The sequence below is a fragment of the Eubalaena glacialis genome, chromosome 14 (genome assembly GCF_028564815.1).
Source record: "Eubalaena glacialis isolate mEubGla1 chromosome 14, mEubGla1.1.hap2.+ XY, whole genome shotgun sequence".
NCBI classification, from domain to species: Eukaryota; Metazoa; Chordata; class Mammalia; order Artiodactyla; family Balaenidae; genus Eubalaena; species Eubalaena glacialis.
In genome coordinates, this window is record NC_083729.1 from 51,855,829 (window position 1) to 51,927,917 (window position 72,089).

The 72,089-nt window shown below is 43.2% G+C and overlaps 1 pseudogene; it reads left to right on the forward strand.

Moving 5' to 3' along the window:
- The first annotated feature begins 24,957 nt into the window (after nt 1-24,957).
- On the forward strand, nt 24,958-51,265 carry LOC133104975 (small ribosomal subunit protein uS19-like; annotated as a pseudogene).
- Nucleotides 51,266-72,089: the final 20,824 nt, after the last annotated feature.

Here is a 72,089-nt window from a genome sequence, read left to right on the forward strand (position 1 = left end):
CCTCCTACAGGGGTTTGGGGCTGGTCAAATGAGATAACAAATGCAAATGTCCTTGATAAATTCAGGGCATCATCATTATGGGAGGACAGGATGCAAGCACTGCCCTTTGTACAAAACTCAACCACCAATTGTATTACCCTAGTAAGTCATGTAAACCCCCTGTACCTCAGTTTCCCCATTTTAAATGCAGGCATAGTGAACATTTAGGCTTATGAGGACAAACGAGTGCAATCTGTAATTATTTTAAATTGGGTTTCAGGCCATATGGTTGTTTTGGACTTCTAAACAACCAGATGACATCCCCAGCTTTCCCCACCAATATACACGCCTCCCCTAACCTACGACGGAACAGCATCTCCCTCACATCAGCTCATTTGTCTCCTCAAGGACACGCTACCTCAAACTTTACAGAATTTTCTTTTTTTCCTTCAGCTCCTGACTCCATGCACATCTCATGCCTTGCTCTCCCAGAGTTGACACATGGCTGAGCCGATATCCTTCCTCTGTTTCCTTTCTTGTTACTACATGTCCAGTAGTATTGCATAAAAGTGCTCAACGGGAAGGGTCAAGCTCAGTTTCAAGCCTGAGGTTTGGGATTACATCAAATCCGTAACATTTATCTGCCCTTGCCATCAGCCAAATACTTCCCAATTTAGGTCTCACTCACATCAAGAGAAGACTGAATTGTCTGGGCTACAGCATGCCCTGCTCTCGTGTCCATTTTTCTTACTTAATTCCAAGGGTATAGCTTCCAAACCCACTTAGGCCTGTGTAATGGTCACAGATATTGTGGCTATTCGGGGCCAGGCAGCATTTCTACCTGAGGCAGCTGCAGGGCCTACCGTCAGAATGAACAGACCACCTCTGTCGGGCTGGAGCGGGGGAAGGCCCACACAAAGGGCTTTTTGTTTCAATTAAGTAAGAAGTCAATTTGAGCCCCATTTCCAAAGTGTCTCCTCTCCCTTGCCTTGGGCACACAGTGAATGTTATTCTTCTGTGACAAAACTCCCCCATTATACCATGCACAGTCCTAACTTAGGGGTGGGGGGATACTGACTTGCCCCAAACACCAGCATTTTTGTGGAATTCCACCTAGAAGATGCCCCTGCCAGCAGATGTGGTGTCTTCCTGTTCTCTCACCTCTTTGTTCGTAAATTCATTTTATTGCCACTATCTACAAGGAATAATTGGGTACATCCTCAGTGCCTAGGGCAGTGCCTGAAACCCAAAAGGCACTTTATAAATATTTGTGTAGTGAATAAACACATGAATGATGCACAAATAAAAAGTTCAAGTGGGGGTCAGAAGGGAAAACAGAGTTTGGGGTTTGGTTTTGTTTGGTTTCATTTTGTATTTAAATGAAAGAGGAGAAGAAAGAACTATAATTTGGGTTCTAAATTAGAAGGCAGCTAGGCCCAGGAAAAAGTAAGTCATTTGTTTGACCATCTGGGGGCCTAATGGTAGACCAGCAGGTACCTGCTATTGACAGCTCAAGGTATGGCTCTAGAAATCCTCCAGGTCCAAGAAGTATCATCCACCAGATTGGGGGCATCTTCCCTGCAGCCTCTGTGCCTCACTTCTGCCTTGTTTTGCTCATCCTGCTCCATGTACACCACCTGAATGAGGTTACTTAACCCTGACAGCTTTCTCTAGGGAGCAATTAGAGCCTTTAAGATCTTACCTATGTTTCACCAGAAGTCTTCTCAGTAGTTACTTTAAATGTTCCCAGGGCCTAAGACATTAAGATTTAAAGGAAACAACTGACTGCTTTTTTCCATGCCAAATCAGACCACTGTTTAACATGGTGAGAGCTACCACTGAGGTTACTGAAGTAGAAAAAGGGGGGCATATGTTGCTGGAGAAAAGGAACTTAGCAGGGAAATTCAAACCAAGAAAGGCTCAGGGACCAAATGAGTCAATGCGATGTCTTTAAGAATCAGGCTTTGCAGGAGTCCTGCAGCCCGAAAGTCAGACCTGAACTGGCCTCTGGGACTCCCAGAGCATCTCTGTACTGTATCTCATCTCACAAAATAGTCAGACTGGGGCTACCAGAGAGGTGCATGCCATGGGCAGGAGGCTTCATGGAGAAGGAGGTCCTGGCCTGCCTTAAAGGATGTCAGGCCTAGCAGGGTGGGGAAGCAGAAAACAAAGCATAGTGCTATGTACAAGGGGGTGAGCGACAGCTGGGCTGGAAGCTTGTTTTGAAGCAGGAGATGAAGGTCTCCCTTCTGACCATGCCCCACCCTGCTGAGAGAACCTCGCCCTTCGTGGGAAAGTGCTTTGGGAAACACCAAAGTTATCTTTGTCTGAGTTATGTGGGGAATTCATTACTGAGTCATCTTGGAGTTCTGACTTGTGATAGTGGTTTCAATTTATTAAAAATTTATTCAGGGGCTTCCCTGGTAGCGCAGTGGTTGAGAATCTGCCTGCCAATGCAGGGGACACGGGTTCGAGCCCTGGTCTGGGAAGATCCCACATGCCGCGGAGCAACTAGGCCCGTGAGCCACAGCTACTGAGCCTGCGCATCTGGAACCTGTGCTCCGCAACAAGAGGCCACAATAGTGAGAGGCCCGCGCACCGCGATGAAGAGTGGCCCCCGCTTGCCGCAACTAGAGGAAGCCCTCGCACAGAAATGAAGACCCAACAACAGCCCAAAAAATAAATAAATAAATAAATAATAATTTTTAAAAAAAATTTATTCAAAATTTCTAAATGGGTTTAGGTCAGATCAGAAAATGGAGGTGGATGTCATCCCCTTCAAACCTGAAATATATTAACTCAGGACATAAAGAGGCCTTCTAAGTGGGCAGGGAAAGACCAACTCATCTGTTTGGTGTCAAGCTCAGGATAAATGGAAAACATCCCTGGATTCCTCTAAACACTTATGGGCTTCTATTTACCAGAACTTTCTCAGAAAGAATTCTTCACTTTTCTGAGCTGTGAGTTTATGCAGGCATCAGGATAACTCAGTAATTAAGTCCCCACACAAACCAAACTCAGATGATTTTTTGCTTTCCCATCATTTCCCACGAAGGCCTTTTTCTCTTTGCAGGGTAGGGTACTGTCAGAAAGACCAAGGTGACATAAGCTTGCCTTGGGCTCCTTCCAGTTCCCAGGTGGCTGCTTCCATGCTCATGAGGACCCCACACCCAGCACGCCCCCTCTGCCATGCCCTAGTAGACGCTGCCATCCTTGGTGATTACTCCATGACAAAGGCCACCTTCCTGGGCATCTTCCTTCCCAGGGGCCCAATAAGGTCATCTAGGCCTTTTGGTCTAAGTAAGATTCTCAATTTTAATAAGGGTCTTATGCAGACATTGCTTGCAGGCAACATTGGCCATATCTTTATCAATCCTTTCTATATTTGAAGAAATTCCCATGATATCACTCCTGCCTCCTCACTGTAGTCACAACTCAAATTCCCACTTTCTTTTGCAACTGAGAGGCAGGCCTGTGACCTAGCTCTGTCATTATACACATCCACATAAGATTTTGTTCTAGAAATGAGGAAAGAGCAACACAAGGAACCAGGCTCTGCCAAGGGCATCCCTTTGGCTGACCCCATTAGCAGCAGGGGCATCAGGCCTTGGGGCACCAGGTACGGATCCAGACACAGAAGCTGCCCTCATGCCAGAGACAGCAGTGCATGCAGTTGAGTTGAGATGATGGGTTCCTGGCATTGAGTTCTCAGCAGTTGCAATGGTGGTTTCATCTTCAAACTAACTCTACAGTGTTGGGGCACTTTTCCTGGAAGCTTAACCTTGAATCTGCTTCTCCCGCAAATCCCAATGATTTGGGGGGGTGGGAGGGAACCAAATATCATTTAATAAATACATTTTCTTCTTGAAACAGTCTGAGTGGTTTCTGGCAAGAGGGAAGAGATATGGGAACATATGTATATGTATAACTGATTCACTTTGTTATAAAGCAGAAACTAACACACCATTGTAAAGCAATTATACTCCAATAAAGATGTTAAAAAAAAAAAAAGAACACTGACAATATGCATTTCAGAAGCCAAGAAGCAGGAGCCTGGGGCACACAGACATTTGACACTTGTCTATGCTCTGTGGGAGCGCTCTCTTCCACTGGTGACAGGGTAGAGGAAAGGGGTCATCCCTTCCTGGGGATACAGGGAACTAATTCTTTCAGTGCAAGGCAACCTCCTAAGGTAAGGCAGTCCTTCCTTTGAATCAGTGATATCTGCAGATGTAAGTTCCTTTGACACCCACCTAAAGCTATGTAACAGAAGAGCTTCAAAATGTGACCTCAGGCCAAGTTAAGCTTCGATGATCTCCCTTTTCCTGCCCTTCCCCAGTCCTAGCTCCATCTTTAATTCACCTCTTTCCAGACTCCCAGTTACCTCCTTTCTCAAACCCCTCTCTCCCACCAACCTCAGTCAAACTTGCAATCAACCCCTTTACAGTATAACCACTAAAAATAGCTTAGAATATTATCCTTCGCCTGAAGTATTTGCATGATATAGGAATCAGAGCCTTAGACGAAAAGAGCAAGACCTCCTGGTGAAATTCCAAGCAACAGCCCAGTCAATAAGGGAAGTTTGTGTTTGACTTGCTTCCATTTTTATTTATTTGTTTGTTTTTACATTTAAGACTTCCTAGGATGACTACAAAGCCATTAGAGAGGAAGGAAAGGGTCTAACATTTATTAAAAGTTCCCATGCTGGATGCTTTTTCCAGCAGTACCATATCTACCCCTTGCCTTCATGGCTTCAGCTACACTAACCACCTCCTGGTTCCTCCAACATTCCAAGCAGTCTCCAGCCTCAGGCCTCTGCATTCACCAGTCCCTCTGCCTGAAGCACACTTTGCCCAGATACCCAGCAGGCTCACTCCCTCACTACCTTGAGGTCTCTGCTCAAGTATCCTTAATTAGAAACACCTTCTCTGACCACCTGCCCCTAACCCCCTTACTCCTGGTATTCTCACCTCCCCCTTACCGTTGTATAAGTTCTCCATATCACTGATCACCATAGGACATGCTTACTAATTTACTATTTAACCCCCTTCCCTGCCACCACCACCAGAAGGTAAGTTCATAAAGGCAAGGAATTTTTTCTTTGTTCCCAGCAACTAGAATAATCATTGGCATGTAGTAAGTGCTCAATAAAATTTTTTGAATGAATTAAATTCATACAGAATGATGTAACCATCATTCTCATTTTCAGAAAAAAAAGGGTTATGTTCAGAAAAATTAAATAAATTGCTCAAGGTCTCCCAGCTAATCCATGGTGAACCCTGCACCCAAGCTTAACTCTGTGCAACAACAAAGACCAAGCTTGCTCACCTCTACCATGCTAGGCAGGTTAATCATGGAAACCATAGAAAGGATCAAGGCCCACTCCCTCAGTTCTTAGTGACTTCCCAACCCCTTCCTGGAGACTTATACTTGTATTGCTTAAGGTAACACTGGCTGTTTCATCTAAGAAACCTTCATTTCTAAGTGGGTTAACACAATAAAAGAGTCTGACACCCGTGTTCCTTGTAGGAATGTTCTCCAACTGGTGAATCAGGGACCCAGGCTCTTTCTAACTTGTGGGCCCACCATCTTTGTCCCATGGCTAGCACTCAGTCACATGACTAACACAACTGCAAAGGAGTCTGGGAAATTTAGTGTGGTTGTGAGCCCAGGAAGAGGAGAAAAGAGTTATGGTGATCAATTACCAGCTTTAAGAAGGTCCAAGTGTCATCTTTTATTAGCAACTCAGGTTTTCGAGTGCCCAACCACTGAGTGCAGAGGCACCATGCAAAGAGGTGAACCACCTAGACCTAGAATTCAGGCAGTCTTGGGTTCAAATCCCAGGCTCACCACTGACCACTTGCTTGACCTTAGTGAGGTTACTTAGCTCTTTAAGTCTCAAGTTCCTCCATGATAAAATGGGGACAGTAATCTGTCTACTTCATCAGGTTGTAGAGAGGAAAAGCTGAAATAATGCTGGGTATGTAGCACAGTCCTGACACATGGCTATTATTAGGGAGAAGATGTTCAGAAGAGGGGTCTCCAGCTTCTTTTCCCAGTACTTTTACCTCCAAGCTAGCCTGTGGTCCAGAGAGCTATTCTAGGTCTCAAAGCTTAAATGAGACAAGCTTTGTCCCCACTTGACAAGTGACCTGTGAGTCCTCTCTGTTGCATCCTACTCATGGTTTCTGACAAATCTCCCAGTATGTGTTTGCATAAGTAAGTTTGAAATGCCCTTTACATTAACAGAGGAGCTCTGCTATTAACTAATTACACTTTGGCTTTTCCTGTGTTTGCCTCTGTGCCAGGGAGAAGAGGCCAAGTGTGAAGTGGCCTCTGGCATGGAGAGAAGGCTTCTGCAGATTGGGATGGGTAGGGGCTGGGGTGGGTGAGGGGGCTGCTGTTTTCTCTCCTTTCTTTTCTACAAATCCAGTTGTTGGGAGAGAGGCCTGCTGAAAAGAGGAGCCCTGGAGGAGCTGCACTGAATTCCCCAAAAGAATCGGGGAAACTCAGATTTTTAGAAAAATACTGATGTTCAAAAAAAATACATTAAGTGCTCAAGGTCACCCATCAAATACAAGGTTTGCTTATAGTGGGGTCCTAATGGGAAAAGCTGGGTCTCGGACACTAGACCCCCACTGCTGGTTCTGATCCCATGACCAGCATCTGCAGGAGTGGTCTGCCCAGTCCCACCTTCTGCTGTGCCTTCCTCCATATTGGTAAAGAAAAATAAAAGCCTTGGTTTTGGAATGAGTCAGTTGTGAGTTCAAATCCCAGCTCTGCCACTTAGGCAAGTTGTATAACGTCTCTGAATCTCAGCTTCCCTAGGTGTAAAGTGAAAATATCTATCTCAAGGGGACACCACAGGATTAACTGTGAAAAAGGGTGACTCAAAGTAGATACTAATAGGTAAGAGTTTCCTACTGTGACCCCTACCCTTAGATCTCTCTCATGGCTGTAGAACTTGATGTCACCAACCTGAAAATGTTCCTAAGTTGTCGCCCCTCTCTGAGGTATTCTCACTTTAATACAATGCAGCGTATAGCTGAGGGGTGGGGAAGTTTGCCACACTTTGAATGGTGAGATGCAAATATCTCTGTTACACTGATGGGGTGGGCCCAACAGAAACCCACTTAATGGGGTCTGAAGAGACTTTGGGGGGACAACTCCTCCTGAGTGAAGGAGTTAGGAATTATGAGCTTCACCCAACAGAAAGCCTTTGCCACAGAAAGGGATAAGGGGTTTTGAGTTGGAGTCAATCAAATCTATCCCTATCCCAGCTACATGGATAGGTGTCTAGGTCCTGGGCATAGAAAGTAAATAAAATAGAAAGAACTGTGCTCCATTTCCAGTTAGAGTGCAGAAAATCACAAGAGACCGCTGCTACCACACTAACAGTGAGAGCAAGACAGATAAGCGACAAAATCACAATTGTTTAAAAATCATCAGACAACCGGAGATGCAAAGAAGGGAAAATGAACTAAATTTCAGAAAGCAATAACCCCTTCCTGGCAAGAAGAGAGCCATGATGCTTTCATCATTGGTGAAGACACAGAGAAACAGAAATCTGCCATAGATGGGGGTAAGGAGAAACCTGCCAAACTTCTGACAAACTTATAGTGGTGAGTGGGTGAGCACAACAGATTAGGACCCTCAGGGGTCCCAGCCAGACCATAAATTTGTACCTACCCACCACCCCACCCCCATTGTTTTCACCTATACCCAAAGTTAGTATGCTGAGGGCTGGGGGGTAGGGAAAGAGGGATGAGATAGATCCTCCTGAGGTACCCAGGACCTTCCCCAAGGGCAAGGCTGAAGCTGGGGGTGGAGTAGGAGATCTGAGAGAAATCCCTCCAAGGCACTTGGGGCCTCTACCAAGTGCACTACAGCCATTCTCCATAATATGTGTGCAGGGCATCTGTGTGGAGAGAGAACTCTCAAGATGCAGAAAGCTGGGGGTAAAATTGGAAAGCAAAGAGAATATTTTTCATATTAATATTTTATATTCCTAAAAGATGAAGAATTTTCTGAAATCTCACCAGTGCTCAGATCCCAAACCCTGCTAAAAGGAGTTCTGATTCTTTCCTCAAATTGTTTTAAGGCAGTGGCAAAATGAATCTAACTTCAGTTGCAATCAAGCCCAGACTCAGCTGAACTACTCAGATGAGACTGACTCATCTCCCAACACATGCCCTCAGAAAAAGACGATCTCCTCTGCTGGAGGTGACTATTACTTACTTAATTTCTACTGGCATTCTACACAAAATGTCCCATATATCAAAATATATGAAAGCTGCAAAGAAGCAAGAAAATGTTACCCATGTTCAAAAGAGGAAACAGTCAACTGAATCATATCCAGAGATGGCCCAGGCAGGGACTTTAAAACAACAGTGATAAATATTTCAAAGAAACCAGTGGAAAAAATACATGCATGAACAGATTAGTAATTTCAAAAGACAGAAAGAAACTATAAAAAAAGACCCAAAGGAAACAACAGAAATGAAAAATACGATATCAAAACTGAAGAGTTTATTTAATGGACTTAACATCAAATTTGATATAGCAGAGGAACAGATTAGTGAACTTAAACACAAATCAATAGAAATTATCCAAACAAAAACAAAGAGTGAAATAAAGAGAAAAAGAAAAAAGAACTCTGGGATAATAACAAACAGTCTAGAAAACATGTAATTGGAGTTCTAGAAGGAAAAAAAGAGGGATAAGAGGGTAAATATATTTTTTATTATTTTTTAAAGATATGACAGGGCTTCCCTGGTGGTGCAGTGGTTGAGAGTCTGCCTGCCAATGCAGGGGACACGGGTTCGAGCCCTGGTCTGGGAGGATCCCACATGCCGCGGAGCAACTAGGCCCATGAGCCACAACTACTGAGCCTGCGCGTCTGGAGCTTGTGCTCCGCAATGGGAGAGGTCGCGGCAGTGAGAGGCCCGTGCACCGCGATGAAGAGAGGCCCCCGCTCGCCGCAACTAGAGAAAGCCCTTGCACGGAAACGAAGACCCAACACAGCCAAAAATAAATAAATAAATAAAGATATAACAGCCAAGTGCTTTCCAAAATAAACCCATAGATACAAGAAGCTCAATGAACCCAAGTAGGATAAATACAAAGAAAATCACACCTAGTCATACTTAAACTGCTGAGACTCAAAGATAAAGAGGAAATTCATAAAAGTAGCCAGAGGAAAAATGATACATTACGTAACAGGGAACAACAATGAGAATGAGGCCAGAAAACTGGAACAACTTCTTTACAGTGCTATAAGGAAAAAAGAAAAAAACTATCAACTTAATGTTTCATATCTTGCAAAAACAGAGGCAATATACAGACATTTTCAGAGAGACAAAAACAGAGACAATTTGTCTCCAGCAGACCAGTACTACAAGAAATGTCCCCCTCAAAATGTTTTATATATATATGTGTGTGTGTGTGTGTGCGTGTGTGTGTGCATGTGTGTAATACATATTTGTTTCTGTGTGTGTGTGTGGAGAGAGATCTATCCAAACACTAATATAGAGATATACATACTTCTGTAGATAAATATATAGAAATACATATAAACACTTCTGTGTGTGTACATATGTACATATATACATATAGAGAGAGAGAGACAGAGAGACAAAGACAGAAACAGAGATGGAGAGAGACAGAGAAAGAATATATATACATATATCTGTAAAAAACTACTGACGTAAAAAAGACAACAATAACAATGAATTATGAGGTTTACAGCATAAATAGAAGTAAAATATATGAAAACAAAAGCACAAAGGGCAAGAGGCAGGTAAGGTCCTTACACTATTCATAATGTATGAATGAATGTATTTGAAGGTAGACTGTGGTCACTTAAAGATACATAGTTTAATTTCTAAAGTGCATATGTTGTAAAAATAACACAAAAAAAGTAGCTAAAAAGTCAATAGAGAAGACAAAAGAGAAAACTAAAAAATACTTGATTCAGCCAAAAGAATACAGAAAAAAAAAAAAAAAAGAAAGAGCATATGGTGGAAATACCAAAATGGTAGACTTAAACCCACTCATACATTTAGTTACATTAAATATAAATACACTGAACACACCAACTGTAAGGCATAAATTGCCAGACTGGATAAAAAAGTAAGACTTACCTATATGTTATTTTAAAATAACAAACGTTAAATATAAAGACATAGAATGAAAAGAAGAATAGAAAAAGATATTCTAAGTAAACTCTAAGTATAAAAAACTAGTGTGCTATATTAAAATCAGACAAAGTGGATTTAAGACAAAACATGTTACCAGAGACAAAGAGAGCATCTCATAATTATAAATAGGGTCAATTCATCAGGAACACCTAATAATCCTAGTGTATACTCAAAACAGGGTTTCAAAATTCACAGCACAGAAACTGACAGAACTAAAGAGAGAAAAGAGAGACATCCACATTTATAGTTGGAGATTTAACACCCTTCTCTCAGTTATTGACATAAAAAATAGACCAAAAAAATCAGTAAGAATATGAGTTGGACACCACTTTTAAATAGCTTGACATAACTGGCATTTATAAAACACTGTTCCCAATACCTACAAATATTCATTAATTTCAAGTGCACCTAAAACATTCACCAAGAAAGACTACATGCTGGGACATAAAACAAATCTCAAAAATTTATCAAAGACTCAAAATCATATCAAAGTATCAAAATAACATTCTGTGATCACAAAAGAATTAAGTTAGATAGCAATTACAATAAGATAACCTAGAAAATATTGAAATATTTCAAAACTTAAATACCCATTTCTTTTTTTTCTATTGAAGTATAATGACTTTCAATATTATATTAGTTTCAGGTGTACAGTATAGTGATTCGATATTTTTATACATTACAAAATGATCACCACAATAAGTCTAGTTACTGTTTGTCACTATACAAAGTTATTACAGTATTACTGACTATATTCCCTATGCTGTACATTACATCCCAAGACCTATTTATTTTATAATGGGAAGTTTTTACCTCTTAATGTCCTTCACCTATTTCACTTATCCCCCCACCTCCTCCCCTTTGGCAACCACCAGTTTGTTCTCTGTATCTATGAGTTGTTTCTCTCTTGTTGTTTGTTCATTTATTTTTTATGTTCCACACATAAGTGAAATCATGCAATATTTGTCTGTCTCTGTCTGACTTATTTCATTCAACATAATACCCTCTAGATCCATCTATGTTGTCACAAATGGCAAGATTTCATTCTTTTTTTATGGCTGGGTAATAGTGAATTGTGTATGTGTGTGGGTATATATATATATATGTGTGTGTGTGTGTGTATATTTATATATATACAATAGACTATATATATATATATATATATATATACACACACACACACACACATCATATCTTCTTTATCCATTCATCTATTGGTGGACATTTGTGTTATTTCCATATCTTGGCTATTGTAAATAATGCTGTGATGAACCTTGGGGTGCATAAATCTTTTCAAATTATTATTTTCATTTTCTTTGGATAAATACTCAGAAGTAGAATTGCTGGATCATATGTAAGTTCTATTTTAATTCTTTGAGGAAGCTCCATCCCGTTTTCCATAGTGGTTGTACCAACTGATACTCCCACTCACAGTGCACGAGGATTCCCTTTTCTCTGCATCCGCACCAACACTGGTTATTTCTCATGTTTTTGATCATAGCGATTCTGACAGGTGTGCGGTGATATCTCATTGTGGTTTTGATTTGCATTTCTCTGATGTCCAGTGATGTTGAGCATGAGTTCATGTGCCTGTTGGCCATCTTCATGTCTTCTCTGGAAAAATGTCTATTCAGGTCCTCTGCTCATTCTTTTAATCGGATTGTTTTTGTTTTGATATTGAGTAGTATGAACTCTTTATCTATTTTGCATACTAATCCCATGTTTGATATATCATTTGCAAATATCTTCTCCCATTCAGTAGGTTACCTTTTCATTTTGTTCATGGTTTCCTTCTCTGTGCAAAAGGGTTTTACTCTGATGTAGTCTCATTTGTTTATTTTTGCTCTTGTTACCCTGGCCTAAGGAGACAGATCCAAAAAAGTATTGCTAAGACTAATGTCAAAGAGCTTACTGCCTAAGTTTTCTTCTGGGAGTTTAATGGTTTCAGGTCTTACATTTACGTCTTTAATCCATTTTGAGTTTATTTTTGTACATGGTGTGAGAAAGTGGGCTAGTTCCATTCTTTCGCATGTAGCTATCCAGTTTTCCCAACACCATTTATTGAAGACTGTCTTTTCCCCATTATATGTCCCTGCCTCCTTTGTTGTAGATTAATTGACCATATAAGCGTGGGTTTACTTCTGGGTTCTCTATTCTATTCCATTGATCTATGTGTCTTTTTATGCCAGTGCCATACTATTTTGATTACTATAGTTTTGTAGTACAGTTTGAAATCACAGAGCATGATGCTTCCAGCTTTGTTCTCGTTCTCAAGATTGCTGCGACTATTTGGGGTCTTTTGTGGTTTCATACAAATTTTAGGATTATTTGTTCTAATTCTGTGAAAAATGCCATGGGTATTTTGATACAGATTGCATTGAATCTGTAAATTGCTTTGGATCGTATGGATATTTTAAAATTAATTCTTCCAATCCAAGAGCATGGTATGCCTTTCCATTTATTTGTGTTGTCTTCAATTTCTTTCATCAATGTCTTATAGTTTTCAGAGTACAGGTCTTTCACCTCCTTGGTTAGATTTATTCCCAGTTATTAAATTCTTTGTGATGCAATTGTAAATGGAATTGCTTTCTTAATTTCTCTTCCTGATAGTTCATTATTGGTGTATAGAGGTGCAACAGATTTCTGTATATTAATTTTATATCCTGCAATTTTATTGAATTTATTAGTTCTAATAGTTATTTGATGGAGTCTCCAACTTTCTATATATAGTATCATGTCACCTGCTAATAGGGACTGTTTTAGTTCTTCCCGTCCAATTTGGATGCCTTTTTGTTTTTTCTTTGTCTGATTGCTGTGGCAAGGACTTCAATACTACGTTGAATAAAAGTGGTGAGAGTGGGCATCCTTGTCTTGTTCCTGATCTTACAGGAAAAGCTTTCTGCTTTTCAACATTGACTACGATGTTAACTGTAGGTTTGTCATATATGGCCTTTACATTTATGTTGACGTATGTTCCTTCAGTACCCATTTTGTTGAAAGTTTTTATCATAAATGGATGTTGAATTCTGTCAAAAGTTTTTTCTGCATCTAATGAGATAATCATATGATTTTTATCATTCGTTTTGTTAATGTGGTGTATCACGTTGGTTGATTTGCAGATATAGAACCATCTTTGCATTCCTGTAATAAATCCTATTTGATCATGGTGTATGATCCTTTTAACGTATTGTTGAATTAGGTTTGCTAATATTTTGCTGAGGGTTTTTGCATCTATATTCATCAGGGATATTGGCCTGTAATTTTCTTTTTTTGTAGTCTTTGACTGATTTTGGTATCAGGGTAATGCTGGCCTTGTAGAATGAGTTTAGAAGCACTCCTTCCTCTTCAATTTTTTGGAATAGTTTGAGAAGTATAGGTATTAACTCTTCTTTGTATGTTTGGTAGAATTCACCTGTGAAGTCATCTACTCCTGCATTTTTTCTTGTTGGGAGGTTTTGATTACTGATTCAATTTCATTACTAGAGTTGGTCTGTTCATATTTTCTATTTCTTCTTGATTCAGTCTTAGAAGATCACATGTTTCTAGGAACTTATCCATTTCTTCCAGTTTGTCCAATTTGTTGGCATATAATTGTTTATAGTAGTTTCTAATGATTCTTTGTATTTCTGTGGTATTAGCTGTAACTTTTCCTTTTTCATTTCTGACTTATTAATTTGGGTCCTCTTTTTTTCTTAATGAGCCTGGCTAAAGGGTTATCAATTTGGTCATCTTTTCAAGGAACTAGCTCTTAGTCTCACTGATCTTTTTTTTTTTTTTTAATAGATTTATTTATTTATTTATTTATTTTTGGCTGTGTTGGGTCTTCGTTTCTGTGCAAGGGCTTTCTCTAGTTGTGGCAAGCGGGGGCCACTCTTCATCGCGGTGCGCTGGCCTTTCACTGTCGCGGCCTCTCTTGTTGCAGGGCATAGGCTCCAGATGCGCAGGCTCAGTAGTTGTGGCTCACGGGCTTAGTTGCTCCACGGCATGTGGGATCTTCCCAGACCAGGGCTCGAACCCGTGTCCCCTGCATTGGCAGGCAGATTCTCAACCACTGCGCCACCAGGGAAGCCCACTGATCTTTTCTGTTGATTTTTTAGTCTGTATTTCATTTCTTTCTACTCTGATCTTTTTTACTTCCTTCCTTCTGCTAACTTTGGGCTTCGTTCTTCCTTTCCTAGTTCCTTTAGGTATAAAGTTAAATTGTTTATTTGAGGGTCTTTTTCTTTACATTGTTTCTTTAGGTAGGTCTGTATCATTATGAACTTCCTTCTTAGAACTGCTTTTGCTGTGTCCCACAGATTTTGGAAAGTTGTGTTTCCATTTTCATTTATTTCAAGGAATTTTTTCTAATTTCTTCTTTGATTTCTTCATTGATCCATTGGTTGTTTTGTAACATGTTGTTTAGTCTCCATGTGACCTGTGTTTTTTCCAGTTTTCTTCTTGTAATTGATTTCTAGTTTCATACTGTTGGTTGGAAAAGATGCTTGATATGATTTCAATCTTCTTAAATTCATTGAGACTTATTTTGTGGCCTAACATGTGATCCATCTGGAGAATGTTCCAAGTGCACTTGAAAAGAATGTTTATTCTGCAGTTTTTGGATAGAATGTTCTGTATATATCTATTAAGTTCATCTGATCTAATGTGTCATTTAAAGCCAATGTTTCCTTATTGATTTTCTGTCTAGATGATCTATCAATTTATGTAAGTGGAGTATTAAAGTCCCCTACTATTATTGTATTACTGTCAATTTCTCCCTTCATGTCTGTTAATATTTGCTTTATATATTTAGATGCTCCTATGTAGGGTGCATAAGTATTTGCAAATGTTATCTTGCATTGACCCCTTTATCATTATATAATGCCCTTCTTTTTCTCTTGTTACAGTCTTTGTTTTAAAGTCTATTTAGTCTGATATGAGTACTGCTATCCCAGCTTTCTTTTTGTTTCCATTTACATGGGATAGCCTTTTCCACCCTTCACTTTCAGTCTATGTGTGTCTTTAGATCTCAAGTGAGTTTCCTGTAGGCAGTATATATATGGGCCTTATTTTTCTATCCATTCAGGCACCATATGTCTTTTTTTAAACTTATTTATTTATTTTTGGCTGCATTGGGTCTTTGCTGCTGCACGCAGGCTTTCTCTAGTTGCGGCGAGCGGGAGCTACTCTTTGTTGTGGTGCATGGGTTTCTCGTTGCAGTGGCTTCTCTTGTTGCAGAGCATGGGCTCTAGGCATGCAGGCTTCAGTAGTTGTGGCACATGGGCTCAGTAGTTGTGGCTCGTGGGCTCTAGAGCGCAGGCTCAGTAGTTGTGGCGTACAGGCTTAGTTGCTCCGCGGCATGTGGGATCTTCCTGGACCAGGGCTCAAACCCGTGTCCCCTGCATTGGCAGTCGGATTCTTAACCACTGCACCACCAGGGAAGCCCCACCATATGTCTTTTGATTGCAGCATTTGGTCCATTCACATTTAAAGTGATTATTGATAGGTATTTACTTAATGACATTTTTTAAACTGTTTTCTGGTGTTTTTGCAGTTCTCTCTTCCTTTCTTCTTCTCTTGGTCTCTCTCCTTGTGTTTTTTTGTTTGTTTTTTTAATTTTTGGCTGTGTTGGGTCTTCGTTTCTGTGCGAGGGCTTTCTCTAGTTGTGGCAAGCGGGGGCCACTCTTCATCGCGGTACGCGGGCCTCTCACTGTCGCGGCCTCTCTTGTTGCGGAGCACAGGCTCCAGACGCACAGGCTCAGTAATTGTGGCTCACGGGCCCAGTTGCTCCGCGGCATGTGGGATCCTCCCAGACCAGGGCTCGAACCCGCGTCCCCTGCATTGGCAGGCAGATTCTCAACCACTGCGCCACCAGGGAAGCCCTCTCCTTGTGTTCTGATAATTTTCTTTAGTGTTATGTTTGGGTTTCTTTCTCTTTATTTTTTGCATATATATTGAAGGTTTTTGGTTTGTGGTTGCTGTGAGGTTCATATATATTGACATATATATGATATATAAACCAGTTTATTTTAAGTCTGAATGCATTCTAAAAGCACTACATTTTTATTACCCCACACACACTAAGTTTTTGATATCACATTTTACTTCTTTTTATTTTGTGGATCCCTTAACTACTTATTGAAATTATAGTTGATTTTACTAATTTTGTCTTTTAACCTTTATACTAGCTTTTTAAGTGTCTGATTCACTGCTTTTTTATATATATATTGGCCTTTACCAGTGAGATTTTTTCTTTCGTATTTTTTTCTTATTTCTAGTTGTGGCCTTTTCCTTTCTGCTTAAAGAAGACCCTTTAACATTTCTTATAAGGCCAGTTTAGTGTTAATGAACTCCTTTAATTTTTACTTGTCTGGGAAACTCTTTACAGCCTCTTCAGTTTGAATGATCACCTTGACAGGTAGAGTATTCTTGGCTGTAAGATTGTTCCTTTCAGCACTTCAAATATATCCTGCCCTCCCTTTTGGCCTGCAAAGTTTCTGCTGAAAAATCAGCTGATAGTATTATGGGAGTTTCCTTGTATTTGAGTAGTTATTTTTCTCTTACTGCCTTTAAGATTCTCTCATTATCTTCAAATTTGGCATTTTAATTATGATTTGTCTTGGTGTAGGTCTCTTTGTGTTCATATTGTTGGAAACACTCTGTGCTTCTTGGACCTAGATATTTGTTTCTTTCTCCAGGTTAGGGAAATTTTTAACCATTATTTCTTCAAATAAGTTTTCTACCCCCTTCTTTCTTTTCTCCCTCTGAGACCCCCATAATGCAAATGCTAGTATACTTAATGTTACCCCAGAGGTCCCTTAAACTATACTCACTTCTTTTAATTCTTTTTTTCTTTTTGTTTTTCTGATTGGGTGATCTCCACTATTCTGTCTTCCACATCACTGACCCATTCTTCTGTATCATCTAATCTGCTGTTGATTGCCTCTAGTGTTTTTCATTTCAGTTATTGCATCCTTCAGCTCTGACTGATTCTTTCTTATTATATTTCCTAACTCTTTGTTGAAGATCTCACTGTGTTCCTCCATTCTTCAACCAAGTTCAGTGAACATCTTTATGACTATTACTTTGACCTCTTTATTAGGTAAACTACTTATCTCAGTTTCATTAGGCTTTTTTTTCTGGGGTTTTATTTTGTTCTTTTGTTTGGAACATATTTCTCTGTCTTCTCATTTTGTTTGATTCTTTGTGACTGCATGTGCCAAGTGGTTTTGGCTGGCCAGCTAGAGCTGGAGCAGTGATGGGCCAGGGGGGCTCCAGGGCTCAACACAATAGGGCTGCCCTGGCAGAACAGCTGGAATGGGACAGGGTGTCCCAGTGTGCACCACACTGGGGTTGCTCTCATGAGAGAACTAGAGTTGGTGTAGGCCAGGGGCATGCTGAGGCAGCTTTGACAGGCTGGCTAAAGTTCCTGCCCATGCTATCAAGGTGGAGGGGGAATGCAAAAAAATGGTGCTCCCCAGTGCCTCCAACCCTGGAGAGAGTTCCAGCAATTCCCCACCCATTTGGCAGATGCTTTACGGTTATTAAATGGATTTCCTTCACATAATCTAGGTGCCTTTTAGACCACTGTTTTTTCTCTGGGCTCCAGGGTGCCTGATTCCACATGCAGGTCCTCCTCAGTGATATCCCTCGCTCTGCAGGTTGTCAATACCACGTCTCCATCTCTCGTATCCATCTCTATGTTGTCCCTCTATTGTTTCTTGTGCAGAAGGTAGTGTCAATCAGCCCTCAGTTCTTCTTTAAGAGGAATTTCTGTATATATAGGTGAAATTCAGTAGGTCCATGGGAGGAAGTGACCTCAGGGTCTTCCCATGCTGCCATCTTGGACCAAATTACCACTTGTAAATAATCCAGAACTCAAAAAAGAAATCATAAGGAAAATTAGAAAATATCTCTAACTGAATAATAAAGAAAACACAACATAACAAAATCTGTAGTCCTATATCTATTAAAGAAATTAAACTTGGACTTCCCTGATGGTGCAGTGGTTAAGAATCTGCCTGCCAGGGCAGGGGATATGGGTTCAATTCCTGGTCCAGGAAGATCCCACACGCCATGGATGAACTAAGCCTGTGAACCACAACTACTGAGCCTGTGCTCTAAAGCCCATGAGCCACAACTACTGAGCCTGGATACCACAACTACTGAAGCCCACATGCCTAGAGCCCATGCTCTGCAACAAGAGAAGTCACTAGAATGAGAAGCCCACACACCACAATGAAGAGTAGCCCCTGCTCACTGCAACTAGAGAAAGCCTGTGCGCAGCAGCAAAGACCCAATGCAGCCAAAAATAAATAAATAAATAAAAATTTTTAAAAGAAGAAATTAAACTCATAATAACATACCTACTAAAAAAGAAACCTCCAGGCTCAGATGGCCTCACCAATTAATTATGTAAACATTTAAGGAAGAATTAGTGCCAATTTTACACAAGCACTTTCAGAAATTAGAGAAGGAAACACTTCCCCACTTGTTATATGAAGCTCATATAACTCTTATATCAAAACCTGAAAAAGATATTACAAGAAGAAAATACAAATATCCTTCATGAGCATAAATACAAAAATCTTTAAGCAAATATTAGCAAAAAATTTAGCTTTATATATACATATAGAAAGATAGGAAGAGAAGGGAACTTCCTTAATCTGATAAACGGAATCTCCAGAAACCTACTGCTAATGTCATTCTTATATCCACTCTTACCACTTCTATTCAGTATTATATTAGAAGTCCTAGCCAGTGCAATAAGGCAAGAAAAAAAATACAACACAAGAATATTAGAAAAGAAGTAAAACCATTGTTATCTGTAGACAATATGATTGCATAGGTGGAAAATCCTATGGAACAACAAAAGAATTAGTAGAACTAATACATGAGTTTAGGAAGGTCACGGGATACAAGGCCAATGTACAAAAAACAATTGAATTTCTCTATAGTTTAATGAATAACTGGAAAATAATTTTTAAATTCCATTTACAGTATCAAAAACATTAAATATTGATAAATAAAACTATTTTAAAATGTGCAAGTCACAAAATTTTTGCAGAAAGGAATTAAAGAGATAAATAAATGGAAAGGTACCATGCTCATGAATTGGAAGACAAAATATTGTTAAATGTCCACTCTGTCTAAATGGATCTATAGATTCAATGCCATTCCTATAAATATTTTAGTAGACCTTTTTGAAAAATTCACAAGCTAAGTCTAAAAGTTATATGGGCACAGAATATCCAAAATATCTGAAAAAGAATAACAAATTTGGAGGACTTACACTACATGATTTCAAGCCTTATCATAAAGTTATAATTTGATATTGATGTAAAAATAGACAAACAGATCAATAGAACATGATAGAGAATCCATTAATTAACATATATATATATATATATATATAGTCAATTGATTTCAACTTTTGTTACAAAGGAAAGTCTTTCTAACATATGGTGCTAGATCAGCTTGATATCTGTGTTAAAAACAAAGTGAACCTCAACACCTACCTCACTCTTCACACAATTAATTAAAGAAAGATGGATCATAGGCCTAAATGTAAAAATTAGAGCTATATACCTTCTGGAAGAGAACATAGAATATCTTTGCGATCTTGGGATAGGCAAAGATCTTTTAGGATGGTTGCAAAAAGCACTAACCAATACAAAATAAACTCATGTATTAGAATTAGTCTAGGGAGGAATACCCTGGTGGTCCAATGGTTAGGACTCCACACTTTCACTACTGAGGGTGCAGGTTCAATCCCTGGTCAGAGAACTAAGCTGCAAAGCATGGCCAAAAAAAAAAAAAAAAAAATTAGTCTGGGGAAGATTTTATTCTCCAAAAATGGCTACAGCAGTCCCACATGCTCTTCCAAAACTTTGTCACTCCCCTACCAAGAAGCTGAGTTGATTAACCCTTCCCTGAAACCTGGGTGACCTTGTAGCTGCTCAATTCCTAAAGTAGAAGTGATGATATATGACTTCCGAAACTAGGCCAGAAAAGGAAAACAGCTGCCATCTAACTCTCTCTCTCCTCTCTCTCTTTCTGGAGGTGCTCTCACCCTTAGAACCCAGCCACATGGAGAGGTCATAGTATTTATTCCTTCCAACAGTCCCATCTAAGATCTAAGCTGACAGTATCAATGGCCAGACATGTGAGTAATCAAGCCTTCAGATGACTTCAGTCCCACTCTTCAAGCCACCTCAGCTGACACCTAAGGGAACAGAGACAAGCTATCCCTACTGAGTCCTACCAAAATTATAGATTCATGAGCAAAACAAATGCTGTCATTATTTTAAGTAAAAAAAAAAAAAAAAAATTGGGAGATAGCTTATTATGTAATAATAGCATCTGGGGCATTCTGAAAATAAGAATAATTCTGTGATCAGAAGACACCATAAAGAAAATAAATAGGTTATCCACAGACTGGGAAAAAATATTTATAATACATATATTCAACAGAGGATGTGTATCCAGCGTACATAGAGAATACCTACAAATCAAGCTTTTAAAAAATAACAGCCTTATTTTTTAAAAATAGGCAAAATACATCTCACAAAATAAGATATGGCAAATTAAACATGAAAAGTTGCTCAACATCATCTTTAAGTGCAAATTAAAACCATAATTTCACACCTACTAGCACAATTAAAATAAAAACACTAGCAATGCCAAATATTGGAGACAATGTGGAGCAATATTTGGTGCATGTATAAAATAGTACAATCACTTTGCAGACCTGTTTGGCTGTTTCTTATAAAGTTAAATATACATCTATCCTATGGTGCAGCATTTCACTACTAGGTATTTACACAAAAGAAATAAAAACATGCTTCAACAAAAAGACTTACACAAGAATGTTAATAGCAGCTTTATTCATAATAGTAAAAAACTGGAAACAGCCCAAATATCCATCTATAGGAGAATAGAAAAAATAAATTGTGGCACATCCATACAATGGAATATAAATCAACAGCATAAAGAATGAACAAAAATTTATATACATGCAACACCATGGACAAATCTTGAAATCATTCTTTTAAGAGGAAAAAGCCAGACACAAAAGAGTACATATTTATTGTTCCAGTTAGATGAAGTTAAAACTAAAGTAAGATGATAAAAATTAGAAAGTGGTTTCCTCTGGGGACAAGGAAATTGACTCTAAAGGGATACAAGAGCAAATTCTGAGATGTTCTATATCTTTTTTGATTACATAGGCATACACAACTGTCGATAATCATTGAACGGAATACTAAAGATCTGTGTACTTTATTGAATATAAATTATACTCAATCAAAAATCAGAAAGAAATGTTTCCCTAAACTCTGTGACACACTGATGCTCAAGCAGCCCTCTGTAAGACCCCCTCTAAGAAATGCCTCTTACAAAGAAGAGGAACATTCCCCTGTCCAACTCCCTCCCCCCACTTTACCACAGAGCACCAACCTCCAATACAGCAGCATACTGGAGCACAGAGGCACTGAGCAGGACATGGGAAGAGCAGCAAGACATAACAAATATCTAGGGTCCATCAGCAGGTACAAACTTTTTTATACACAATACCTCTTAGAGTGTCCCAGGAGTACTAGTGTTAAGTAGGAAATTTTGCAGGAGGACCCAAGGTCATGATTTATACAGGTAGGAATAATGAGCCAATCAAATGTGTGACTTTATTCACACCCACAGGCTGGTGGGTCAGGTTACACCAGAGACCTGAAAATTCTCACTCACTCCAATGAGACTGCTTGACTTACTGTACTTCCCAAGCCACCACTTTCTCCCACCTAACTTACTATACTACCTCTTCCACCCAACTGATGAGCTCTAAAAACTCATTCCTGCCAGGTCTGGCACGTATACATACTATTATTTTTCAAATATGTATTTCCCAAAATGTATGTAGACACTGATTATTCAAATACAAATTCACCTAAAGGTATTACTGAGTTCACTGTATCTTCTCAAACAGTAAATGTCAAAAGTAGAACTCTTATTGACAGTTAATTATTTTTAATAAATAATTTTGAGGGTTTCTTATACCTGAACAGATACTTAGAGTCAGAGAGACCTGGATTCAAATTCTGGCTTTGCAACTTCCTAGTCATGTGACCCTGGGAAAGTTACTTCATCTCTCTGACTTTCCATTTCTCATCTGAAGAGATAGGGATAATGATAGGGTCATTGGGGGATTAAATAATGATATTGAAGTTTTAACACAGTGTATGACACATAGTAGGTGCTCAGTAAATATTAGCATTATTCAACAGAAACTGTAAGGTATGCTAAAAAAAAAAAAAAAAAGTCCAAGACTTGGAGTCAAAAGACCTAATTCTGCTCCCATGTCCCCACTTCTCTCTCTGGTTTGAGCATGTTCCTTTAAATCTCCAAACCTCTATACCCTTACATGCAAAATGAGAATGTTGAGTCTAGTTGTATTAGTGATGTCCCACCACCACTGAGCAACTTTTTCTAAGTTGCTGGGAAGAAGATGCCCAAGATGGAAATGTTTATCCCATCATCAACACAATCCAAATTGCAGCAAAGTGCCAATGAACAGCAGGGCTGGGGTAAACATGGCTGCCACTCCTTGCCAGTGGTGAAATGACCCAGGAAAACATCTGGTAAACAGAGAGCTTGGAGTGTTGAGCTAAGAATGATCTCTTCCGTCAGGACTGGCAAATGAGCTAAATCCAAGCAAAGAGGACCTTATGGATAGGAGAGGGAAAGGTCTTTCCAGTGTGTCTGACTTTTTCCATTCCCACTACTGCCACCTAAGTCACGCCTTCAGTGTCCTGCCTTGAGACTGTAGAGAAAGCTTCCTCACCAATCACCCTGCTTCAGGTAATCCTTCCCCATTCTATCCTAAATAGCAAAGCCAGAGCTGTCTTTCCAATGCACAGCATCAACATGCTCTCTCATGGTCAAAGTCCTTCAGTGGTGACCATCAACACTGGACTCATGCTCTTTCCCCCCTCAAGAATGAATACTTTCTAAATTCTACTGATCCTTGAAGGTCCAGCTCAATTCCTACTGCTTCCAGGAAGCTTCTCCTCATGGATTCTTGGATGAAGTAGAGAGTACTCACTCATTAGAGAATCTCAAAAATAACTCAAGCACATGCCCATAAATCTTTATTGGTTCCCCACTTTTTACTGAATTTTAAAAAAAACACCTCAGACTGGCACTCAGTACAGTCCACAACATTAGCCCAACCCAAATTTCCATCCCACTATTCCACCACACATGGGCTATTCTCTAGCCAATCCTGAGAATTCCTGAGCTCATGAATTCACGTTCTCTCTACCTGGTATTCCTGCCCTCGGACTGTCAAAATGGGACCCATCCTTTGTTATTTCAAATGCTATATTAACTCTGCTGCTTTGCCTGATTTTATCCTCCTTCCAAGCCCCTTAGCACCTTGTTTATTCCCCTGGGACTCAAAATCTTCTTGCATTTCAATTAAAGGTGCACTTTGGGAGCATAAGACCATTAAGGACAGATGCCTCTTTGTGCATTGTGATCCCTGGATTAGCACTGTCCATGCATGTCATGGGACTTAGGAATTATTGGGTGAGGGACACTGGAACGTCCATGTCTTGGTAGTTGTACGAGACATGCCAGCATTGAGTGGGAAGTCAGATAAAATGGCACCTAGAGTCCCTTCCAGTTCTAATCTTCCAGGAGCCCTAGAAGGCTCTAGGAGACCCCCTGAGCTCTGCTTTTTCTGAATTCCTTTGGCCACCAGTCACTCAATTCAGCATGTGATTGATTGGTTTTGGTGTCGTCGTTTACCCCTAATATTTTGCAAAGATAATACATTCACATAGTCCAAAATATTTTTTATAATCAAAAGGTACAAAGGACAACATCTTACCCCCCCCACTCCTGTCACGTGACTGCTCATTAAGCACTTTTATTAGCTTTTTGTATCCTTCCAGATTTTCTTTATGCAAATATAAATATATTTTCTTCTATTTTATAACACAAACAGGAGCTTGCATTTAGGTGTTTTTGCAATTAATTTGGGAGTTAAATTTGCCTTGCCAGCTGCAGTGAAATTGCCGTGTGAGGTGTGTACCTTAAAGCTCCTCCATGCTGTACTATGACTAGCTCAAGGCTGGGCACACACAAATGTTTAAATAAGTGCTTCTTGGTTGGCTGCCCTTCCACAACTTTCTCTGCCCTGCCTGGAGCTGAGAGCACGTGCCCCACCTACAACTCCAACGTGTGAAGAGAGGCCCTGCATTCTCACTTCCTCTGACACATTTTTAGAGAATGGTCTGAGCCTCAGGGGGGTCAGTGCAAGTTTTATTCTGTGGTATGCCAAGCCTCCTTCCACCTTTCAATTTGGTGGAAGAGAAAAGCACAATTGCCTGGGAGTCAGGAGACTTGGAGTCAGCTGCAACTGCATCCCCAAGTGGCTGCACAACTCTGGACAAGTCATCTGTCCTCTCCGGGCCTCAATCTTCAAAGAGGCTTCCAGCATCAGGGCAGTCCTTGGCCAGGGTCTTCCAGCCTTGGCTCTGCAGATGTCATGTGCTGTGGGCGTTAAGGGCATGTTTGCACCCAGGAGTCCATGGGAGGCACCTGGGGCATTTCCCCTGGACCTGTGTCTGCTGATTCTGGCCATGATGACACAGCCCTTGCTGCAGTCACAAGACAGTGAGTGAGCATCTCAGGGCAACAGTTTCCTCCCCGGGACCACAGGCAGCTGTATACCCAAAGCAAGACTGAACTTTTCCTGATAAGTCAAGAATGGCCTAAGTAAGGGTTCCACAGTTGTCCACATATGGACCCCAAGAAGCCTACGGGCACATCTGGGGAGGCCAAGCTACCCATCCATGGAGCCTTCAAGGCCAGCACCCTTCTTACCCGCAACCTCCGAGCAGGTGGCACTAGAATGGGGAACTGTGTGGTTCCCGAGAGCCTGGCTGGGGAATTCCTCTCGATTTCTCTCTGCTCCACTGCCCTCCCCACCTGCCTCCATCTGCCTTTAGGGACAGGAGAGAGCTGACCTGGAAGGGACCTCCAAAGCCATCTGGTCCACCCTCTCAGTCTACAGATTCAGAAACTGAGTCCAGAGAGAGGAACTCACTCACCCAGGGCAAACAGCTGCCTGAGGGGGAACAGTCATCAATGATAAGCCACCCAACCTGTCTCTGGAAAGCCAGCTGGGGCTCTCTCCCTCCTTCCGGAGGCCTTGTCCACATGTCCACAGTGAGGCAGGTGCCACACCAAGGCTCTCCTCTCAGGGAACAGGTTGAGAAAGTGTCTCAGAGGATGCAGCCAGGCAGAGACTCCCCATGGTTTCCTGTTCTGGCGGGAACCCCGGTTGGTTGATTTGGTTCTCTGCACCAGTGGCGAAGGCCAACTACCTGCCTGCCTGCCTCTGGGGGCACAATGTTGGTTATAAACTTATCATGACTGTCATGAGCAGAACAGGAGGGAGGAGAGTGAAGTGGCAGTGTCTTCTTCAGCTGACCAGCATTCAGACTGAAACTGGGACTCAGGCCTCAACTCAGACCAAAAAGCTATCACTAGGAGCCCTGTTCCCTACAGGGCTAGAGATCCTCAGAGCTTCTGGAATCTCCTCCTTCTACTGAGTTATACCCACTTCTCTCTGCCTGTCTAAAATCCTCTCTCTCCTTTGAAAAGCAGCTCAGGGCTGCCTCTTCCTTGAAGGCTTCCCTGACTATACTCCCCCATCCCACCCCCCCCACCCCCTACCCCTCCCCCGCCCCCACACACACACACTCAAGGTCTCCATCCTCTGAACTGGGCACCCATGACATGTCCTGGGCTGCTCTTTAGAATGCACATACATCTGCAATCATCTGACCAAAGACTCTGAGCGTCCCCCACAGCCCCTAGCCCAGCAGAACACATAAAAAAGTGCACCATAGTGACTTGCTGGTCAACTGATTCCAGTTCCTCCCATTGAAGGAAAGGGAAACCAACATGTGTGCCCCACACCAGCACCCCAGGAGGTTCTGCCGAGAGGAGTTCATCATGGCAAGTTGCCTCCAGGGTGCGAGGACCTGAAGTCAACCCGTTTTGGCGGGCTCCACACTAACTCACAGACCAGCTGCAGTGTGGCAGACCAGGACCGGTAAGTCCCACCTTCCATCCTCCTTCCAGACATTGCAACACACACACACACACACACACACACACGCACACACACGCGATGTCCTTGTATTTTCCCTCCTTTGCTACCCCTCAAGTCTCTTTTCACCCAATTCCTCCTGTGGGATAAGTTAAGACTGGTGTGGTCACGGGGCTCATAGGGACTTGCGTATAAGTCGCGCCCCGGTCTCTGTGCATTACCCACCATGCAGGACTCCTTCCAGCTCTAGGAAAAGCCAGTAAGAGCAGTTCTCCATATTCGCTCTGACAGGGCTCAGAGCAAGTAAAACCAGAAATGGAGAAATGGCAGCAGTAAAAGCAAACACCCCCACAGAGCTGGACCTCACACAGGTCCCTGCCGACACTGAGAAGGACCGTACAATTTCCAGACTGTTCCAGGCAGTAATAATCTGGGGAAGACCTTAATGCTTGATTTCTCTTTTCCTGCGATTTGTAGCTTGTGGCACTCAAAATCCTTGAGTCCCAAACAGTGTTCTTGCCCATTAGGCAAAGTTTCTGGGCCAGGCAACAGTGGCTCTCTCCAGCCTGGCCCCGCCTGGCTCCAGCCTAAGGCTGAGGAAACCTCCTCAGCGAAAGCTAAGGGTGTCATGGTGACATTAATTCAGCCACATTCCACATGTATAATATTCCTGAGTAGTAGTTAAGCCTGTAAATCCATTATTTATGATGCAGAATTGCCCGCGCAATGTAATGCGGGTACGTTAGTATTGCTGTGAGAAACTTAACTTTTCAATGTCCGTGTTTTGAGAGGTACAAATTTTACAACTTCAGCAATGCGTCACCAAACATTGCTTACATAGCTACTTCCATACCTGGTTCAAAGTGGCTGCTTATATTCAAATATAGAATTTCCCCTACCTGAATACACCGAACAAATTAAAAATGGTTCATGATTTGCATCCAAGTTCTGGGTTTCTTACCATTGCCCTCGTTTCCTTTGTAGCACTGAAATCAGACCTTAACTGTGCTTGTGAAACAAAAACACGGAGGCCATTTCCATTGCAGAACAGAAAGTCATAGACAAGCACCTGCATGTCTTTCTTTGTTGGTTGGGGGTGGGGTGAGGAGGGAGAAGGAAGAGGGACACTTCCATCTCCACCTCTCAACTTCAAGCCAGAGACTGGGGGTTCAACCTCTGTGTGTCCAGGGCACCCACACACCTTTTCTGGGCTGTGATTGTCTGCTCTTGAAAACAGCTATACCACCAGTATGCTTTAGCATTGACAGAAGAGAAGAGCTAATCAAAGTGACTAAGGCAAATATACCGGATTATCACAAGCCCTAGTCCCTTTCTGACTTGCAGCTGATCTGGAAACATACTTCATCACCTTCCAGTGCCATGTTCCATGGAGGTGAGAATTTTAAGTTCAAACCTCTTCCAGGTCATTATGAAGATTCATGTGTCAAGGCAGAAGAACAGGATATATTTTAGCAATTTATTAGCTTTATTTGTAATTTTAAAACATTTAGACATGGGACAGGTCGGCTTCTGTTTTTACTCTAATCCTGCTCTTTTCTTGGCAATAGGCTGGCTTGCCATTTTCCAACACACACCCTTCGCTTCAGTCAGAACCACAATCCCACCGACACACCGCCTCATATTTAAACTACACCAGCTCCCCCCCCCCAGCGTTGTTCTTCTCCAACCCTCACCAGGACTGCTCCCCACCCCATCCCTTCCAAATCCTTCCAAGCTTCCTGCAGCCCATCTGAAGCCTCTGATGATACCTTCTGTCACTCACAGACCTCCCTTCTCCCTGCACCCCGGTAGTGCTCCCAGCTATACCACCAGACTTGCCCTATGTAAAGTCTATTTGAATCACCTGATGACTTGTACCGCTTGTCTCTCTTCCCTTGTAGACCTCCAGGAGGGCCCCAATCTTACGTGCTTCTGCATTGCAAACAATCCCTAACAGAATGTTGAATTGAAAGTTGACACTCAATAAATACTTGCTCTTTTTTTGGAGGAAAAGTTGGCAGATGTAATCAAAATTCTAAATGTTCTTGGACTCTAACCTAGCATCCTGACTTCCAGGCATCTAACCTGTAGAAATACTTGGAAAAGAGCTTAGAACGGGACCCTGCCCATAGTAAGGATACTATTCAGAATTAATGGTAGCTAGCTGTTGCTGCTGCTATTGTTGTTAGAATGTTCTCTGCAATATTGTTTATAATAGCAAAAATCTGGAACGAAAACAAATGGCCAGCAATGAGAGAATCTTTAAATAATTGGTGGTACATCAGATTCTATGCAGATTTTAAAAAGAATGATTTTATTTTTTTAAGAACTAAATATATAATTTTGTGTATGTATATTATACACATTCATGGAGTCAGCATAAACTCATAATTAAGAGCATAGATTTAGGACTCAGACTGCTTGAGTATCAATCCTGGCTTCATCTCCTACTACCTATGTGAACTTAAGCAAATTATTTAATTTCTCTGTGCCTCAGTTTCCTTATCTGTCAAATGAAGAAAATAATAATACCTGCCTCATAGGACTAATGTATGGACTGAATGAGTTCCTACGGGTAAAGCACTTAGAAAAGTATCTGGCACATATTAAAAGTTAGTTGCCATCAGTATTATTATCTACAAAAAAGACAAAAGATAAATACCAAACAGTTAACAGTGGTTTCCTCTGGAGAGAGATACTGGAGAAAAGGAAACATTCTGGTTTTTGTTTTTTTTTTAACCACAAGCAGGTATAACTTACATAATATAAAGATGCAACCTACTTGCTAATAGGTTGCAGGTTTGACTCATAAGGACAACTGCTACCTGAGATGCAGTGTGAGATGTCAGGATGCAGGACCACAAGCCACGGCTTCCTCATTTCTAAATCCTGATTCTAACTCCAACCCACAGCCAGAAAATAAAAAATAAAAGATGTTATCACCAGCTGCTGCCCCCCACACACACTCTGCAACCCCACAACGTGCTAAAAAATTGAGAACATCTGTTTGGGGGGAAAAAGCACCAATTACTATTTTGAACGGGAAGAAAGAGAACAAGAAGTAAATTTGGCAACCAATATATTTTTACTCATACGTTTTGAATGCCAAGGTAGGATCTAGTGCTGCTTTAATAATCATCTTCCTGTGATAAAAGGTGACTCTAAGTACTACCTAGGACCAAGCCCTCCATGTCACAAAACCCTCCTCTCTTCCTAGACACCTTCCCAGCCACCCCCAGTCTGCAGCATCCTCTACCTCGCGCCACGTGAAGCCATGCTTTGGCCCCTGCCTCTAGGAAGCTCTGGCTCTGGTGACCCACGTTGTGATATGACACATGCGCCACCCAAGGCCCAAGAACACTGAGAACAGAAGCCTCTACCTTGGGCTTCATTCTTCTCCACCACTTCCCGGCACATCCCCTCCTACCAGCCACACCACAAATCTAAACTCCTTAACCCCACCTCAAGGCCTCGCCCAGCCTAGCCCCGGGACTGTTTCAGCCCTGTCTCCGGCAATTCCATGATCCCCTCTCTTTCTGGGGGTGCAGTCAAGCTGGCCAAGTCCCTGCCCTCCAGCTTGACCTTTTGCTTTGCACTTCTTTCTTTTGTGGAGGCTGCTCCTCTCATATTCACCATCTTTGCGCTACTGTCAGCATCTCCTCCCTTGCTTTTCATATAACCACTTCCCACTACCCTTCAGACCAACTTAACAACACCCCCGCATCCTGGCCCCTGACCAGTGCATAACCATCTCTCTGCCCTCTCCACTCTGCACCCTCATCTTGTGCTCAGCAAATAACCCAAATCACACAGGCTACCCTCTGAATGGGTAGAGCCTGTCTCCTTAACCAGACTGCAAATTCCTGGAAGACAAGACACCTGTCAAGGTTCTTTTCCTTTCTCATATTGGGCATGGGCAGAGCAGGGTAGAGGGAAGGCTGGGAATTGGAAGAAAGGGAGGTGGAACTCTTCTCCCAAAAAGCTGGAGTTTCATTTAGTAGTGAAATCTCCATTGACAGCTTGCTAACTTCTCATGGCAACCTTTTCTTATTTGTCTTTTTGTTCATTTAGAAAGCTAGGAAAGAAAAAAAAATTGTTAAAAATTAAATCCAAAACTTTCAGCTCTGATAAGATGAATTTTCTCAAACGCCAATAATTCCACATGGCTTGTCTAAAATTAGAGAGAGAGAGAGAAGTGACCAGGATTTTTAATGGATTGGCTTCCATAGTAGATGCAAGATAGTCAAGTTTTATTTAAATGACTTTCTTAGGAAATTGGAGCAGCAGGCAATGCATCAGATGCCAGAAGTCCATTTAAATATTATACTAAGGGAAGCGAATTCATTTGGTCAAACTGCTAAAATGAACAGGCAGGGACAGAAATGCCCTGGAGAAGTGCTGGGTGTTTCATCTTGAATCCATTTGTAAAATAAACACATTTATTTACCAAGTTTAGCACTTTGACGATTTCCTGGAATCAGTATTTGCACACATCTAGGCTGAGATGGCCAACTGGAATTAAAAAGTGACCAAGACTACAAAATTAATTTGACACTCCTCAATTTTCTTGTTTAGAAACACAAGACAAAATCCTAATCAAATTGGAAGTTTATACAGTACTTCAGTCTACAGCTTGGAAATTGCCACAGCGCACTGGCAAACGGCCGCCCTTAGCGCCTCCAGCCCCAATGTGCTTGTGATGATGGTCCAGGCTACAGCTGTTTATGAGCTTAAAATGCAAACATACTAACTCCTTTCTTCTGTAGGAAGAACTTGCATTCCCACTGACACCTACCGCTGCCTTACAGATGGGCCTAGCCCTGAGATTTCAAACATACTACAGGAAACACACTGACACACACACACCCTGCCCAGGCCCCACACTGCCCAGACACTTTTAAAATTACTTTTCCAGTAGGATCCCAGGAAAAGGTTCTATTTAGCTACCACCTGCACATGGCCAGGTTATGATTGGTTTGAGAATCTATAGCCTCTCCGGTTCTGCAGGGGTCCTTGGGGTAACTCTGCCCTCTGCCTAGTTAATGACTCCTTTTGGACTTCGGATTGGGTGTTTGGTATCCTGAGTTTCCTGTATCCAGCAGAGGCAGGAAGACCACACAGCATCAGACTTAACATCCCACAAGATGAGGTGTGGTACAGCAGACCTGCTTTACTGTGCTGGCAACTGGGGCTGGAGCGTGAGGTTGTTGTTAACTGGCTCAGTGGCTCACCAGCCAGTTTCATTACTGCACGCCTCCCTCCTTGCCCCTGAGTAACAGAACTCCTGCAGGGAGGCCTGGCTCTTCCCCATGGCTCTAAAAGATTTCAGAAGCCCCTTCTTCCCTGGCAAACTTTTTCAGCAATAGCCTGCCCTGCTCTCCCCACATTGTCAACAGTTCATAGCTGAAGCCTCAGCGGAATATCCCATCCAATTTCCCATAAAATGGGACATGAAAATAAACACACATATTGTATGTTGGTTTACATTTCCTGCACAGACCCAGCAGGGGCAACAGGAAAGACATTAAGGAAACTATTTCTAAAGCAAGGGGCTACATTTTAGCAAGAATACTCTCACTGACCCTAAAAAGAAAGCCATTAAGATGGCTAAAATGCCATATAATTCTTCAAAAACGTTCTTGAACATTCCCATTTTAATTTCCAAAGTCAATATGGCTTGCTAGTGCCCCATGCTCTATGACAACAATTCATATTGATGGGGAGGGAAGTATGAACGTTTTTCTATTGAATGGAAAATTTGGTTATTTTTAAGGACATTATTCCAAGAGAGAAAAAGGTCTTAAGTCCATAGCACCTGACAGAATATTGTTTTGTTCCTAGAAGGCTGGTTTCTCTTGACATCTCTGCCCTCATTAAAAAAGCATATCACAGTGGTCACCTTTATATTTTCAGTCATGCGATTTCAAACCCCAAAACAGAATGCTGCCATTTATTTTTCTTCTGAAGAAAAGGAACCCTGCTTGCATGCACGCTCAATGCCCCAAATCCAAGAGAACATTCCCGTCGCACCTCTCTAGTTCAGAGCACCTGGCAAGTCTGAGTTAGTGAGATGTCTGAACTAGAGAACAGAGAAGGCTATTTTATTTCTTTCAAGTGAACTCACTAGTAATAACCACTTGCCATTAGCACATTAAAATTGTATGTAAGTGGTGCTACTGAGGTGCTAGAAAACAGTTTGTTCTCAGGCAGATAAACGGTCTCTCTTGTAGTCTGGTTCACATTGCTAATCTGGTCAGCAAACCCTTTCCTCATGGATCATGTAAGCATTAGCACCAGGTGCCCTGCCAGGGAAGCACACACACAATCCAAAGCCACCTTGAGAAAACAATGCATTTTCCACCACAACGGAGCCATTTTACCATACCTAAGAACCTGAAAAATAAACAAAAAATAAAGGAGTGTGTAACATCACTGCCTCTCTCCGCAGGGGCCTTCTTATGGTGGGGGGCAAAATGGTAGTCCCACACGCCAGCCATCAGGAGAAACCTGACAGCTCCTTCCGTTAAACTTTCCTCCGTATCCTGCTCCTCACTAGCCGGCCTTGGTGCCCTAATTCTTCCCCTTCTCCCACTCCCAAGCTTCTCCCTGTGATGAGAGAAGGGTGAAGAAGTGTGGAGTGTCTGGGTCCGGTGCTTTTTCCAGTCTCATCTACTCATACTCCTCTCTTAGTATTCCTGTGCCACTGAACCTGGGATTATTACTTCTGTGGGTTGGCCAAGGTGGGCGTCTTAGATCAACGCTAGCCTTAAAGAGAAATGTCCTCTTCATTGGCTCTTCCTTGAAGACCTGCACTTTTTCTCATCTCAAGAGGCAAAATTGAAAGACTCAGCTCAGAGTGTGGGGCGACAGGACTAAAGGGATCACTAGACGGCTTTGGAGCCAGGCCCTCAGCCAGAAGGGCTAAAGGAGCCCTGTGACCCATGCTAGTGCAGATTTCAGCAGGAACACAAGTTTCACACTAGGGCATGGGGCCAAAGCCCTGATGAAATCAATAGGATGCCTTTGCCAAAAGTGCCCACTCTGCATATCTCCCTTGAGCCTGATCTAAGAGTTGACGTTTAGGACCTGGTTAAATAGCTTTCCAACTCATCACAACTGACTGAACGAGCAGATAAATGGAAATTTGGAACATAAGAAGCTGAGATAATCCACACACAAATGTCATGTCCCCAGATGACTGTGGGTTGAATATATGCACAGCAAGACATTTTCATAAACCAAGAAGAGATTAAATTGCCCAAAGTCTTTCACCCTTCCTACACTTGCCTATAACACAGCTGCTAATATCTAGCACCATTATTAGGGGTGATTGAATTGACGTTATATATACAATAAGATTCACGCTCCAAAGATATTAAGATCCACTGTCAGACAAATCAGTCTTTCTCAGCTCTGATAAGAAGCCCAGTTGGGTGACTGGCTCAAGGGTCATGCAACTTCCAACCCCTCATACCGAGAACAGTGAAATCACACTTCTGGGGGCCCAACATAGAGGATAACATAGAGAATCTAAAGCAGAAGTTTGAAGTTTCCTTATTTTATTTAAAATTAATGCAAATTTTGTATTCAACTTTGTAATGTAATAATAATCTTTCCATTAATTAACATTTCCTCAAAAATCCTTCAATAAAATAAATGCTCCAGGGAAATTGCCACGTTTATCCTACAGCCCCAAGGTTTGGCCAGCATACCACCACCTCACCCCACATACCCCAGCTTGAGAAGAAAAGCAACGAGGGAACCAAAGCAGAATTCTGAATCTTGGAAAGAGAAGTGAAAACAATGCTTACCAAAGTAGGGGGAGACTGATTATATTTTTTCCATAACCATTTTCCATAGCCACTGCTAGAAAATGATTAAAGTATTATGCTGGCTTGTCATGAGGTTTCACACTGAACCGTGTTCATTGAAAAGTTTTCTCCCCTAGGGACCATCAGGACTTGGCTTAGGAACAGCCTCTGAGAACACCTTGAGAACTTCATACATATAAGCCAAACTCCTTAATCCCTTAATACACCTAAATTCTGATGAAGTCACTGAAGGTGTCAGAGCAAGACGCAAAATCCTCGACAGACTATCATCAATTTAGCATTTCCAGTTCAGGTGGAGACATTAATTCCACTTATCAAAGAGAAGTACAGAAAGGCATTCATTATGAAAAACAGAAACCCAAAATGAAGAATATTGTGGGTTGGTCTCAGCTGGGTTTCCCTGAATCTATTACCTTGGAAAGTTCAACACAGATCTAAGTCTTCCACCCGAGACGGTAGCTAGTGGGAAGCAGCATCTGGGAGCAAATCACCAGGATCATGGTGGCCTCCTCACTGGGTACAGGCTGTGCAAACCCCCCAACATGAAGGAAGGAAGAAGCAGCAGCTGGGGAAGAAGGTTAAGGAAATTGTGTGTTTAAAGGCAAGACCATTTTAAATTTTAATATTATTCCTATATAATTTGATATATGATTGGATGAGATCAGGAGGAAAAGATTGAGACATATGGGAGAAAGAGGAAGTAAGGAGATCAGGGTGAAGGAGTAGGGAATAGTAGGAATGATACAAAGGCCAGAAGACAGAGAACAGAAAACAAAAGAGGCCAGATGGTGGGAATGGAGAAGAACAGCCACCAAAATCCTGTCCTCTGGAGGCATGCTTGTGCCATTTGCAGGAATAACTTTAATTTGTTTTGTCTTTTTCTTACTGTTTCAGAACATCTGTGGCTTAGACAGACAAACTTCTCATTTGCAAGGAGGAAAAGAGATCTCGCCTTCAACTCAACATAACTTAAATTTGGCTCTGACTTTAAAAGTTAACCAGTTTTGGAAAAAAAAATTAACCTAAGCCTGAAGCTTCAGAAAATGGACCTTAAATTTTACCTGTAGTTCAATCCACCTTCTTGCAATGAAATAGTAATTAATATATTTCCATCTTCCTTCATGATTAAATTCAGGAGAAGAGTCTACAAAAGCATGATTATACCTAGGGAAAGTTACAGTCAATGGATTTACTGACTAGAATTAGGGGCACTGTTTTCTCTATTTCACCCCAAAGTCAGACATCAAAGTAACCTCTCTCTCTCTCTCCCTCTCTCTCTCTCTCTCTCTCACACACACACACACACGAGCACATATACACTCCACCTCACTCTCTCTCACTCTGAATGTATTCCTGCTGATAGAGAATCCCAAAGTCTCGTTCCCATGCTCCACCCTCTTTTTTCCTTATAATCTTAGAGTCATGTATGTGACATATCAATTCAGTTCTCACTTGTCAGGTCAAGAACAGGGCCAATACATTGGCTTAATTTAAAGAGTTTCTGAGTTGTTAGAATTTCAGGATTCAAACAAAAATGAAATTTGACTTGGAGGGTTTTTTTCCCTCCCACTTCCTGCTGAAGATACAACAAAATAGCCAAAAGGTAGTTAGACGATGGAGAACAGGTGCAAAGGGCTGGAAAATGCTCTGCTCTTGAATAACTGAAAGCAGACTAGAGATCCTTCTGTTCTATGAACTCTCCACAACTAGAGAGTAGGTTCCCTGAAAAGGTCTGAGCACTGGTCAGGGAATTCCAAATTACAAGGGGGAGAAATCACTTGAATGAAGAGTTCAACAAGAGATCCCCATCTATTTAAATTGTAAAGACACCAAAACATGAAAATCTGCCTGCCAGTCCTGCTCTCATTCGCTTGAGCCAACTACATGCATGTGCTTGGATGCAGAAAATAAAAATGGCCCTGTAGTCCCTTGAAAAACTTTCCTTAATCTTGATGTTACTTTAAAGCCATCATAAATCACACAACCTGCCAATCTTGCCATGTTTTATAAACCGTGGCGAGAGGTAGAGTATTTCTGGCCCAACGATCTCCCAGTAACAAATGCCAGTTCTAATACTGCAGTATTTCCTCAATACCACTCGACCTCTTAAACAAGGCTCTACAAACATATTAACTGTCATATTCTCAATTTTTTTTTACAATGGGAAGTGATATCCTCTTATGACTAGCTCGATGGAGCCAAGGGCAGCGGCTGTCTGGGGACTGACGAAAACACCCAATTGTGGTGGGCAAGGCTTTCCGCCCGCCAATTACTGTCCCTAACATTCCTATGGATTCCCTGATCCCTACAAGATCCCCCAAGGTCACACCCCACTGGCTCATCAGGTTCCAGCCTGCCCCTGTAACTCACTGTCATCCAAATGGGTGCCAAAATCAACCTCCACAGGGCCACACTCTGCATGGCCTTCAGGATCAATCGAAAAGGCTGAACCCAGGCAAGCCCATGGCCTGGCTTGCCTTCAGGAAATTCCGGGCTGTCTGCAGCAGCTGTGGTTTGAGTAGTACAACAAATTCACTTACTGAATGACAACAGCTTTATTGGCAAGCCAATTCAATTAAAGCCCCTGCATCCAACAAAGTCTCCGGCAGCCCTCTCTGCATAAAGAACATGGAATCATGCCTACATTTCCCTGAGTGCCCTCAGCCCTAGCTGTCCCTCTACATGAGAGGGAGAGGGATGAATGAATTAGATGCGGATGATGGTAATTAATGGCTGGCTGTCAGAGAGTCATTTTGGAGGCTCGGCCGTTGAAGGCTCCGTATTAAAGACCAAATCCCAGCACAAACTGACCAGGACAGGCTAGAACTCTCTTTCTAAATAGTAGGAGTGTCACAGGCACCTGCGGCAAGAAGGGAGGGAGAAGCAGGGTAAGGTAAAGGAGGGTTGGAGGGGAAACAGAGAAGCAAAACATCAGGCTGCTTACATTGATCAATGCTTCTTACAATATTGATATATAAATAATATGTTCATTTTTCATTCTTACAAAATATGTCCTTTAGGCTACCATTATGGCGAACTTACTTCAGAGTTCTGACATGAGCTTATTAGGAGGGGGAAAGGGAGGGCTGACTGTAGAGCTACAAACAAAACACATTTTCTTATAAAATATATATAACAGATCATTTTTGCCCTCAGTAACAAAGATAAAATAAGAGTTTTTCAGATCCCTGGCACAGTCTTGCCAACCAGTCCTTTGGCACTCAGAGAGAACGTGGGGGGAAGACTATCAGAGGGGGCAGGAAGGGAAAGAAAACAATTAACAAATCAGCTCCAACTGGCTCATTTATATGGAGATAGACAGCTCTCACTTTGCCTTTAGCCAATGCCACCAACAGAGCCAAGTCAGGTTAACTACCTAGCAGGAGATAACTTGGGTCGATTGGGCTTAATTATTCCTGATAGTAACAGGTTACCATATGCACTGTTTGGAGCATAAACAAAAGCCAGATATCGAGGGGCTAAAATGATCCTTCTCCAACAACTGGAGTCGTGTGAAAAGCCAGGCTCCTGGTTCGTTCCATCTGTCTAAAGTCCTAGTCTTAGAGGTCCCAGGGCCTGAGTTGCTACCCATGAAATGTGAGAAATTCCATGACTATACTGGAAGAGTCTTCTGTCTCACTCCCAGAAAGAGAAGAGAGTTCCAGGTGCGAAATTTCATTTAGGGAGTGTGTTTCTCTGCTCACAGCAATCCTCCAGAATGTTTGCCTAGAACCTGACTTCAAAATTCCAAGTTTGGAGAAAATGTCAGCTCCACCAGGAAGCCTCCCCAGATTCTCTCAATAATAAAATACTTCCTCTGCTACACTCCTAGAGAACACTGAATGTCCTCTATCATGGTCTTTAATTCAATCTTCTCTACAACATAGTTCGTTGTCCCCTTGTCTTCCTTCCCCAAAAGACAAGGGTTTTCTGAGGGCTGAGCTCCGGGCTTTGTATATAACTGGCACTCAATAAATCTAAGTGGAGTTGAATTAAATGGCCCTTAGGAAATGGATACGACTTGGCAAAGCCTCAGTCTTAAAGAATTATGTGGGACCTTGTTATGACCCTACAGGCATCAAGATTTCACTGCTGTTTTCCTCACTACAGCCACCAAATTGGTTGCCCACTTTAATTAGAACAGAGGCCAGATGTCTGGCCAGCTCTGCTAGAACCGGAAGAGCTAGCAAGCTGGTGGAGTTTCCCAGCTGGGGGCTCGAGAGGCTGGCTTCGTGTGGTTGGGTCACCTTCCCTTGCATACTTCCTTCCCTCTTACTTGACTCCCCTTCCCCCCCCCGACCCCCCCGCCACCACCCCATCCCGAGGGCAGCTGTCCCTTTTATCAGCAAAAGCCCTTTCCTGACAACACATCTGTCCAGCACAATGTTTTACCCTGTCCAGTGATTCGGTTACCTGAAGCATTTGCATCCTTGATCAGTGCAAGGGCCTGAAACATATGTGTCCGTAAAGAGCCGACAGAGGCAGAATATCTCCTTTCAGAAGACTACTATCCACTAAGAATGAAATCTAATATTTAAAGGGCATGACTCCCCGTTCATACTAGATTTCATTAATCAGTGTTTTCGTGGAAAGGATAAATCCTTTATGCATGCCTTTTTCCTGATTTTTTCCCCCATTTAAAAACTGCAATGCTTATTTTTCTTCCCTGCTATTAGCTCACAGAGACCCACTACCGTGAACCCTGCTTCCTTGCCTCCCAAAACTCACCTTTACTCATTCACACTGAGGGAATGAAGTTCAGTCAAGAAAAGAGTGGTAGAAAGAGAGACAGAAAAGTGTTCTAGTTAGTTTTAAGCATGTTTCATTAAATAAAACCTTTGCAACCCTTGAAAAAAATAGAGACTGTCACTATAATTACGAGCCTGTACTTGGCATGTGAGTGACCAATACGTTCAATGCCTCAGGAATATTAAGTAGGAGATAACAGCCTTCGCTTGGACACTCACTAAGGACTATATTACTGACATTGAACATGATGAGAATGGCATTGCTACGACAGCCACAAAACCCACACTTTTAGGTGAAGTTCAGAAAAGAGGAATCACTGGTATCCTTCCTGAGAGATGTTGACCAAAGAATATGCTGATTTTTTTTTTACCTTTTCACATAGCCTCTTATGTATCTGCATATGGCATTGCAATTGCAATGAAGCAGTGAAGATCAGCACCAAAGTACTTAATCATGTCGCTAAGGACGGAAGAGTCTAACAATACCCAGGACCTCTGAATGAACCAGAGGTACTTTTCAGATGTCTAAACACCTATGATTGTGCTAATACTTTTCTGCTGCATGTTCCCTTCAATTTATGGAATAGTGAAGACTCAACAAATTGTTAAATAATGCCCCATTTCCTCATTAGCTTCAAATGTAATTCCCATTGTTGAGTAAATATCTTGGTTCTGAATAACACTTGTTAAAAAATGCAACAAATAACACAAATATGGGCAAACAGTATGTACAAAGATGCTTATCACAATATGCTTTATAACAGTGGGAAACTGGAAGCAATCAAAATGATAACAATAGGTAAGTTGTTAAATAAATACACTGCAATGGACCATCATGCAGCCATTAGGAGGATAAAGACCATATAACAACATGGAAAAATGCAAGTGACACATGCTAAGTGGGAAAGGGACTGGAAACTGTATTGCAGTGTGATTACAACTAGATAAAAGCATATGTATAAAAAAAGACCGGAAGGGAATAAACAAAAATAATAATTGTGTTAGGGATTATGAATGATTATTTTCCCTTACCTTTACTTCTCAAACTATCAGTAATGCTACGTGTCTTTTATAATTTAAAAAATAAATGGAAAACCCAGCAACTTTTTAAGAACTATTATTTTTTAAAGTAGCTATAATTTTGAAATAAAAAAACAGTAATATGCAAAATATTCTAACTATATGAAGCCCTAATTAAGATGTTCCACATGGAAACAGCGACCCTGGCAGGGTGAGCATCACCCCACACTGCTGCTCCCACCACTAACACACATCTCAGGGAGAATTCCCTTCTGCAGACTTTTCCACTGACTCAGATTTACAGGCCTCTTTCTAGATACTTTCACTCCACCTAAACAGTTTATTTCAATATAATCATTGGATGGGAGAAAGCAGCAGTAGCTGAAACTGAGGGCTGGAAAGTCAGAATTCTGCTTAACCACAGATGCTGGTGTCCAGCTGGCTGGCTGCAATGAAGCTGCTTAGGGGTGGACACTGGAATAGCCACACAGGAGAGATAAGAGTCTGGGAAGAATGAGCCTAGCAATTTAAAATAAACCTGAATCTCCTTAGCTCTGTTGAATAAGATCCCAGGATACTGAAACAACTTGCAGCTTTGGCCTTGGATGTGCCGTGTATGATCTTTGAAGAATTAAAGAATGAGAATAAAAGGGTCAGAACTCTGGTGGGGGCCAATTTTATATCCTTGCTCCAAGCAGCACCTCTTAATGTTCTAGTGGATCATGCCCACTTCTTGACCAGAATTCATTTCCAAACTACAGCCTTCTGGACCCAACAGAAAAGAATATACCTAAAATTTATCTCATGGGCAGCTAATAATAATCTACAGGCATTAGCTAACAGTAATAGATTCTGAATTACATAGAGAGACAATAGATAACCAAAAGTTTATCTAGCAAGATGTCCCACTCACTTGGCAGCACTTCTTGTACTTCACATTAAATCGTACAGGTCACATGTTGCTGCATCAAAAAACCATAATTTCTGTAGTCTTAGGTGAGTAAGACTTATGTTCCCATATAAGCTATAAATGTTAACCACTTTTTAAGACAATGGCCTCCCTTTAGGATTTGACTTCTTGCCATGACACTTTTGATAACTTTATCAACCCCAGCGTATTAAAATATTCAAGCTTGTAAGCATCAACTATCTAACACTGATTCGTGAGTCTAATCCTAAAACTAGCTCTTTAGGCTGTTTTAGCTACTTTTATATGCAACCTGATACACGACAATATCACATTCAGTTTGGAAGGCAGACCTTATAAAGTGTGAAATCTTTTAAGACACCATAGGAGTGCACAAAACAATTATAATAAGCATTGCACATATTTTTAAATGTGACTCTTTTGCTGGCCTTCTTCCTCATCTCAGTGCTCCTGGTATCACTTCTTCAGTCAATACAGTAAGTCATTTCAGCCATGTCTGCCCAGGGAAATGGAAGGAAGAATTCAGGTCTTCCTTTGGGTGCAAACCCCAGACAGCCCCTGAATTAAGACAGAGAGGCAGAGGACAGCAAGAGGCATCTCCCCAGAAGAGTAATTTATTTTGGTTTTAATGAGAGGCAAGACAGTCCCCACACACTTGCTTGGCATGAGCAGAGTTTAAGAACTTAGAGCAGTTCCTGAAATAAGCACGAAGGACATCTTCTCATACCACACCTGTACCACCTGTTTGCTAACTTCCTCCTTAGACTCTCAAGTTTTTGCAAGTCTTTGCCTGAAACAGCTTCTTAAATCTGCAGTTAAGTCAAGTGCCACCTTCTCCCTATAGAAACCTCAGCCCATCCAGGGTCAAGGCAAAGGGTTACTGCTGAAAGGAGGCACTGAGTTGGAAGGACACTTGGGGACCCTTCAGTCTAGTGGTAGCCACCAAATCACCAGAGGAGCCGGTGACCCAGCCCCAGAGATTCTGCTGCAGTGGGACTGAAAGCCACCCAGGCGCTTGCGCACACACAACGTCTCTGTCACAGGTGGCCCAAGCACAGCACTTTGAGAAAAAAGGATGTACTCCAATATCCTCTGAGGCTCAGAGAAGTTGCCGAAGACACATAACCTGTTGGCAATGGAGTTAGGAGCAGTATTCAGATCTGTAGACTCTTGCCACATCCTACTGCCCCAGGGAGCGAGAGGAAAAGCAATTACAGCTGGAGGCCGGGCAGGAGCAGGTAGCACTACCCTCCCCAGTGGATACCAACATGTGCTGTGGAGTTTGGAACCTGGAGCAGGCACTTGGTGCCAAGGGGTCATAATACCACCTTTAATGATGCCTATGGCTAACCTTCCCCACAGGAGCCACAGCAACAAAACTCTTTTCTAGGCACCTGCATTTGATCTAATATCTGGATAGAAGTGGCCATCTGGGGCTGGCTTAGCAGAATCAGAAAATCCAGTCCCAGCTTCACTGGGTGTCAGCCATGTAACCATGAGCAAGTCACTTACCATCTCTTTGGCTTCTGTTTGCCCATCTGAAAAATGAGCCTAATGCCTACTTTTCTGATTTGTTGTGAGAATCAAATGAGGTCACGAGATGTCCTCTGAAAATTAAAATCTTCTGGAAGCATACGTCCTATCTAGTATTCTCATACTCTTATGGATCTTGTGCAAAAGTAGAAGGAATATACCCTCTTCTACAACAAGAATTGGCTAGGATAGAGCTTCCCAAAACTACCAGAATTGCTCATATTTTCTAGGAAGCCTGAAGGCTATAGCCAGTGTACACAGTATCAATGCAGACCCGTGGTAAGCAGAACAGAAAGGATGAAGCCTTTAGAAGGCACTTGGGATGCATTCAAACTTGGACCCCAAGGCTTTGTTGACTTCCTATATCCAGGAGTCACAGCCGCAGGACTGGGGTTTATCTGGTCCTCTTAGCCCTGATCAGAGCCTACAGTCGTAATGATTCTGGGGTCCTTCGATGACTCTCCTCCTCAGCTATATAAACACATGGTTCTGAGGCACTTCCTTTGCCTCCTAAACCAGCACTCACAAACGCATTCCATGCAGGATTCCAATTAATCAATTTTATGCCTGCATTTGCATGTTTGAAATGAGGAAAATATTTTAGATCTCTGTTTTTTATTCCAGATGGAATCTCTTTGTAAAAACCCAGAACTCCTTTCAGAGGCCATTGAGAGGTAGAAGAAGGTGAGGGGGTGGGGCTTCTGGGAAGGCTTTGGGGCCCCAACTTCCTCTTCAAGTAGAACAGCTGTACTTCTACCTAATCGGGCTCTCACAGAAGGCTTCGTTTTGTTAATTTTTTTAAAAAGTCATGAAAAACAGTCATCTTATCCAGTCCCCTGGTTTAAAGGGGAGGAAATCACATTGGAGAAAGGTTAACTGATATTCCAACCTTCTCCCTTAGACACTTGCCCAGGCAGGAGAACGATGGGAAATTCTGCTTCCAATGGAAGGGCTTCCTGCCAGGGTCTTCGGTCTCAGTGCAAGCTGCTATGCGTGGCAGCAGCTGGGTGGCTTCTCCTGTCTGTCCCCACATCTGGCAGCTCTCAACAGTGGCCACCTCCAGTTCCACCTCATCAGTGCCTCCCCAGGGCCTCTCCTGGGGCACTCCAGTTAACAGCTGGGATGGCATCTCCAGGGTTCCTCATCTCCTCTGCCAGCTCGTCTGGCCCTCTGGTTTCTGGGGAGCACCATCTTTACAGAATCAGCTCCTCTCTAGGACTCTTTCAAAGGACAGTTCTCAAAAAAACATAAAAATAAAAAACAAAAAACACCCACAAAACTTATTAATGACTCTGTGAAGTGATTCCAGGGAAGCAAGTCCACGTAAGGAACCCTGACTGTCACACCTAGTTGCCCACTCTGGGCCCAGGCCTGCTGACTCTCCTTAGCTCAGGGTGTGTACTAAGGTCTCCAAAGCTGTCCTCCCAAGGGTTGTAGGGGGAAACTTAATACTATTATATCTATGTTACATTTGTTGAGCATGGTAATAGTATTGTGATTATATAGGAAAATGTCCTTATTCCTAGAAGATGTAGTCTGAAGTGTGTTTGTGTGTGTGTGTTTAGTTGGGGAAGGCAGGGAGGTATAGGTTAAGAAAGAAAGAGGTAAAGCAAATGTAGAAAAATGTCAGTTGGTGAATCTTGGTTAATGGTATATAAATGTTTATTGTACAAGTCTTTTAACTTTTCCTTAGGTTTGAAATTTTTCCAAATAAATGCTTGGGGATGGGGAAGGAGTCTTATACAAAGGCAAATTTACCCTGAAGTGGATGAAGCTTAAGTGTCAGGGTCCCTCACTACATGGAGCCCTTCCAAGACACTGGTAGGTTAATGAGGGTCATCAATGTAAAGAGTAGGTAAGATGAATTACTATACCAGAAAACCTGAAACACCCTGAAATCTTACAGCTTACATACAAAGCAAACTGGATAGAGGTTGTCCCAAGTTTGTCAACAACCTAAAAAGTTATGACATTACCAATTACAAGCAGCAAAGCTGACATTTTCTTAATTGTCAATAATAAAAGACAAATTTCTATCAGCCATGTTAGAGAAAGACTAAATTATCTTTCTATTCTCTCTGTAGAAAATATTACAAAATTGTTGTGTACAAAGAGGTGAACAAAGAATATAGAAGGAAAAGTATCATAGAAGTATGTCAAGTAATTAATTCAAAGTATTATGTTAGTTTTCTAGATTTTGTCATGTTTGTAGCATTTGTCAGCATGTTTAATAATTGTATAATTTGATTTATTTTTTCCTCCTTTATATGAATTCACTTTTAGAGCCTCCCTCCTTCTAAAGTACATGCTTTGTTTCCCAAACATGTTGATCACACAAATATATACAAACAGACAAATATCAATACATGCAGCCTTTTTTCAAAGCAACATCTTTTGGGTTTAGGGTTCCTTGGAACACATTTGGAAAACACTGCCCCAGAGCAAAGTTGCTTCTTTTTATCCACACCTATCTATCATGGTAGCTGCACTGTAGCATTTGATTTCCAGGAAGACATTTATTTGAAGAGTTTATTTAAAGCAAATAAACTATATTTTTCACTGATCTTATATTTATATACAATCTGCTTTATATAGCCACATTCATTAACCCAGCCAATTAAGGCCCAAACAGCACTGTGAAGGAGGCCAGACAGGTAATAAGAAAGGATTTGCCCCAGGTCCCACTTCACAAACATCCACCTCCATCTCTCCAGCCTCTGTTTAGCTACTTCAATGTCCCACAGGAGTAAATTGAGGCAAGGGGGCTGGAGGTAACTTTTCTTAGAACAACAAGGCATAGGATCTGGGTTTCCATTTTGTGGATTACTGTCGAATTGGTAAATTATTTTAACAGGCTCTATTTCTGTGGCCTGCTTGTCCTTTGACACCTTGTGTTCAGTGCTACCTGGGGGAGAGACACAGAAGACTAGGGCTCACATATGGGAGAGAGGGGAGTGAGTATGAGGGTTCACTCTTCTTTGCCCTCCCCAAAGTGAAGACAATTCATCCTTGTCCCCCAATGGAAAAGGATCAGCCTTTAACATTTTGCATTATAGATAACGCCAAAGAGGTAGCCCTAAATGCTAAAGGAAACTTTCAGAAAGAAGTGCAGCTTTCTATGGGTCCCTCTTCCTAACCATCCTGCATCAGCAGACCAGCGACCAGACACAGCTTCCTGGCCCATGAAAGAACTGGAGGGACAGAGCCCCATCACAGCGCTCACTTTGCATTAAATTCTCCTGCTTTGACATGGAATTCCAGGGGCAGGAAGGGGAACCCTTCTGGTAAAAACTCCAGAGCTAATGCTCTAATACAAAACCCAGTAACAACAACAACAACATAATAATAATGGTAAAATAATCATCATTTATTAAGCATTTTCCCAGCCACCTTAGATACTTTCCATGAATTATGTCATCCCCTATTAAAAAAAACTAGCAAACACTTCTTCAAACACTAGGGTAAGAGGGTTCCATTCATTGTGGTAAAGGGTACAGAGCATTGCTCTGCTTTGACTCATGTCAATAAGTAGGTAGAGGGCTTCCCTGGTGGCGCAGTGGTTAGGAATCTACCTGTCAATGCAGGGGACATGGGTTCGAGCCCTGGTCCAGGAAGATCCCACATGCCGCGGAGCAACTAAGCCCGTGCGCCACGACTACTGAGCCTGTGCTCTAGAGCCCGCAAGCCACAACTACTGAGCCCGTGTGCCACAACTACTGAGCCTGTGTGCCACAACTACTGCAGCCCACGCGCCTAGAGCCCGTGCTCCGCAACAAGAGAAGCCACCGCAATGAGGAGCCCACGCACTGCAACGAAGAGTAGACCCCGCTCGCCGCAACTAGAGAAAGCCCGCGCTCAGCAACACCCAGCATAGCCAAAAATAAAATAAATAAATTTTTTTAAAAAATAAGGAGGTAGAGGAAGCTGACCCCTACAGCTGGGAGTCATCCCCACTCCCCCACCCCTCACCCCACCATGGCCTCTCCACTAAACACTCAGAGGACCAGCGATGGTGAATACATGGACTGTGCACTGGTCACACTCAGATATTAAAGTCGACTAATAAGTAAGAAATATAATAATTATAGAGTTGATACATTATGCATTTTTATTTTACTATTTAGACAATTCTGAAGTTTATAAAGGTAAAATAGAAATTCACTCCTCACTTCCTCTCCTACTGTTAACAGCTCAGTGGGTATCCTTCCAGATTTTCCATATATATGCATGGAAATAATATCGGCCTAGACAGGCTCAGAAGCCCTGCCTCCAAGATCATTCTTAGGAAAGAATGACTAGGAAACATTTCTGGAAAAGATAAAAAGGGTCAGAGACCAGTGTCACCACTTCATCCCTAATCATGGCTCCAAGGGATCTACCTCAGATCAGATTTCCTAGAAACAGACTCCATGACAGAGATTCGGGTGCAGAGCAAATTGGGGAGCACGCTTGGAAATAATACCTGTAAGAGAGAGGGGGAAACAGAAAAGGACAGGTGGGAGAGTTGAACCGCGTGATGCAGCTGTCGCCTTTGTGACAATCCCGTAGGGAACTCAGGAGCTGAGATGCCCTTCTGAGTTGCCCCAGTTAAAGCAAGGGAACCAGGCTTTCCTATTCTCAAGTAACTAATAATTGGATGCAGGGAGCCCTTGGGAGAAGGAGTAAGATTGGACAAGGCAGCTTCCTTCTTCCAGGGCTGGTTCCAGAGAGAGTACAGCTGTGAATCAGCAGGAGCCAACATCTCTTGGTTTTGAAGGGGGGAGCTGGGAAGCCTACCACAGCATATACTACAAGACCCTCAGATGTTCCAAAACATTCTCTTCTAGAAAAAATGTTTCTCTTCTAGAAAGGATGAGGAGTAAATAGGAGGGGAAAAAAACTTGTTGAGTGAACAGATAAGAGAATGCTACAGCCCAAATGTTGACACAGCTCCTGAATCCGAAATGCCAAGGCTCATACCTAATGTTCCCACGATTTCCAAGAATATTGCGCTATGCCATACCCTGCATAACAACATACACCGGACCTAACTACAGTTGCCAATAAGAAACGGCTAGGATGGCATTTTCCTCCCCTTTGGCCCAGAGCACTGAATTCCACTGGACAAGTTTCACCTGTATGATTGGAAATGAAAAAAAAAACTCTTTTCTTTATGAACAATAATAGGAACAATTCTAGGAGGGGAGATAGAGCAATGCAAAGCTTTCTTGGAAACCTCACTGCTGCACCAGGAGCAGATGTCCTGGGGCACAAATTCAGCCATGTTCTATCCCAAATAGCACTTCGGCACACGTGGATCCAGAGCTCCTGGTGATCCGGCTCACCCAGCTCTGTTTTCTTTCCTTCTAGCCTCAGCAAGGACACCCAAACCTTCTGAGGGCAGGACCAGCTACAACACAGAGCTGGGACCCCAGTTAGCTGGACAGTGTTTTGTGTCCAACTACATCAACACTGGTATTCTTTGGGTGATGCTATATCAGAAATGTCATGTTGATTGCATTTTTCTACAAACACTCATAATGAATGACAACTAACCCTTCCTAAACCAGGCCTAGGCCAGCATGCTTTCCTATGAAACACTCCAAAGTTCCTTCAAGTGGGATTTCTATCCAGTAAGAAGTGTCCAAAATTGTCATGACACGTGTCAAAATAACACAACCATTATCAGTATTCGTGGTAAAAATGGCCAGTAAATGTGCCTCTGGGTCTTAGGCTCATGGTCTACAAAATGGGCAGCTGCGTGCCTGCACTGAACTTGGAATAACAGGTCAGAGAACAGACAGCATTCCTTTCAGCATTTGGGAAGACAGACTCTACAAATAAAAGGTAGAATTAACTGATCAACTTTGTAGCATGACCTTGTCCATCAGTTCTAGAACATGAGAGATTTCCATTGTGATGGTACAACTACCACTGAACAACTCATTGCATGCATTAATTCAGCCACTAAAGGCCTCTTTCCCCAGAAGTTCATATAAATACAAATCTGCTTTTGGGGCTCTAGGACAGTCAGGGAAAGGTTAATATTTGGAGATTTATCTTTAAACATTTTTAATCCACTTTTTTACAAAGATTGGCAGAGAACTTGGCAAACTGTCCCCCTACCAGTGACTTATGAGGGACAATACTACAAAAAAATAGGGACCAAAGTGTCCCAGACATCCCTGATTTCTTCTGCAGGAATCTTACCTTCCAAGGGGACAAAGGACAGGCCCTACTCTACTGTAGTTAACAAGTGCAGAGCACCCACCTGGACCAGGCACCATTTGAAGCCGTTCAGCATTAAAACCTCACGACAATCCCAACTTACTACTGTTATCCCCAATTTTCAGATGAGAAAATTGAAGAACAGAGAAGTTAAGGGACCTAGTAGTCAGTGTCAGAGCTATGATTCAGACATAGGCATCTGACTCAGGAGTCTGTGCACATAAACTCGATGCTATCCTGCCTCCAGAATGGAAGCATCTTCCAAGAAGTGCTTTTACTTTCAATCCTTTAGTTGCCTTTACTTTCCAAGTAAAGACAGGCAGAGCCAAGGTTACCCATTTCGTGGCGACACCAGACCTACACGACTTAATTGAGTCACAGAATTAATCAGTGATTGGACACAGAATGGAACCTAATACAACACACAGCACAGATCTTTACAATTCAACCAAGCAGACAAAAAACCAACAGACTCAAATCTGTTCCTGATCAGCAGACACCTGGACATGTTAGACAAGTGCGGGAGGTGATTGCTAAGCTCAGCCCCATTATGGCCCCAAGGCACATCGCCTCCTCCCTCTAATTCATCCTGAGCAAGGCATTGAACCCATCTGGGCTTCCGTCTAGGAGCAATGACATGAGTCAATTCATTTCGAGGATAAAACAATAATAAATATTTGCATTATCCTTAATCATTTCCAAAACATTTCAAACACATCATCTCCTTTAGTCCTCCTAACAGCACTATGAAGGAAGTTTTGTAGTGTTCATTCTAGAGATGGAGAAACCAAGACTCACAAAATTTGTCATCTATCCAGTCCCATGCATAACTCAGTCTTAATGTTTGATCCTGCGCTCTCTCCACTGTGCTCTTGCAATTGTATTCTGGTTCAAGATCCAGCAGCTGAAGACCACGGTCAAAGAGAAGGCTGGGGAAATCTGGACCTCCCATCAAACCAGGGACTGTTCATCCCCAACACTTCAATGCTTCATTGCCAATTAAAAAGAGTGTTGCTTTCCATTATTTAACCAAATAGGATCCATTCCATGAACATTCCAACTGCTAATCAGACTTGATGAATCACAAAAGGACATTGTTTTCCACATTTTTATTCTGTTCTGCTGGACTCCCAACCCACTGGTGAAAACTTTGAGGGACCCCAAGATGCCAGTGGTCAACTTGTGCAAATCAAGTATTTTGTGATCAAAAGACTGAACTACTCTAATATCCAACTTTTTTTTTGTAATTGAAACACCACTGGCCACCAAAATCCAATGGTTCTTTATATTATTAGGTCATTTATTACCCCCAGCAACCCTGTGAGGTGGATACTATTGTTATCCCCATCTTTCTTACAGATAAGAAAACTGAGGCACAGAGAGATTAAGTGACCTGCTAGTCAATGTCAGAGCTGTAATTCAGGACTCTGATTTGGTGGACTCCGGAATGCTCAGTTAGACAGAACTTCTTCAGTACAATTCTCTAGGATTTGAGTTGAGGGTTTGGGGATCGAGAATGTTTTGTTCTACTTTTTAAGTTTCACTATTTATCAATAGAGTTTATCACCATATCTTATCACTATAGTGGCTCATAAGGACACCTCTCCCCACTCCCATTAAAATAGAAATCTTCTTGGAAGGGCCAATGTCTAAAACCCTTATCAGTTATGAAGTAATAAAAAATAAGAGAAATAAGAAAAAGTATAGCCTCTGGAGAGACTTGGCAATGCCTGGAGGTGACAAAAGGAAGAGAAAGAATAGATAGTAGAGGTGAAAGTTTTCCAAAAACAAATGTTACCTCTATTCTCTACCCAGCTCTTTACAGCATAGCACATACCTCTATGAATGAACATTCTACTTACCAACTAGAAAAACACAGAAGCTGTGACTGAGTGAGTCCAAAGATGCAAAGTCCAAAGACCTGACTCTGTCTTCCCCTCCAAGCCAGGTGAGTTGCTATCCTTCTAAACTCTTGGCCTCCACAAGATCATCCCCTACCCCTGATGTAAAGACGTGTCACCATGCCTCCAGTGACAGCCCTCCCAATCTTAGATGGCCAGGCCCAATCTTGCAGCCCGCCCCTCAGCAGACCTGGTCTTCCTGGAGAACCCCACAAAGAGGGCATCCCACGTTTTCAGCTGCTGCTGCCAATTACCCAATACTTCTTTTTCTACTTCTTGGTAGTTTATTTTATCAGGCTATTTTATTTCCATGTATATGGGCCACTCAAATACTTTTTTGAACAAGGCAAAATGTTAGTAAGTATAAAAGTAAATAAGGCTGCCGAAGAACCGACAAGACGGCAGAAGTGGAGCAGAGGAAGCAGACCTTCCACAAGTTCACCTACCGCAGCGTGGACCTGATCAGATATTGGATGTGTTCTACCAGCAGCTTATGCAGCTGCACAGCGCATGACAGCATCAGATGCTGAACAGAGGCCTGTGGAGGAAGCAGCATCCCTGCAGAAGTGCCTGCACAAGGCCCAGAAGGAGGGCACTGCCCAAGGAGAAGCCGGCGGTGGTGAACACACACCTGCGGGTCATGATCATTCTGCCTGAGAAGGTGGCCAGCATGGTGGGCATCTACAACCACAAGACCTTCAATCAGGTGGAAATCAAGCCTGAGATGATCGGTCACTGCCTAGGCATGCTCTGAATCACCTACAAACCTGTGAAGCAGGGCCGGGGGCCACTCGCTCCTCCTGCTTCATCCCCCTCAAGTAGCCTGCTTGGCCAACCAAGGCACAGACTTCTTTTTTAAAAAAAAAAAAAAAGGTAAATAGGTAAGTAAATCACACCACCAATAAAGGCAGAAGTAATAATAATAGCAATAATCACAGCAACAACCATGTATGAAGTGCTTCCTGCATGCCCTGTACTTTCCATACCTGATTGCATTTCATCTTCTCAACATGCCTTCAAGGTAAGTATATTTTACAGATGGGAAAACCGAGGCTTAAAGACATTAAGTAACATGCCCACATCAATCAAGAACTACGAACGCCCAGTTCCACCTGCAGGTCTGTCTCTCTCCAAAGCCCAGGCTCTTTACTAATATCCTAGACTCCTTGATCCACTCTACAGCCAGGTAGGCTTTGCATATGGGAGTAGATTTCTCTGTTTTGTTTCTACCCTATTACACTGGTGGGGTCTAGAGAGGTTTACTCCCCTGCCCAAGGTCTCATGGTGGTGTGGACAGAAACAGAGCCTTACATCCTCTGATTTCTACTAAAAACACTCATTCCCCTCTACCCTGATGCCATATACTCCCCTGCCTATCCAACTGGCCCTGCCTGACATCTCCCACAGTGGCCTGGGGTTAGGGACTGCACGCGTCTCTCAATAGACAACATGCTCAAAGTGCCCTCCCTTCCCATGCCCCTTTGAAGCCCTGGAAGGAACACATAGTGATCCACTCCTATCCAGATTCCCAGCTGCTGAGGCCCACGGGCTCATGTCAAGAGCTCTGGGGATCTACATCTACCCAGAGCATCCGAGAAAGAGCCCCTGCTCCAAGATCCCAGGTGTGGTCACAGGAGGGTATTTTCTGCTAAGACCCACCCAGCCCTGCCAGCAGTGCCCATGCTGGGCAGCAACCACTCTAAGCACAAGAAGAATCAAGTCTCTACTCTGCCCTAACAAGCTCTTTCAAGTCTCTGGGCCTCCCTTTTATCCTTCATAAGGCTTAGCAGGCTGCTCCAAGGGCAGTCCAGTAACAAGCCCCAGGGCATTACCAGGGAGCTTTTTAGAATTGCAGGCTTTCCAGCCCCAGCCCAGGACTGCTGCATTCAATTGTGCACTTTTAATAAGAACTCTAGGTGATTCGTGTGAACAGTAAAGTTTGAGATACACCAGCTGAGACCATCTCCATGTCCTTCCCAAGACCTAAATTCTGAGATTCTCAAAAGGCGGCTCGTGGCTCAATTTCCAGACCTCAGGGTTGAGATGCCTCCTGGAACTGGGGGAATCCAAGCTTCTAATCAGGAGTGGTCAGAAGCGGAGTCACAGAAGGCGTCTGTGAAACCCAAGCCCTTGGACAGGCAATGCGGGACCAAGGAGCGGGCGAAGGAGCCGGTTCATTTTTTCCATAGGCACACTGTGTGTGCCAGCTGAGGTCTTTAATGTAAACCCTCCTGTGCTCCGACCTAAACAATGAGCGTAATTATGGGCTGGCTTACCCCCTTCAGATGCAGGGCTCGGGGTCGGCCCTCCACAGGGTCCTGCAGGAGGTCCTGTTTCTGAGTCGGGGGGGGGGGGGGCCTCTGGTTAACCAGAGCAGACCCGACTCTGAGGGGCAAAGTTGACATACCAGCATAATTACACGTAGGTTGACCATATTTACTGCAACTCTGTTGTTCTAGAATTTCAAACAAAGACTGAATCCTAGGAAAACACACCACTAAAGAGAAGCAGATTGTCCTGAGTGATTTATTGAAGAACAAAAGCGAGGGGAAGAAAGAGAAGAGGATTATCAGAGACTCGCACATACTTCCCTTTCCCCTGCCTGGTCTAAGGAGAACACGCAGTGACCACCGCTTTCCCACCCTCCCCAACGGAAAGGCCTCAAAACACTGACATTTTGCTTTTTCTAAGGCATGCTTTCACGTGGCCACATCAAATTCCTTAAACCCATCCAGACTCATCAGAAGAGAGCAGGCAGGAGCACTCTCAGGACAGAGATCCCCCTCTTCCCTTCTGACTCACTTCACTCTCCCCCCACACCCTCCTACAGGACATACACTCCCATCTCATACAGATCCATTGCAAATGAACAGAAAATCAACCAAGGCTGGAATTCGGCTTTAGAAAGCCAAAACATCAGGTCAGGCGTGTGACTGGCCTTTAACTTTGGGAGGTTATGGAAGGCTTTGAATAGCTGCCAGCACTGTTTGGCCTCAGCTCGGTCCCATGTAAATACATAACTGTTATGGAAAGCAGTGGCATTTCCAATGCACAATTCAGAGCTTTCACTGACCCAGCAATGACGGGAGGGGGCAGTTGGAAATCTGCACCGTTAGGAAACAGCACCTCCCCCCCAAAATTAAAACCTCTATATATGCAATTTAGGTGACTCTGAGATCAGGGCCACAGGGATCTCAGGGCCCTTGCTTGTAGTTGCCACCCGGTTAGGGACTGAATTTTCATGCATTGAAGCCCTAGCCCTCAATGTGACTGAATCTGGAGGTAGGGCCTTTAGGAAGGTAATTAAGGTTCAATGAGGTCATAAACATGGGACCCTAATCCGGTAGGATTTATGTCTTTATAAGAAGAACAAGAGATCTCTTTTTCTCCATGTACACACAGAGAAGAAGCCATGAGATGACACAATGAGAAGGCATCTACCAATCCAGGAAGAGAGGTCTCACTAGAAATCAGCTCTGACAGCACCTTCATCTTAGACTTCCAGCCTCCAGAACTGCGAGAAAATAAACTTCTGTTGTTTAGGCCTCCCAGTCCGTGATACTTTATTATGGCAGCGCTAGCGAACTAATACATACACCACCCCCACGCCAACACATACACACACACAATTACAATTATAACTCCTCAGCCAGGGAAGGCTTATCGAGTGCCTACCAAGTGCCCGGAAAAAGAAACAGGAGATAGGCTTCCTGTCCTCATAGAGCTCAGGACATCTTTGGTGAGACAAGATCAACCCTGAAAAACAACTGGAACAATACAAGAGGGGATTTGGGTGGAGCAGAGCAGCTGATAGACCATTATGTAACAGGGTCACCAGGTAGGAAGCAGAGAATCATTCATTACAAAGGTACATGATAGTTACTGGAAGTTTCTTTGTTTTCTTTTTTTAAGTTGCTCTAAGATATTTTGCTTAGAAAGTCCCCAAACCTTCATCCTTGCCCATCGGAAGAAAGAGTGGGTTTCCTGGCTAAAGTTCCAGGGCAGGGTCTTGAAATTCCTAATCCTGCACCCTGTCAAGATGGTTGTTTGCCACGTCTCATTGCCTGGAGCTCAAAAGGGGTTACATGCTCCTGGGCCAGGTGGTGCCACACAGATGAAGAAATAGCAAGTGATTGGGCTAATTTACACACACATAAAATTGTGAAAGAACCTTTTGCAAAACTACACATGGTGTTACTGTTCAAATGTCAGAAAAAGAACACAGAATCACGATAGGATTCAGGTCCTACCAGATGTTCACAAAGGTTAAGCTCTGCTGAATGGCAAATTCCAAACTTGGTCAGTTAGAAACTCTATGGGCTTAACTCCCTCTCCAATCCTGCACTCTTCCTAGTGACACCACTTGAAATCTCCAAGCCTGAGCAAAGGACAGGGTCTGACGTCAGAAGCCCTAAGACAGAATACGGACACCTACCACAGAAGACACCCCCGGTGGGATGGGGCACTCAGGATTGTTCTGAGCAGGGAAAGAACAAGTGGGATTTTTCACAAGTTCACCAGAGATTTATGCCGCAACTTCAACGTGGGCTGGACATATTATAGCCCAGACAAAGGAGGGAGGCATGGGATAGAAGAAAAGCAATAGAAAAGATCCTGGACATTTACCAAATTGTCTTGAAGAACAGCAACTTTCTTTTTTGTGGGCCTCATCCACCCCCACTTTGGTTCTGTGGTTCCAGCAGCCCATCACAGTCATTTATCCTCTTGCCAGAGAAGTGGGCTTGTGACCAGGATTGAGCCAATCAGTTTCCCCATCCCGTTCATTGATCCGAGGATTGGCATTGGACTGACCAGGGAAATCAGGATTCATCCCCAAGAGGAAGAAAAAACATTTTCTGCTCTGGTTACACGAACCAATAAACATCCTACACGTCCTTTCTTCTCAAGTTGGTCCCAGGGCTGATTCTGTTACTTACAATCAGAGGACTCATAACTAACGCAGGAAGCATGTGGACTCTCTCTCACCAGTTGCTTTCTGGTTTGTATCAGACCACCATCCTGTGTCTAGTCCTAGAGGACACCCTAGGGGAAGAGGGGACCTTGGCTGTAGGGTGACGAAACAGGATTGGGGGGGGGGATTTCTGCTGGTGGTGACAGTGACATTGTCCAAAACATCATAAACAGTTGTGAGGGACTGTCCCAATATGCTGCCCAGCAAGGTGGGTGCTCTGGCCCTGGGGCACTCCATAAACAGAGCCAGTGACACCAGATTCTCTCCATGAACGCCTCCAACTGGGAGCTGCCAAATCTCTCCCTGCCACCTGCCTTCCAGCAGAGCTGGCAGGAAAACCCACGACCCCTCAGCACCTCCAACAAGCACTAAAAAGGAGTTCAGTGCAGCAGTCAAGTGTATGAGATCTGTATTCGGGACACTTGCATTTTAATTCCACTCCCTACCAACCATGGGACCTTGGTTAAATAAAACCTCTTGAACCTCTCTTTACTCATCTGTATAATGGAAGTGGAATATCGCTCATAGGATTGTAGTGAGAGTTAAATGTGATCACGTATATAAAGCACTTAGCATGGTACCAGGCACCGCTGGAATTACCATCATCATTATTGTGGCTGTTACTATTAGGAAATGCTCTGAAAACTGTTCTCTGTGAAGTAAGTCAGGATCTGACCTTGTAAAATCAAAAAGTGCATTCTCACTGGGAAATAGCTAGCAGCTCCTTCCAGCCTAGAGTGGCAAATTCCAGGCTTGGGTCTATTTCTTGCCTTTATATCCTTTCTCATTTATTTTTTGATTTATGAAAACGCATCCATCACTTTCTAAGGAAAGCCTCCAGACACATGAACAAAAATGATAAAAATGCACAACAAAAACAAATAAAACCATTCAGCATGGCTAACAAGTCAGGCATTTAGCCCCAGTGGGGTAGATAAATCCAGAGCCGGGCTCGGCACTGGGACCCAAAGGTCAACAGGCTGGGACTTTGCTGAAGGAATCAAAGAAAGGAGATTCTGAAGCTTCAACTAACAGTCTACCTCAAATCTACCAAGAGCTTAAGAGCAAATTTTCTAGAGACAACACCCAAATGGGTCTCTAAGAAGCCAGTCTAGAAAACAATGAGACAGCTACCCCCTCACTGCCCATTCACTAGGGGATGTTTTCAGAGAGCCAGCAGACTTCTAAAGCTATGCCAAGCACCCCTTTTACCTACAATTCCCATTTCCGTGAGGGAGGGGTCATGTTGGGGAAGGACACTTAGTTAAGTGACTTGGGGCTCCCTAGGAAATGTGACAAGGCCAGCCCTCTGTCCGCATCTCTTTAGTCCATGGACATTGCTCTAAGGGGACCCTCTCTGAAAAGTTTGCTTTGGAACCCAACATTTCTAGCTTTCAATACAGATATTTCATTTTTGCTTTAAGCTGAGAATATGTGAGAGGAAAAGTGAAAATGGAAGCCCAGTAGAGGCAGGGAGGGACACTTATGGTGTGAGATGGAGATAGGGCCTTCAGTGGCAGAGCACAAATGCCCTCATATAATCCGGGCAGGGCTCCTGATGGGTAAATGAGTTCCCAGAGTGTCTCATTGGATAAGCTCTGCAAAATGCCTTCCTGCCCATAGTCTGAGGGGGTCTTCAGTCATGGGTTGTCCTGGCCACTTCTGACTGAACAAGGGATTTATTCATAGGCTGCCAGGAGGCCAATGAGATGGCCTAGTGTGAAAACTGTGCCCAGCAGGACTGCTGAATAATGGATAACATCTGGCAGAGCTATCAGATCTTCTCCTGGGACATCTGGCTGTGACAGGGGAGCCACCGTCGGCAAGTAATGATAGATGCAGCAGAACAGAAAAATGTAACTGAATCACTCCAACTACCCAGCACTGGAGTAGACAGTCATTGATAACTACCTCTGTCGGTAGAACCTGTTAATAACAAGTATTAACAACAACACGATTAATGGAGCCACTGTCGACAGCAACCATACTGGTTGAACATGATTTTGTGCCTGGCACTTTTAAGCCCTTACACATGTGACCACACTGCATCTTCACAAGGACCCTAATCGGTCAGTGCTATTATTGTCATCATTTTGCAGGTGGGGAAACTGAGGCTAGAGAAGGGACACAGCCTGGCAAATAGCAGAGCTGGAATTTGAACCGGGCAGTTTGATTACGGAACACGAGATTTCATTCACTAGGTTTCACACGCTCCTGTTAAATCCCACCATGTGGCCACGAGTGACGTTCTGGTTCTCAGTGAAGCCTGCTCTGTGACCACTCTGAAGATTTTCTGTTCATCCTCACCTCCTTGTGTGTCCTTCTGATAATCCCCCATCTCCTAAAGTGATGGAATTATGTCACCGTTCCTTAAACTGGAAGCATCTAACTTATACAGAGACATTGAAGTTCCCATCAAGTGGCTCGTGGGGACAGCAGAGAATGACAGGTCCTCTAAAGGAGGTTAACTGGCCCTCATTTGCCCTTCTAAGCCTTAAAGGATGAAGCACAACCTAAAGTATTCAGCACAGACAGCCAGTGCTGGTAACACTTTCAAAGTACACTTGATTTATTAATCTCCTTCTTCCAGTCATCATAAAGAGCCTTCCCTGAAGCCAACTAAATCCTTGGTCTAGACCAGGGGTCAGCAAACTGTGGCTCATGGGCCAAACCTGATCTGCCACCTGTTTTGTAAATAAAGTTGTACTAGAACATTTGTACCACACTCATTTGTTTATGATCTACAGCTGCTTTCTCCCTACAACGGCAAATTGAGAAGCTGTGACAGAGATTTTACGGCCCCAAAAGCCTGAAAGTTGTCATCTGGCCCTTTACAGAAAAATTTGCCAAACCCTGGTCTAGGGTGACCAGCAGGCAAGGAGGACACCCCACCACACTTAGGGCCTCTACTCAGCAGAACGGATTTGCTCAATGACAGTGACTCAAGCCACAGAAACTAGGTGCCATGAATATCAACATCAATCAAGTAAATCAACAGGTATGTAGTGACCATGGCTGTGGGCCAGTCCCCAAGACTTCCATGAGCTGCTCCAGGGCTGGATTGGACAGGGGTCTGGGGAGGGGGCCAGTAACAAGATGGGAAGAAAGTCCAAGCTGGTGGGACTCCAGGCTCCTCATTCCACCAGAACACTTCTGCTTGTTCTTTTTATATGTTTTAGTTTCCACTGAAGACTCCATTTGAATAAAGAGTTCTGTTGCATTTTTTTAAAAATCTCAATCAACAAGTACCTCTTCAGCTTCTACTACGGGCCCAACATTAGGGTGAGTTCTAGGATGGGGGGAGGCTGGGGAAGGAGAAGTCGTGACCCCTACCCTCCCCCAGTTTAGCCCAGTAGTAAGAATACATGGGGGGTACACGTAAACTGATAACAACATGGAAAGATAAGAATCAGGCAGTACAGATCAGAAATGCTTTTGAAGTTCAGATTATGAAGGAAGTCAGACTTGCAGCTGTAAAGGATGGGAAGGATTTGCAAAGGCAGGAGGGAGAAGGAAATGACAGGGCTGGGGATAGAAGGGAGGATTGAGGATGAAGTGTCCTCTCAGCCACCACGTGAGGAGCTGGGACTCTGCTAACCAGCTTTCTAGAAAAGGGAAGAGCTGCATTAGCCATCACGCAGGAGATGAGGAAGCTGTGGAGGCTGCCCTGTAAAAGGAAAACACTTCTAGCTTACTCCAAGGGGGCTCCAGGTGGACATGCCACAGTTAGGGGAAAGGCTTCCAGCCAGGCATAAAGGAAGGACACGAAAGACTTTCCACAGCCTCAGAGCAAGATTTGCAAAGATTCTGCAAGACATTTTTCTAGAAAACGAATGGACTTGCCTTTTGATCCTGGGCCCTCCAAACTGGGGTAGCCAGTGAGACTTGAGCCACATGTGTGGACTCTACCCTGTAACTAAAGATCCCCCAAAGTCAGTTCTTGAACCCCAATTTAGTATCTTTCATATTCATGCAAAGGACCAGCTCCATCCCCTGTGGAAGGAAAAAGAAGGAAAGGAGAAGACTTACCAGAGGATGGCCAGAGCTTTTCCCCGGAGCAGCCCGTCTACACTGCCAAGTGAAGTTGGGTTTCTCCCCAGGGCCTAGAGAGACAGTCTGTCCCCAGGGAACGTGGGTTCGGGCTCTAGGGAAAACCATACATTTTCTAGGTCCCTGTGGGCACAGCCCTGATGTACTGGGGGTGGGAGGTCAGACTCTCTTTACATTCACAAGCAAAACTGAAGTTAGAAATCATCCCCTAGGGAGGGTGGGAGGGAGGGAGACACAAGAGGGAAGAGATATGGGAACATATGTATATGTATAACTGATTCACTTTGTTATAAAGCAGAAACTAACACACCATTGTAAAGCAATTATACTCCAATAAAGATGTTAAAAAAAAAAAAAAGAAAAAAGAAATCATCCCCAACTCAGCCAAAAAGCAGGGCAAGGAGGCCTCAGAGAGTAACTGAGAGTATAAGTGTACCTCATGCAGGACACAGTAGATTTTCTTGTTCTAAGTTTCCAGTGTTACAGATTCTTCCCATTTCCCTCTTTAAAAACAGCTTTAAAAATATGTACACATTTATATTTTCTAGTTTATGTAGATGAGACTAAGGCAAAGTAAGAGGGAATGTGCTAACCACCAAAATCATCCTCATTTTCATGGTGAGGTGACAAAAAGGACCTGAGGCCCCTGCTGCCCTGTACTGTGGAGCAAATATCTCTTCTCCTAACAGTGACCCAGGCCCAGTCAGCCAGACACCCACAGAGTCTACTGGCATCATACAGAAAGACTGTATGTTCCCATCTCAGCTAACAGTTTGTGAGTTTGGGGCTGCCTGCATCAGAGAAATGTCTGAGAGATGGAGAGTGAGATGGAATCCTGACAACCTTGTGAAATACCCAGCTCCAGCCATACCTGCATCCCATGTTCCTCTGCACTCCCAGATACATGAGCCAACAACTGCCCTTTTTTGTTTATGGCTAGTTTGAGCTGAGTTTTTGTCACCTGCAACCTAAAGTGGTCTGCCTGCTAATCCCAGCCAAGATGTTTACCTTAGGTCAAGCCCCTTCAAAGAACCTGCAGCCACTGCTTTTGAACACTAAGCTCCTTGCTCCATGTGAACATTGACTACCAAAAACAATGAGAATGAAAACTCTGGGACCACTTGAGCACAGCAAGTACTTCGTCTCTCAGTGCCTCTCCTGCCTCTCTTTGCCAGCCCCCTTGGTCTGGCCTGTCAGCCTCTGAACTATGCCAATCCCATCTCACTCTCCGGCCCCCACCATCAACTCTTCACTCCAGTGCCTCTCCCCACCCATCTCTGTTACAAGTACCTCACCAGGGAAAGAAAAGTAGCCCTGCTTCAGAAAAGAATAACTGCCATGAATTGTGTACCACGTGAAAGGAAACCACGCCCACTTTGATAAGTGTCCAGCAACTGCCACTTGGTCATGGTTGTCCTGCCCTGATGGTTGGGACACTCAGGTTTCTGATGTTTACAGAGTAAAAGCAGGCAGGTCACAGTGCCTGGAACGTGGGGCACTCGTGCCCACACACAAAGCAGAGACAGGCACTTGCTCTCTGAAACTCAGTTTCCTTACAGTCACACTGGGAATCACATAGTATTACCGACCACCAGGGTTTTGTCAAAGACCACGCATCCTGAATGTGGCCAAGTCTTAACAGCGATAAACAGAACTGTGGGGAGGAATTCTATACTGAATTTGATTAATAATAAAACAAAAACAATACAGTAGGTGGCGTGTAGGGAGCCTCACAACAGGCCTATGCAGTAGGAACTAATTATTGTCTCCATCTTATAGACGTGGCTCTCGAGTCTTGGAGAGAATGCAGGTCTTGTCCAAGGTCACTCAGCTGGGCGACCACGGGGGCTTGGAGTCAGACCCCGGCATCCGAGCTCCTGACCGAGCCTCAGGGATGTTAAAGAACTGAGCCCTGCTCAGAATGTCCCTTTAAGCATCTCCATGATGCAGACAAGAACAACGGCCTTGCTTCCAACCGGGGTTCCTGAGTGAGTCTGTAGAAACAACCTGGAGAAACAGAAAATTCTCTAAAATATTGGGTATTGTGACTATTTAGGCAATCCAGTCCCAGTTGACGTTGCAGATGGTGGCCTGTCCGCCGCACTCCTCTCAGCCTCAGACGATGCCAATGATGTGGGTGGAAGATTGCAAACAACAGCTGTCTTCTGGGGGCAAATGTTCACTCCAGACTAGCTCCGCTTTAAGTCGCTTCTCCCCAGCTGGCCTGCAGACCCTGGTGGGCAGCACAGGCTAGTGCTTTGGAAGCTCCAGGTCAGACATTCCTGAGTTCACTCCTCTTACAGCATTTACTCTCTGTGCCAGCTCCAAGCCTTGCTTTCTCATCTATGAACTAGGAAGGGTAAGGGGACCAATTATAGGAGGGGTTTTCGGGGGGTGGGAGGAAGCATTGTGTTTTACCTCTTTGACTATTATGAAATAGTTTAGATATTGAAAATATAAGTAATAATATACAACCATCAGCAGCTTGAAAAGGTAAAATGTTATCACTGACACCCCTCTTGTGCCCCTCTCCATTCCATTCCTCTTCCTCCCTTACCAGAGCATTCCCCTGAATTTAATATAGAGCCAGAGTTGGCAAACTTTTTCTGTAAAGGGCCAGATAGTGAACATTTTCAACTCTGTGGACCATATGGTCCCTGTCACAAGTATTCAACCAGGCCTGTGGAACACAAAAGCAGGAATGAGTGTGGTGGTGTTCCAATAAGTTTTATTTGTGGGCATTGGAATTTGCATTTCATATAATTTTTAGGTGTCATGAAATATTGTTCTTCTTTTGATTTTATTATCAGCTACTTTTTTCTTACATTTTTTTCCAACTTTATTGAGATATAATTGACATATAATTTTTATCAACTACTGAAAACTACAAAAACCATTCTTAGTTCACAGGCCATACAAAAAGCAACTGGCAGGCTGGACATGGCCAGTGGGTGTAGTTTCCCAACCCCTGGTGTATATCATTCCCATACACACATTCATACTGCAACTCCACATGTGTATGTCCAAATACAGTGTTGTTTGGTGTGTCTTAATTTCATATAAATGGTATTATATAGTACATTTGCTTCCACAACTGGTCACTCTTTTTTTAAAGTTATGTTTGCTAAGATTTGTCTGAGCCATTACATGTAACCTTTAGTTTATTCATTTTTACTACTGTATAGGATTTCATTATATGAATTTACCACAACTTATTTATAAGATTTCACTACATGAACTTCACACAGCTTATATACCTTGATGGACATTCAGGCTGTTCTTTACTATTACAAACAAGGCTGCAGAAACACCCTGACATCCATCTCCTGTGCACGTGCACCAGATTTTTTCTAGGGTTGCTCCTCCAAGTAGAACTGCCTGGTCATGGGGTGTTTGTTAATCATGATCACATAAAGCCAGAATCATAAAGAACTCAGCACCACACCTGACACCTACTAAGTGTCCAATCACTGGTAGCCCATGTTCCTCTGGATCCCCCTTAAGTACCACGCAGAAGACCTACTAGTAATTTTTAAAGTGTTTTTTCTGTGTGTTTAAAAATAAATACTTTTAAATTTAATTCTAAAAGACTATCATGGGCAAAATGTGTGGGACAAACAATGGGACTTGTGGGTGATCAAGGAGGGAAACGGCCAGTTGGGTCAGAATTATCAGGAATGGCTTTTTTAAAAGCAAGATTTGAAGTTGGGAGGGACACAGAGAAAAATGGATGCTTGTGGAAAAGGGAATGACAAGGTAGCTCAGAGTCAGGAATGGGTGTGGTGTGTGCAGGGGAAATCCAGGCGCCCAACCTGGCTGGGGGCACAGGAGCCGTATGGGAGAGGGGAGAGAGAAAATTTGCAAAGTCCTTTTGGCAGGCTTTGAATGCCAGGCAGAGGGCATGGGGCTTGACTTGCTGGGCACTGTGGGTCCAGGAAAGGTCAGTCCCCCTGAGAAGGGCAAAGGTTACCTGCTGGGGTATGAACTCAGCCAGTCCTGTTCAGTGTAAGCTCGAGAGCAGACGGAGCCGAGCCAGAAGCAAGGTCAGGGCACGTCAGGGCCGGACCCAACACTGACAGCCTCACGGCCCAAAGTGAGTCCTCCCAACTAGCCTGTATGTGCAGGTTTGGGGTCCAACGCTGCCATCGCTCAGCAGCTAGACTGGACCTTTAGAGAGTCTACTGGGAACCAGGCTGAGAGCTGGTTTTTAATAACACATTCCACTATCTGGTCCTGGTTGGGGATGGGGGTGGGGGGACCAAAGCTATTGCCTGAAATCGGACACAACACGGTAACAGATGAGTTGGTGTTGTGGCTCTTTCCAAGCCTAAGCCCAATCAAATCCAGCCTGCCTTCTTTACACAGTGCCTTTAAACTGATTCAGTGTTTGTGTTTCAGGCCGAGATGGGTATACTCTCACTAACCCAGCTGGGACTGCAGGGGCTTATAGTCTCCATTTTAACCTATACATAAGTCAAATAATTATTGTTATTAAAGGGGACACTGTTTAAGACATGAAATCAAACAGAATGAAAGAACAAAGGAAATGAAATCATCTCACTTATGCATTCATTCATTCAACATATACATATTTATTAAGCCCCCACTGCACCAGGTAGGGTAGGGCCACAGCAGTGTATAAAGCATGGCATGTAAGGTCCATCTCAACAGTCAAGATAGCAGCTGTTTTTTTAATAGTAATACAAAGCAGCATATGATAAGTTCCAGAATTAGTCTTTTGAACAATTAACACAATGGGAATTCAAGGGAATAACGAAAGGCAAGGGAAAGCCTGGGAGAAGCATTTCAGGATGGCTTTTTGAAGGATGGAGAGGCTGAGAGAAAGTAGGAGGGGATCCCACATATACAGACTGGGACAAGCAGACTTATGGTGGTGAAAATGAGTGAGACATTTGGGCTGGGTGAGGCCTAGTGCCACAGGCTCTTCCACTTTCTGTTAACACAGCTGCACACATCCTCAAGTCAGTCCTTGCTGGGGGATGCTCATTCCCCCACGTGTCAATGTTCTCTCTTCCCCAGTGTCCTGGTGTTGTAGGCCCTGGTCCCTCGTCCAGACCCCTGTTGGAGCCGGGCACCCTGAGTATGTTGAGTCTGTGGCTTACTGCCTTGTTGCCTTGGGCAGATCACTTACCCTCTCTGAGCTTATTTGGTGCTCATGCCCTCACTCATCTGGTTGTTGTAAATATCCAAGAGATAGCCCACACTGAGTCACTGTAAGTAGGAAAGGGTCCTGCAGATCAGGGCCACCACACCATTTTTGTGCTCACAGAACAGAATTTGCCACGCAAATATAACCAGCTAAAAAATCTGAAAGGATACAATCAGGCCATGAGCAAGAGTGACATTCCACTCAAAATGCAAGCTCCAGCCACAGTACCCCAACAGCTGGGATCCTGGTTCTCATCACTCCTTCTCTCTCATTGCTATGAGGACATTTGGAGAGTTGACACAGTTGTTAAAGTTGTTACATCCAGAATTTACTGTCATGCTGCTTGGCACTTGGGCAGGCCACATCTTCTCTCTAGGTTTGTTGTGAATGGCTCAGAAATACAGTCTAAAAGTTATATCTGGGTCTTTTCCCAGGTAGGGGCTAGAATCCTAGATGACAGTGGTTTCAAGGGGTTTTCCCACACCTCAAGGGGGGCACAAGTTGAACCAATGGGGTGTGGGAAGGAAATATTAGAGCTTCTACTTACAGTTGTTTTTTTTTCTTTTTTTTTTAACATATTTATTGGAGTATAATTGCTTTACAATGTTGTGTTACTTTCTGCTGTAAAACAAAGTGAATCAGCTATACTTATACATATATCCCCATATCCCCTCCCTCTTGCGTCTCCCTCCCATCCTCCCTATCCCACCCCTCTAGGTGGTCACAAAGCACCGAGCTGACCTCCCCGTGCTATGCAGCTGCTTCCCACTAGCTATCTATTTTACATTTGGTAGTGTATACATGTCAATGCTACTCTCTCACTTCGCCCCAGCTTACCCTTCTTCCTCCCCATGTCCTCAAGTCCATTCTCTACATCTGCGTCTTTATTCCTGTTCTGCCCCTAGGTTCATCAGAACCATGTATTTTTTTTAGATTCCATATATATGTGTTAGCATATGGTATTTATTTTTCTCCTTCTGACTTACTTCACTCTGTATGACAGACCCTAGGTCCATCCACCTCATTACAAATAACTCAGTTTCATTTCTTTTTATGGCTGAGTAATATTCCATTGTATATATGTGCCACATCTTCTTTATCCATTCATCTGTCGATGGACACTTAGGTTGCTTCCATGTCCTGGCTATACTTACAGTTTTTCTAATGTATAATTGCATTAGTTTTCTATTGCTACCAAAACAAATTACCACAAACTTAGCAGCTTGAAACAACACAAATGTATGATCTCACAGTTCCTGTAGGTCAGAAGTCCAGCTGGACTTGATTGGGTCCTCTCTTTAATGTCTCACAAGGACAAAACCAAAGTGTGGCCAAGGCCATGTTCCTTACTGAAAGCCCTGGGGAAGGATCCATTTCCAAGCTGATTCAGGTTGCTGGCAGAATTCAGTTCCTTATGGCTGTAGGACTGAAGTCACTGTTTCCTTGCTGGCTGTCACCTGGGGGCCAGCTGTCTCATTCTTAGAGGCTACCTGCATTGCTACTCATCTTCCCATGGGGACTCCTCCAGCCACTGTGGGCCGAGTCCTCACATTTCAAATTGCTCTGAACTGACCTCCCCTTTTGTCACATCTCTCTGATTCCAGTCAGAGAAAGTTCTCTGCTTTTAAGGTCTCAGGGATTAGACTGGGTACACCTGGATATTCTAAAATAATCTCTCTATTTTAAGGTCCTTAACCTTAATCACACCTGCAAAGTCTCCTTTGCCACATAAGGTCACATGTTCATAGTTTCCAGGAATTAGGCATGAACACCTTTGGAGAACATTCTTCCTACACAATAATAAAGAAAATAAGCTTTACTAATATTTGATAGACAGATTGCTGCTGTGTTACAGAGGATCACTGTCATATAAGGCACTGGATGTGTCTTGAGAGAAAGGCAGGAATCCCATAAAAAGAGGGATTGACAGCGGCACCTTCACTTGTTTGTTGCTGTAGCACACTGGGACAGATTAAAATTTATGCCTTCACAGAGGCTGGGATTCAGAAATGAGAGCCCCAGTGCCCTTCCTCCATTTGGGCTTATGTATCTTATATATTTTTTTAGCTATTACAGCCCAGGTTTTGAAAAACTAAACCTAGAACCAGACTTTTGACTCACTGTGTCACAAAGCATTATATGTTCAAAAACAGTGAGCCTAACCAATCCAATACTCTCACTAAAAATATAATTATTCATCATATATCTTAGTAAGAACAAAAAGATTTTTGTACTGTTAATAGATTAAAATCATTATTTTTAAATATTTGTTTCATCTATATCAGTTCTTAACATTTTATTTAGGGGTTTGTTATTAAATATATGTAAAATATGAATACAAAAGTATGTATACATAAATTACAATAAATAAATAAACAAAAAACAAACATATTTTAGGTGTACATTCTCAAAAATGTTTTTGCTGATAAAGTTGCTCAAGCAGGGTTTGGAAGACAAAGCCTTAGGTCACAAGACAGAGACCATGCTGGGGTCAACATAAACCTTCTGGAGTTATTTTGAAGTTCTTCAAACTCCCTAAATATGCTGCTTTTCAAAATAGTTTGGGTTTTGGTTGTGGTTGGCTTTTCAGGCAATTTGGAGAATTTATTTTCCAAGTAGCCCCCTTCCTGGGCTCTTGTTTTGGCCCAAGCATGGTAAGAGAAGAAAATGGAGTTTTCTTTCAGGTACCATTTCCTAAAGTGCAAACTCAGAGATGGGGTCTGGGCCTCCCCGTTGCTTGTTTTCAGGGTCTGGCGGGAGGTGAGAGCCTCTGAATGGCCGTGCCGGGGGGCTTCCTGTACAAGACTTTACACATTTGCAGTCCCATCAATCCAACACCTATGGGACAGGAAGCCAACCAGGTTTGTGGAGCCAGATAGCCAAATAAAACGGGATCACTTTTTACTTTCCTGAAGTTAATTAATGCTGAACGGAGCAGGCCAAGTACAAAACCAATGAGGCTTTTTCTGAGCGAAGACTCCACATTTTATCCATAAAGCCAAATAAACCTGACCCTGGGACTCCCACAAATGCAGGGCAGGCCTAGCTGGGAGGTACAGAGGAACTAACACTTTTCCCTTCACACTCCTTCTGGTATTTCCCTTCTGGGTTTTATTTTTATTCATTGTTCCAGTTTATAAAACACACTCACCGATGGGCCCTTGGGGCACATGTGGAAAAGCTTAAAAGACACAAGTACAAAAACAGACTGACTTAGCGTCAAGAACGAAAAACATAAGAATTTTCCTCCATCTCTCCCCCACCCCTATTCCTGCCCCAGTTACATTCTGGGCCTTCCCCTCCCATATTTCCTGAAAGGGCCATAAAGCTGGGCTTTTTCAGAAGGAAAAGGAGGGGGGTGTCAGAACTATTCTTTAATATCTCCATCCAAGTCTTGCTCTGGAGCCTGGTTCTGTAGCCCAAAGCGGTTTGGCAAAGAGGCTGCTTGAACAAGGAGTTCAGGCCTCAGCAATGGGCAGTGGGGCCCCTTCAACTGGTTCCAGGCCCTGGACAGCCTCCAGGACATCCAGGTCACTTCCAACATCTCCAGGATCCAGACCCCATGAGTACTGATCGGGAGCTCCGATTTCCCACACCAGGAAGGGAAAGAAAGACTATATCCTTTGAGGGCTGCCTAAAGAAGATGCTTTAAAAGGCCCACTCATCCCTCCCTTTTAAAAAAGAGTGCTGGTGAAATTATTTTAATCTGCTCTGTTAAACAGCTGACAGACAACTTGAAGAGTGGGGAAAAAAATAAAAAGGAAGCCAGATACCATTCTGACAGGGAGAGGCAGTGCCACTCAATCATTCTCTCTTTCATTAAACATGTATTTATCGAGCACCTACTATATGCCATGGGCTAGAGATACATCTGCAAATGGAACAGGCCTGTTCCTGCTCCTGTGGCTTTTACAGTTTAGTGGGGAAGATGGACATTAAGAAAATAATCACACCAAATACCTACGTAATTTCGATTGGGCCTCATGCAATGGAGAAAAAGCACCACCAGGCTCTATGAATGTGCCCTCGGGGACATCGACTTTGTCTGCAGGTCAAGGAAGGCCTCTCAGAGGACAGGTGTTTAAGTGGAACCCAAAGGAAGGATGCACAGGAGTAGCCAGGTGACGCGCAAGGTAAGAGCCATGGAGGCCAGAACTGCAGAGGGAGCTGAGGAGCCCTCAGCCCCCCAGAAGAAAAAGGACATGAGACGCAGTGAGAAAGGTGGGGTCACACAAGCCAAACTCTTGGGATGCAGTTTTGTTCAAAGTTCAGTGAGTGGAGTGACATGATCTGGCTCACGTTTCCAAAAAGATCACGCTGGCCAAGGAACCACCGTCCACGCCCAAGGGCTCTCATTGTCCTGGAAGCCAAGAAACACGATCTGAAAAGTACCAACCTGGGGAATTATGATCATGGTCTTCAGTCCCCTCAGTGCTTGACTTCTGTGACGAGAGGTGCTTTCGGACATTTTGCTGAGAATCCTGGGCATAGCAGACATTATAGAGTGTGGAAGAAACAGACAGGAGTCTGGGGCAGCAGGAATGTGTCATCTAGCAGGGAGATAAAGCACACCCAGCCAAGTAGCAAATCCCCAGATAGGGAAGTCAGGGAAGAATCGACACTTTCTCTTCCGCGGGGGTCCAGCCGGCATCAAGGGGGCCACTGCCCATTCATGATTTCCTTCTATCGGCCAAACACCGCCTTCTGCCAGGCAATCCATACTCCACCACGAAAGATTAAAAGAAGATAAGACTGTCCTATGGCGTCTTAGTCAAATAACAAAGCATGACAACTGTCAGGACACTTTTTTCCCCTGAGGCCTGTGAACATATCCTTCTTGAGGCAAAGGAGAACAAGCAAAGCCAAGCCATGTGCAAATCTCTGGGCACACTCATCTGGAAATGTCACAGGGGACCAGGATCCTTGAATCCTCCTCCTGCCAGAGAAGTCTTCCAGAAGGACATTGTTCTCCAGTGCCTTTTGTGCTGTGGTATTTTCACAGGAAAGGGAAGTGGGGCCTCTGCCTGTATTGGCTACATGGCCCAGCTCCCCCCAAAGTTAACATAACGCATGTACCCTGCCTTGGCTTTCTTTACAAATACGGGGCGGGGGGGGTGCAGTCCTGTGTGATTTATTAATCCTGCTTCCACCCTTCATCCAATGCATGAATAAATGAAGAAAACGTATACTCAGCTGAAAAGGAAAGAGAAAAGAAGGGAATAAGAGACACCCCCCTACCCCCGGCCAAAACTTGAAAAAATAGGCAATTTTCCCAAAAAGCCATTGCATAGGTTAAAATCACCCCAGAGAATGTTTAACTTGCTCCTTGGTCATTTATTTGAGCTCTAGGCCACTCCTGGGCTGTGGTGCTTAATGGAAAGAGTATTTACCTTAGCAACCACAGCAAACCAGGGATCCAGCAGGCATGCTGGGAGGACACAAAATACCTTCACGAAGGAGGCCATCAGCTAAGAAAATGTCAGGCTCTGCATTTGGGGATGCCATCAAGGGATCTTTTAAAAATATTTTTCTGTTAATGATGGCTGAGGGTGGAGAAAGAGAAAGAAAAGGCACACTCAAGTTTCCCTTCTATTTTTCACCACCACCCTCACTTCCGCCTCCTCCTCCTCCCCTTCCTCCTCCTCCTCCCCCTCCCCTCCATTAAACAGTATGCAAGCAGGTAAGGCAGATTGGGTAAAAAGGGGTCATTTGGGAAAGGGAGTTCAGAAGGCAATGCCTTTCTTGCTGCTATCTTGTTGCCAACAGTCACCAGCATGCACATATGAAGCTCCTGCTAAAATCCACAGGTCATTCCCTCACCAGCCTAAGGGTAAAAGGTATCCACGTGCACGCTCCTGTAAGTCCCCATACCCAGTCCTCTGATCCCCACAGGTAAACGGACGACACTTCACTTGCCTGTGTCTAATATCAGGCCCACAGCCCACAGACACACACACACATACCTACAACACACATACTGGACAGCCCTCTTATTTTCAGGAGCATGAGAAGGAACCTACAGTTTAGTTGCAGCCAATTGGACCAGATGACACAGCTGGCCTGGAGTGTTAGGGCTCAACCACAAAAAGAGAAGCAATGGACATCTGTACCTTCCTGAGAGCTCCAGTGAGCTCTCTGCCTGGTGCCTTAGCAGAAAACCAAAGTCTGAGTCCTCCAGCTTTTCATGGGGAGGTTTTGTAACCAATAGGAGAAAAGGGATGGAGAGAATAGTGGGGGATGAGAGGGAATGGTAGGTGGGGAGGGAAAGGTGTAAAAGCACAGAGGGCAGCTACCATCTGCAAATCTTACTGCAAGCTCTGGGAAGGAGGATCAGTTCAAGCCAGCACCTCACTCTCCCCCCAGCTATCTCACCTGAAACATCGCCATTTCAAATGCAGTGTTCAGCCTCATATCCAGTTCAGTGTTGGCAACAGAGTAGACATCTGTGCTCTAGGACTGGATTAGCAAATACAGTCTCTGTGTTTGCTAAGAAAGTGTAAGATGCAGTAACCAAAAATGCAGTGTCTTAACACCTCAGAAGTTTATTTCTTGCTTGTGTAAGCTCTTGGGAGGGTGCTCTGGCTGTGAGCAGCTCTCTCCCACACAGTCTTTCAAGGGCCCAGGCTCCTTCTGTCCTGTGGCTCTGACATGCTCTGAAGCACCATTCCCCTAGGGTTGGTGAAAGAGGAAAGGAAAATGGGACAGTCATCGCCTGGAAGGGGCACAGTACACTCCTACGCTCCCAGGAAAAATCTTGGCTTACATATCATGAGTTCAGCTCATTTTACTTCTAGTTTCTGTTTAAGGTTGAGTAGGTGATCAAGGAAGAGGAAGACTAAGTATAAGTCACTTACCTTCCTTTTTGATTTGATTTGATTTAATTTGATTGGCTGGTTAGTACGTAACTGGTATCCCAGCTGCCCACCCCACCCCAGGCTTGACTAAGTATGAAGATCTTCATTGGTTCCACTGTCCGAAAAGGGTGTCGTCTAAGTGTATCACTGCCTGCAGGGTGCTGTTCCACCTGGTCCTGGCTATTTTATCAGTCCCCTCTCCTGCCTCCTCCTCCCCCACCATAATTCAGCCCACACACCAGCCACGTCCACCTCCTCCTGCTCCCCGAGCCCGCCATGCTCTGTGATGCCTTTGCACCTGGCACACTCTTCCTTCTGCATACAATGCCCTTTCCTCTCTGCTGTGCCTGGCAAACTTCCACACCCTATTCAAGGTGCAGCTCAAATGTCCCCTGTTCCCTCCTTTCTCATCCCATAACCAGTGGAGCAAACATCCATTAAAGCACATTGCTCTGTGTCAGGTGTGTCTGTCTTCAATTAGACTAGCAGTTCTCAACCGGAGGTGATTTTGCCCCCCAGGGGACAGTGTCTGGAGACATCTTTTATTGTCACAACTGAGGGTGAAGTGGGGGGAGGGGGCGCTACTGGCATCTAGTCGGT